The 62,465-nt window shown below is 38.4% G+C and overlaps 2 protein-coding genes across 3 annotated transcripts; one reads left to right on the top strand and one right to left on the bottom strand.

Moving 5' to 3' along the window:
* Positions 1 to 2,559: 2,559 nt before the first annotated feature.
* Positions 2,560 to 4,258, top strand: mrpl34 (mitochondrial ribosomal protein L34). Of its 2 annotated transcripts, XM_053227731.1 has the most exons (3): positions 2,560 to 2,726; positions 3,179 to 3,237; positions 3,861 to 4,258. In XM_053227731.1, exons 1-3 carry the CDS (start codon positions 2,691 to 2,693, stop codon positions 4,153 to 4,155), a joined length of 390 nt encoding a protein of 129 aa, XP_053083706.1. In that variant the 5' UTR covers positions 2,560 to 2,690; the 3' UTR covers positions 4,156 to 4,258. The 2 variants fall into 2 exon arrangements, with proteins under 2 accessions (XP_053083706.1, XP_026797069.1); XM_026941268.3 differs by lacking the exon at positions 3,179 to 3,237 and having other exon boundaries at positions 2,567 to 2,726.
* A 1,737-nt stretch (positions 4,259 to 5,995) lies between these two features.
* fitm1l (fat storage inducing transmembrane protein 1, like) lies at positions 5,996 to 10,466 on the bottom strand. Its single transcript, XM_026941267.3, has 2 exons — positions 10,039 to 10,466; positions 5,996 to 6,769 (listed from the first exon to the last, which is right to left on the bottom strand). Exons 1-2 carry the CDS (start codon positions 10,215 to 10,217, stop codon positions 6,130 to 6,132), a joined length of 819 nt encoding a protein of 272 aa, XP_026797068.1. The 5' UTR covers positions 10,218 to 10,466; the 3' UTR covers positions 5,996 to 6,129.
* Positions 10,467 to 62,465: the final 51,999 nt, after the last annotated feature.

The following is a 62,465-nucleotide window of genomic DNA, read 5'->3' as shown; positions in this document are numbered from 1 at the left end:
TGGGTCAATAGGTGAATCTTTTCACAAATTTGATAAAAGAATTAAGGAAATGAAAGGAGTGTTTGCTGAAAAAAAAGAATATCCTAAGATGTAGTTATGTGCTTTGAGTCGCATCCCAGCTTGAAAATTGAAGATGTATCAATCAGTGAATTACTTTTGGATGATGAATGGATGGAAGAAAGGATTGGAATAAGGGGTTTGAGTGTTATTAGTGTGAATTGAAGTCAAATACATGTGAATCTACATCTGGACTTACTAGAATTGTTGAATAAAAAGAAGTAGTGAATTAGTGGGTTTCTGTCGTGCAATTATGAAAAATTACTCAGTTACTGTTTTCACATCATCCACTCCTTCACCACCAATCAGACTGCGTCCTTGACCTGTCAATCATTTCCCATAAAATTTGGGCATTTTAACTGGTCGTCCTCCCCTCTTGGCCAGTTTTAAGCCAAAGTGTTTTCTCTCAATTTGCAGGACTATTTTGTAATCTCAAACTTGACAGGTTAAAATTAAAGGTGATCATTAATGAGTTTTATGTGTCTCTTCTAGTTTAAACAAAAGTTAATAGATTATCTTGCTCTTTTATAACTTTAAAAAGTTAGAAAGTGTAAATAAAACTTAAAAGGTCAGAATTTATCAAGTGAACAGAGCTAAACAGAAATAAGCATATAAGCAGCAACTCACCAAATCACATAAACAGGGTCACTGATGTAGGGGTGGGAGGAGGTGATGATTTTAGGGACCCACAGTCAGAAGGGGGTCCTCAAAAATCCCATTAGGAAGGATCAATGAATATAATGCATGGTATACATTAAATAAAATGCATATATTTATATATTGACTGGTCCTGACATGTCCCATCACTGGAATGCCCACAGTTCTAGCAAGCCATTAACAGCACTGACAAAGAACATGTGATAAACACCTTGTATTCAGTGGAGTCAGACTGAACCATGATCATCTAAAATTTTACATTATATAATACCTGTATATAGTTCCTGTTATCACTTACATTACTATGAGGGTAAGTGTGACATAAATCAGAATGGAATCAATTTTTTTTCTAGAGGAATCCAGACACACACTGAGTGGTGGAACACTTGCAGTGAAAAAAATAAAGATTATGTAGAAAAATTATACACTTTTCTGACACCTGTTTGTAATAAACAATGCAAAATTTAAAAAATATTTTTTTGATTTTTTGATTTCGAAAAAAAGGTTTTCATTTGACCCACCCTCATGTAAAGCCATCCTCTCCTCAGCCTCTCTTTTTATTCTCTCTCTAAGTTAATAAGACAAAAAAAAAAAAAAAAAAAAAGCAGCTCATCTTGTTACTGAGAAACCTTAACAATTTCCCATGTCAGAAAATTTAAAGGAAGATAAGATGTATCTTTACTGATCCCCCGTAGAGGAAATTCAAGTTGACACAGCAGCACAAGTAGGAGGAGTAACATCAATGAAAATAAAAGAATTTCCATAAATACCTATACAGTAGAAATAATAGAAACAATAAAATAGGTCTGTGTGTATGTACATATGCTCGAGTTCCATTTGTATATGTACATGTGCAGCATCCTTGGTATTTATATACATGTGCAATATCTGTGGAATAACAATTTACTGCTGAGTGTGTGTTAGTGAGACTCAGCCAGTGGAGTAGGAGGTACTGGGTATTGTGGCATTGTAGTGTCTGATGGCTGATGGCACGAAAGAGCCCCCCAGACGTTTTAAGGCACGTGGCTGGATGAATCTGTGGCCAAACCAGTTACTTTCTGGGATTTCAGGAGCGTTTTCAAATTACTCGTCATACAGTGTGAAACAATCTAAAATTTCGGAGGATTTCTATAATAGATGTGTGATAATGTTCTACATATCAGATTATATGATGAATATCCTCTATAGATAGACCTGTGATTACAGAATCAGAACATTGCTCAGAGTGAGCTTTACACAATAGGGATATTTTTCTGTCCATTGGCATGTTTTGTTTTACATTTCACCATTCCCACTACAACATTTGTAGCTATCCTGTGAGTTTCTTGTAATCCTAGGCCATCCTCCTATTGGTGGTTTTTAAATGATCGTTGTAGCAGTAGCACTGAGATTTTAATGAAAAAACAAAATTGCCAGAACTTCATCGTTGGCTGTCTTTGTTCGCAATGGCACTAAATCTGCTGCTGTCTTATGCGTTCTAAGACCATCGATCTCAACTCATGACTAAAGAATTATTTTATAACGTTCAATTTTTTTCTGCGACAGCTAAATGGAGCCAAAAATCGTATCGTGTAAGGCAGGCCTGATTTACAGGCTATCAGATTGACGAACACTAGTAGGATTGCCCATCATCAGCTACAATACAGGGGAAAAATCCACGTAGGCTACCTGAGCAAAAGTTCATATTTTGAAATAATCAAAATGCTTTAAGAAATAGAAGTTTTTTTAAAATAATTATTATTTGTGTGTGTGTGTGTGTGTGTGCGTGCGTGCGTACGACAACATATCGCTTCTTTGCCTTGTATTTTTGTTTATGAACGTGCTTTTATTTTGAAAGCTCGCAGCTCCATTCAGCCCTGGCGCTGGAGGTAGTTTCTCTCTCACATTGCCTGGTCAGAGTGACACCGTCCTGCGGTGCGTTTGCTGTGTTTTGCCTTCCACATAATACTGGTGGACGAAATGAACATCATACGAACATGTGTGCGCTTCCCGGGAACCAGTATTTTATGTCGGTATGTGGCGTTTTCATCTGATTCACAGTTCATACATGAGCACATGCAGCAGGTTCAGTAGTGTGTGGCCTGTTTATACATATCTTAATATCCAGTGTTAACTTATGGACTTAAGTATTGCTTATTTGTACGTGTGACAACACATAACTAACAATCATTAATAAACATTAGCCCTGACACAGAGGTTATCGGATAATACACCTCCGAGATTGCTCGTGGTTTAATAACTGTGTTCATGGAAAGTCATTGGGGTCGAAATGTTTCCTTTTCTTCATTATCGTTGTAATATTTATATATAAATGTATAAATGTTATCCTCAACACAGCTGGTGTTAGCACATCAATGTGCTTGTTGCGCAAAAGCAAGTAAGCGTTTCACATCTTGTTTTATATTTTATATTTCTGTGGGGAAACCTGAGCAAAGCCTGTGTTTTCTTCTTCGTGGGTTTAAAGGCGTGTTGCTGCCACCTAACGGTGCTGAATGTCGTGACGTCACTGCTCAAACTATGCGGGTAAACAACAAAGAAAAATTTATATTGAAGGATTTTTAATGTTATGATTACGTGGAGGACAGTCAATAATGAATAAATAAAATGTTAACAAATTAATAATGCAAGCTTTGTTGTGAAGATGTGCTGCCTGTAATTAACTGATTTATACACTGCTGTATAATTAACTGATTTATACCCGGGTGTATAATTAACTAATGTATACCCTGCTGTATAATGAACTGATTATCACTGCTGAAAAATCCATCGTAAGCTGGCTTTACACTGCGATTTTCAGACAGAGACAAAAATCACAACAACAAAAAAATCTTTGGTTATGAGTTAGAATTTGGTCTTAGAATGCATAATGTGATGTGCTCACTGTTGGCCAGTTTAGTGCCATTGTGGCAAAAGACAGTCAATGACAAAGTTAAAAAGGTTTACTTTTTTAAATTAAATCCTCAGTGTGACTGGTTCTATGACACTTCTCTAAAAGCCACCCGTAGGATGGTGCATAGTGCGATGCTACAGATATGATAGTGGCAATGGCGAACGGACGCACATTTGTCTATGCTGGTTTCCAGTAAGCGTACTTACACTTATACATTTGTGTTACATTAAGATTAATAATTGTTTACAATTTTCAGGAGCAATGGTGCAGCTTCCAGTTGCAGTAAACTGCGGAATATCAGCTCCTTGGTCTCATCATGGATGGGTGGTGAGCAAAGAACACTAATCTCTAAGACAAAGGGAAGTGAGGTCTTTCAGTCACCACCCTGGCATTACCAGCAGGTCCGCACTGGGAAAAGAGGCACCGAGTATCAGCCAAACAACATCAAGCGAAAGAGGACTCATGGTTGGATTAAAAGGATCAGCACACAGGGTGGCATTGAGGTGATTCTACGTAGAATGCTTAAAGGAAGAAAATCACTGACACACTGAATCACACTGAGACTCAAGCTGACTAAAAGGAGTTGTGTGGTTTTGAGAAACTCAACCATTTGTTGTTTGTTAGTTGATCTGAATAAAGAACTATATAAGAAAATTTGCTTTATTAGCATTGTGATGCTCAAATTTATTGGCTCTTCATCAGCAATTCTATCTAGATTATGGGGTGACAAGAAAGTCTCTGTTTTTATAATGGCACCCTTCCTCCAAGCATCTTCTCTTTCTTTTCTTGAATGGAAACTAAATTCAATGTCCTTATCTTCCTCTCCTTCTGTATAAAATTATAGGAAGTGGTGGCTTTGCAGATAAGTACTCTTATCTATATAGGTAAAGACGTTAAGGCACAGCATCATGGTATCTCAAAACAGTCTTAATCTCAGTAGGAAATTATATTGCTGTTTGCAGTTTGTGCTAGTGTCTTTGGCCACTATGGGTGCAGAGGTCATAGTGTTCACATTCACATTCACAATGTTCACATTCATGAACATTGGTTATGTAAAGCAATTAATGTCCCCTTCAAAATTTAGACATGTTAGAGTGAAAGTATAGAGTATAAGTATTGAGCCCCAGATTTCAGAATTTGTGAAAATTTTAAATTGGGTTTATATCTTTTATTCAAAGTTCTGTGCCTGCACAGGATTGAGTTAGCTACTAATAAACTGCTTTTCTGAAACTGACAAATCCCCTGCCCCCATGCAGATTCTGACTTCAGACCACTGGTGACTTGACCTTACTTGTGCACTCATACTAAATTTCTTACATGGGAATGACAACGTTGTATAATAAGATATAATCTGCATTTTTGTCTTTGTAATGATTAACACAAGTATTTCTGCATAAGTATTTGCAATAGCCTTCTTATTTTTGGCTTTTCCCTAAAAGACCATCAGTGCCAAGGTATGTGAGTCACAACCCACTCTGGCTTCTGGTGAGGCATAAGAACCTCTCTCCTTCCCAAAATCTGGAACAAAACTTTGGACACCTGACAGTTTTGCTGACTATACAAACTGTTTATTTTTCAGGATACTTTTCTCAGACAGGCATACCAATCACCCAAAACTATGGAATGCCATTTGAAGGCAGTGTTAAATATATACGTAAAACTTACTTAATTACTTAATTATGAAATAATGGTAAGAATCTCTCCCATGCTCCTGCTGCATCATAGTTTTTACTTCTAAGGTTTCATGCTTTTGAGTTTAAATAATATCTTTAACAGAGCGCTGTGATTCGAGCACACAAAGCAGTAGCCAGAAACATGCAAATACTGCATACTCATTGCAAATGTTGATAGTGAGCACTTAATTGTGTTAAACATTAAACAAAGTGCTATATTTGTGGAAAATTAACATATCACTACTAGGACTTTTCATAACTGTGTAAATTCTAACTGTTTTTATTTGAATATGTTCTTTCATCTCATTTGTACGGTATCTTCAACTTTGTGATGTAGGTAGACTTTGTAAAATTGGCTCTTGCCTTTATACTCCAATGTCTACATTTTACATCTCCCATGTTTTGGGGGATTCAGACTTAGTGCTTGTCGGCAACTTCGGAGGAATGAACCGTACACAGATAATTTCAATAATCTGCTAACTTCAACTCTGCTGAAGTCACAAAGACTGAACCCCCCTTACTTAATTACTCTTAAAAAAAAAAAAAACAATAGAAGTCCTAATATCTATCACATCTATTTTTCAACAAGTTCTTTTAGCCTTAATTTTTATTTTTGGGAATATGTCACCACACTGACAAAGGTAAATGAAGAAAACTTGTCAGTGACTGTTGACTACTTTTGACTACTTTTTAAAATTAAATCTCACAAAAACAGAGGTAGTTCAAAACTGTGCAAATTAAACTTTATTAAATAATTCCTCAAACATATTTACCCCAAAGTAATTAAATTTATTATTTTTTAGTTTTTATTTTGTTATAATTTTATTTGTTTAGTTATAATTTTATTTGTCCCTATGTTGTCAGAAGACCCACCCCAGGCCTTCCAGGGCAGTACCAGCTTGGTCCCATATGGTACCAGCCCTGGTACGTTGCCCTCCAGCTCAGGCAACCTAGAGCTCCTCCCAAGAGCTGATTTGGGAATTGAGGAAAATAAGCGAGTAGGCAGAAAAGTAGAAATAACCAGAGACTCAGCAACAGGACACAGAATAAGAACAGGATGCGCAGGGGTGCTCCAGAGATCCCACCCAGGTTCAGATAGGGCCCAAACACAGCCATCTCCTCAGCCAGCAGCAGGCAACAAAAAGAAAGCAGAAAGATGTCCTCAGAGACCTCGTACCCCCGCCATACCATGCCAGAGCTGATGCAAACAGCCTTTGTCTCACCCTCCCGTAACAGCAATAAAGGCTGCCCTGCTTCATTAGCCCCTACAGCAAGCTCATGAGCTCCACTCAGGGGCTCGTAACAACTCCCTGTGGCATTCTCCAGCAGGCTAAGCAGCTTCCGGAAGCCCAGCCACAGCCCGCCTGCTACAGCCAGCCGTGAGAGATGCCGCAGTGTGAGTGTTAAGGAGCGCCGCACAGATAAAGACAGGAGGAAGACGAAAGAGCCTACAAAGATACAGGTCCAACCCCAGCCTGAACGCAGAAAAACTCTGTTGAAGACACAGAAAGAGAATATCGTTGACATTGCACAGCAAATTACATTTTAAAAACTCCAAAAGTATCACAGAATTTTTGGGATAAAAATTTAAGTTGAAAGGTGTGCAGTACAAATAATGTCTATACGACATTCTCGCAACATTTTATTTTTAGTTCCTCCTCAAAATGATCACCTATATGTTAACTGTAAATCTGTGCAAAAGTGTTAGTACAGCATTTGCAGACATTAATGTTAGCTATCAGCATTCAGTAACAAATCCACCATATAGCAGTTCTGCAGCATCTGTACCCTACTAACTGGATTCATATATCTGTTAACATCTGTCTAACAAAACGAGATCACTATTACAGGCAACAAAACAATAGTAACATAATCTCTGAATATTTTTTAAGTACCGTATTTTTCTCTATTTCAGATGTACAGTGCCTTGCTTAAGTATTCACTTCCTTGAACTTTTCCATATTTTGTAGTGTTACAATCTGTAACTGAAATGTACTCAACTGGGGTTATGTCATGAATCTGCACAAAATAGCCCATAGTATTGGAGTGTGGGTAGGGGATCAATATAGTTTGCAAAATTATTTATAAATTAAAAAAATAAAATTTCTGACTGCAAAGGTATTCACCCTCATTGCTGTGAAACTCCTAAATTACCTGTGTGAAACTTTTTCACATGACCTCAGTATAGATACACCTGTTCCTGCAAAGTCCTAGAATTTGGGAAAAATCAGGGAACATACCTAAACAAACAGCATCATGAAGACCAAGGGAGCTAAAACAAGTCCAGGACAAAGATCTGGAAGAGGGTTTGGTATAAACAATCCCAAACTCTGATAATCCTGCACCTTACATCTATTATTTCAAAAACTGGAAAAGTATGGCACAACTGCAGCTCTGCCTAGAGGTGACCATCCATCCACCGAAAGTCAGGGAGCAGGTAAGAAGAACATTAGTCAGAGAACCAGACATGTGGGTAACTTTGAAAGATCTGGAAGAAGCTAGAGAAGTGAAAAAACCACGAGTTGCCAAAAGGCATGTTGGAGACTCAACAAACATGAACAAAGGTTTGGCTTTGTCACAAAATGCTCATCACCCTCAGAACACCATCCCCACTGTGAAACATGGTGGTAGTAGCATCAGGTTTTGGGAATGCTTTTCATTAACAGGGACTGTGAAACTAGTCAGGGTTGAGATCAAAATGGATGGACCCAAATACAGGGCAATCCTTGAAAAGGACCTTACACTGGGGTGGAGGTTCAACAGGCCAACAACTGTAAGCATACTGCCAAAGGTCACCTGGAGTGCTTCGAAATCAAGAAACTGAATAGCTTTAAAAGACTTTGAAATTGCTGTTCAGAGATTGAGCATGTTTGCCAAGAATGGGCAAATACAGTTCCCTCCAAAAGTATTGGAATGGCAAGTGTAATACTTGTGTTTTTGCTATAGATTGACAACTTTTGAGTTTGAGATGATAGATCAGAATTTCAGTTTCCATTTCCTGATATTTATATCTACAGAGATGTGTTAAACAACTTAGAACATGGCATCTTTTTTTTATCCCACCCATTCTTCAAATGATCGAAAATATTGGAACATGTGACTGATAGGTGTGTCTGGTTGCCCAGGTGTGCCCTGTTAGATTGACTGTTTAAACAGATAATAGCTCTGAATGTCTACTCTTGGTCTGAGCTCTGGGTTTCACCTGTGAAGACTGAATTTGTTGTTAAAAAAGGATCAACCAATATGAAGACCAGAGAGCTGTCTCTGAGAGAAAAGCAAGCCATTCTGCAGCTGAGAAAAGAGGTAAAATCTATCAGAACCATTGCACAAGCACTAGACATAACCAATACAACAATTTGGAATGTCCTGAAAAACAAATAAGAAACTGGTGTACTAACAACCAGACATGAAACAGGTCAGCCAAGGAAACTTAATTTTAATTTTTTAGTTATCATTACCCAAACACATGAGGATAATGCTTTGCTGTACACCAGTGTTAAGAACAACTTACTGGAGAAGCCTTCTGTGATCAGAAATCTTAAAAGCCAAGTGCTGAGTTTACTCTTTTGTACAAGCATTCAGGAAAAGTACAGAAAAACGAGAATCTGGTATTTTATATGAATGAAACTGGGAAGTTGTACACATCCTTTTTTATTTTTACTACATTCAACACAATATTATTGTGATTAACTGATTATTAATTACATTGTCATAAGAGAACTGCAACATAAGTGTATATATCAAGATGCAGTTTAACTTTCTTGCATTCATTAACCTCTTATAAACTCCCAGCTTATTATTCATTTGAATAATAAACTCCCAGCTTATTATTCATTTAAAGCATATTATTCTGTAACTACTATCAAGAATCAACTATCGAGTAACTACTATCAAACTAATAATAAATGAATGTCATCACAAGAGTGAGAATGTGAGTGTGGATCTGTCATCAGATCTTGATGGTTTCTAAGTAGTTTTAAGACTACCTTTGCTATAAATCTATTATTTATGTACCACTGTGAGAAATATTACTTTAAAATTTTACTTGAAAATATAAATACAAATACACAATTAAAAACTTGTAGCTTGGTCAACCTTATTGAGGATCAAAATGTTAAGGCTCAGTGTCTTAAAATTATATAATTTCAGAAACCTTAAGATCTTTGGTGTTGAATTTCACTCTGCAATTGAAACTAAAATTTCTTACATTTGTTATAGGACACAATATACAGTGCAGTCTGTATGTGTTTATACTGCGGCACAAGTTTTGTTGTTTTAACCTTCTACTCTTGATAAAATACATTTTTATTGTAATTGTTTACAGTTATAGAATGCAAAAATTAAATTTTTTGTCTTATACCTTTTTCTGTAACATTGATTATTGTTAACCTTAATAAATTTTGCATTTAGTTAGTGAGATTACTATATTGGATTATGTTCAAATAAAATTCCCTGCCCTTGACTTGACTTTTATGTTTACTGCTTTTGCTTTCTCTAAGACCTAACACACTTAACAGGTGTGTGTGATGCAGAACTCTGTCACCACTAAACAAACTGTGAGGCTATATTTATGTGTTTGTATGTTCTATAGCTGCAAGGAAAACTTTAGACTGTAACATTTATAAGCATGCTGCTTATTGATGAACTGGCTAACTGGTGTCACAAATCACATTCTTGCATTAGCACACATGCATATGCAAAATCTTCCTACAATAAATGCATGTGCATGTGTTTTAAGGTGTATGCATGTGTGCATCTCACCTGTAAAGATAATGGCTCCTCTTCGCAAAAACACTATAGTGGGATACCCATAAGTTCAGCAAGGGTCCAAACATGACCATGGCTGACAGAAACAAATGGAAATGGCGGCGAAATAATACATTTCCTAGCAGTGCAGCCGCAAGGTCAGTTATGACCACAAGTAAAGAGTTCAGAAACATTTGAAGCACTTATTGTCTGCCTCAGAACAGCCTTACCCCCAGTGTCCTGTTAAAAAAAAAAAAAAAAAACCTTCAGCTTCCAAGCGTAGTCCAAATATATTCTCAAGATTGATCCAGCACGTTGTTTTCTTCTTCTGAAGTTTGTTCTCTAATCTTCAATATGTGTCCATGCCTAGCTTGTTACTGTCTTTTGTGTTATGCGTGTATCTGGAGGGTTCCCTTCCAATCTCTGCACCACTACCCCCACCACCCTTAACCAGCCACTAAGCTCGATCTTACTATATTTAGGAACTGTACTGTACCTAATTCTTCCCCTGTCTCCTGCTCTGCCTATTCTTAGATTCAGCTGTTGGTGTCAAAGCCTGTTTCTGTCAGTTATTATTGACCTTACTTTCTGTTAAACCGTTAACAGTTAAGCTCAACCAACCTCATTGTCTCTGTCTGCTTACATAACTTCATTGTTGAACTTACTTATTTTAATCATTTCAGTAGGTTCCACATAATTAAATAAAGTGCATTCTACTCATAAATAATGTTCTGAGTGGGTAGTTATTTTATTTAACCTCATAATAATTTAAAGAATTCATGTCAATATATCAATTTTTAACTAAGTTACTACCACTTTAATTATTTGATCAAAACAAACACTACTAAAAATAGTTCTTTCAACTTGATCAAAAGGTGTTGTTTTTAAATAATAACTCTATTTTAGCTAAAGGTGTTTTAATTAATTTGTCCAAACCTAAAAAAATATGTCAACAGGTTCCCTATATATGTAGATCCATCTAAATCTTAAACTGCAGTTACATTTTTCAGATTTTCAGCATAACCACCAAACCACCACAACCAAACATTACACAAACAATTTATTATTAAACCAAGTGTATTTTAAAGTGGATAAACAATTACATAATAGGGATCTGTAATTAATTTAGCTCAAAAATTCACAATGCTACAAATTCTGAAAGTGGTAAAAGAATACTACCATTAAGGATTATAAAAATAACAATATACCATCTTATTAGGCCTACTAGCTGCAGAGGAACCGTTGGAAAACAAATAGTTTCACAGAAAGGCACTGAAACAAAGTCTTTTTTTTTTTTAGATTAAGTCCATCAACAATAAAGGAAATATACTGAAGGAGAAATTCTAAGCACAAATAATCAGATAACTGTAAGACATCTGATTCAGGCCATAATTCATTAACCAGGGTTATATGCACTTGACACATATGATACATAAACACATATGATGAGTTTATGAGTCAGCCAGTAATCAGATTTCTCTGAGTAGTGATGACCTGTGGAAGTTAGTACACTTTCCACTGGTGAGGTGGTAGTGTTACTCCTTTTAAATTAGATCCCACCAACTGAGTAGCGCTGATAAATGCCATTTCTTATCATTATCGATATTATATACACCTAATAATCTACCAACTGTATGCACTTCAGTAATCTATAACAAAATCCTTACTCTACATGACTCTCAGTAATTTTTTGCATCTCTACAAGTAGTTATTTCATTTGTATTTTTATACAAGTGGTAGTGTTATTACTTCTTTAAAAAATGAATTTGGGTATTTTTTGAAATAAAAGTATCCCTGTTTTAATTATAGGCGATAAACTAGTTTAATTTTCTTTTATTGAACTTATTCACATATTTTATTCCTTCATGTTAATTTGGAAGTATTAAGTCAAATCTATTTTTTTTTTCTTTGAATGAGTCAACCCTCAGCTTGCTTTACTATTTCAATCTATTTGAAAATTGTATTTTTAAGTCTTGATGGTGGTAAATCACATGACGTCTCAAACTTTTTGACCCTACTATACGTTTAAAAACCAGTCCAGTGACCGATTCAGCACAAAAGCAGTTGTAGAAAACTAAAAAAAGTTGTAAAAATTAGTTGTCTTAAAAGTATTCCTCTGAATCTGATTACTGTCTTACTCTAATTTGCAATATCAGAATATGCTGTTTACTTGAATAAGATGCAGCAATTCTGAAAATGATCAGGTGTAAACTCACCCACTAAATATACCTTAATAAGTTGTATATTGTATGATGCCTACAGTGCTTAATAAAGTATAACAAAAATCTGTTAGAGATCCAACATATTGCTTCTTAGTTAGAACAATAACTTCTTGCAATAAAAATGCATTTTAGAAAAAATATAAAACTTTTAGACAAATTGGTATAACTGATGTAAACTAGCTTTATTCAGAGAATTTCATTTTCAGTGCATGAAATTTTGGCAAAAGCTGTCTGGCATCCAACTCCAGCAAAATCTTTTGAATCACTTCAAAGGTGTACTTTACGTCCTTTGGGTAACTAAGGTTTAGTGCACATATCATACTAAAGAGCATGGCATATGCACAGACCACTTTACCCAGATTTTGAAGTATGCCCTCAATGACAATTCCCAAATCCTAAGGAGGAACTGTCACACTGGCTCCCTCCTTTCTTCTAATATATATGCCAGTGACTGTTTGGTCCAAGTCTTTTTGGGCTTCATTTTCTTCAACATCCTTTTTCACTTAAAAAATTAAATAAAATTTAAAAAAGCCAAAGATAAAATTTCTAGCAATTAACAAATTTACAAGAATTAAAGTGAAAAGCTTCTGCAAGACAAATGTTTTTTTGTTTTGTTTTGTTTTAATGGAATGATTTCAAATACCACCCACCTTTTTTCCTATCCACAAGGGACTACCATGGGACCACAGCTGAGTATATATTATTTGTATGATAGACCAATACAATCTGTAACTGAATATCTACAAAGTGCATCTATATGGGAGGTACATCTGACAAAATAGGCAGTGACTGTATGTACAAGATAGGTGTACTTAATAAAGTGGCTGATCAGTGTAAATAATGGTATTATTTATGTGACGTCCGAAGTCTAGTTCATGAAGAGCATTTGATATATTTGGTTTAACTGTATTGCCTACATTACCTACTTGCTGAGTGACAAAACTGCTTACTGCAATTTAAACACACTAAATGTGTTTTTGGGTGGCCTTTTACTTTAAGTGTACACTGCATGCCCATTTACTGACTATAGTACCCCAACTTAAAAGTCATTAATATCTTAATTAGTGCAAATTGATGAATAAGGAAGACAACTGAAGTACTTACAAACCAGATATACCTCCCAAGTACTCTTTGATGGGTTTGCTGGGGTCCTCATTCAGGTAGGTGCAAAGTCCTTTCAAGATGCACTTCCTTTTGGTTTCAATGCTGTCATTCTGAAGGACAATAGAAACATACCAATAAAATTAATTACCACTGAATACTTGCAACCATTTGTGTCTTACTAAATACATCCAATTAAGACTCACAATAAGTAAATAAACAAAATCAGAGACAAAACTTCCCTATGCCCGCCTGTCCTGAAGAGCCACCTTTCTTTTTGAACACCTTCATGAATCGGTCAGATTAACTGTCCAGTTGAGAAAGGAACCTTGACTGGAGAGGAACTGTTGTAATTCTTAAAAACTCTGCATTCACCTAAAAAAGAGAAGTTTTAATTTAGGAATTTATACATTTATATTATATTGGATTTGGATGTCAGAAGGTAGAAACTGTTCACCTCATATCTGAGTGTAAGAGACAACGACTGAATGCTGCTATATGAACATATTAATGTTTCACATAGCCAGTTCATGTAACTCACCTCACTCACAACGAACAACACTAGCCTTGAGTTAGCCTTCCTGCCTCTATATGCAAAGGTCTCATCTTCTCTTTGACAACTCTTTCATTGTTTCTTTTCTCCTAATAAGCTAATCAAGAAGTTAACGTCACCAGCAACGAAAACAAAAAACAAAAAAACAAAGGGAGGTCATAACCTACCCTGCCACAAAAGGAATGCAATGGACTCCTCAGTGTGAATATGGGCAACAAGAAGTTCAACAATCTCTTTTAAAATCAGAATTAACTGCCATGCAGGTTCCCTTTCTGGGAATTTTCCCCTTCCAACATTTATAAACCAGGTGGGAAAAAATAACTACACCCTTTAATTCAGTAATTATGTGATTTCAAAATGCACATGGACTATCTATATATAGGCACGGATATGGCTGCCTATGAAAATGAGGATGGTGTAACCTATTAATGTTTTAATAATTGATACCTTGCTGATGTGGTTGTAGTGCAGTCCTTGCACTACCATATTCATACCTAAAACAGAAATATATCTGCAGTCAAATTCCACTGAGTTACAGTTATTTGTTTAATATTGTGGGACATCATATTGTAGCTATTAAATCACTTGCCCTTTTATTGGCCTAGACAGCAAACTGCATGTCCAACAGGTAACAGGTTTTTGAAAGAGGGGCCTGTGAGAAAAACAAGCTCTCAGTAATTTCAGTAAAAACAAAAAGGGCACATCACTAATCAATACTGTGTTTCACTCATGGAGACTCAGGCTGCTATTATAAGGTGCCCTGATGGACCAGCTAGCTACACACTCCAAGTACTGCAGACAATGTTTAGGCATGAGAAGGCAATATTTAACCCCAAATAATGTGAGACATTTTCTACACTGTAAAGTTTATCTTTGTATTTTTTTATATTTCCAGCACTCCATGCGCAATGCCAGGCAGAGTATATTGTCTTAATTTTACATTTGACTGATCAAAGACTTTTTTCTTCAACAGTTAAGACTGTAGGTTCGGTTGCTGTGTCACCACACTGACTGTAAAACTACGCAACATCTTCACTTTCAGCTACCTTTCGTATTTACTGACTACGCCACTAGGAAAATGCTAATGAGCTAGGAGAATTTTAATTAACTAGTGCTAATCCGCTGGTGATAATTTCCATTAGCACTCCTATGAAAATTTATAACGTGAATGTTAGTGCTAAGCTAGGTGGTGGTGTTCATTTACTCCCCACTCGGTTTAAAACTACTTTTAGCAGCCATATTTCAAACCATAGTGATTCTACACAACGATGAGATTACCGATGACATTAAGTCCTGTTTTAAGTTTGAATGTTATTTTCAGTAAGTATAGCTAACTAGCTAGCGTAGCTGTGTATATTAAATATATTTTATTAAAATTAACAGCTAACATGTGCCACACAGCTATGCCAGCTAGTAAATACCATTCCAAGTTATAAGATTACTTAAATTAACACATGTATACATGACAAGCACGTAATTGCAATATACCTTACAGTTTTACTGTAATGGATGGCAATAACATTGTAAAGATACCTGTTGGGCAAAAAGGACAGAAAAGTGAAGTCCACTGTCTTTTTTGCCACCTGCATTATGATGTCACCACGGGGCAAGCCTTTTTTTGTTTGTTTCTTTGTTTAGGTTGTGTTATTATTGTTTGGAAAAGCTGTTCAAAGTGTATGATTTCATTTCATATAGGCTGGCTGTGCGGCTATAGCATTTTGGATAACTGTAACTGGTATTTCATTAAAATTCAATTCTAGTTGGTGGTAAAATTCAAAAGTAGTTGTAAAACACAGCAGTATAAACATCTCTAATTTTATGAGCCTATTTTATGATTTCCTGTTAGGTTTGATGTGTTCATATGCTGGATTTAGTTAATATGTAATGTTAGGCACTACTCAGTGCTCTTTTGTTGTGTTCATGTTTAACCATAAGTTCTTAAAATGCGTGGGTTTTATCTGCCATGGCAACATGTGTGTGTAAGGGAGTGAGTGTATTCTACAGTAAACAGCTGGCATTTGTTATGACTGTTCTGTGTATTGTGAACTGAAGCAAAGGCCACAATTAGGCTTACTGAACTGGCATAAGAACAAACCTCTTGAGTGACCTCTAGCCTTTCAATTTGGCCACTGTCTGCAATCATTTAAGTTACTTTGAGTAACTGATGGCATTTGAGTTTTCTTTTCAAACCCTTGCCCACCCTGATTTACTCAGGCCCACCCACTATCCAATTTCTGGCCTTGCCATTGTTCTGGACAATAGGGCACTTTTTTTAGTATTTGAGTAAATTTATTGAGGAGCCACACAGCTACGCCAGCTAGTTAGCTACATTTACTGAAAATAACATTCAGACTTATGACAGGACTTAAATTAACACATGTATAAATTGTACTGCAACACAAACTTGCAATATACTTTACAATTTTACTGTAAGACATTTTAATGGATGGCAATAATGTTGTAAAGATAACTGTTTGGCAAAATGCACAGAAAATGAAGTCCACTGGATCATGGATCATGACGTCACCACGTCTCGTTCGTGCTTGCGAAAACGAGCCATTGTTCTGGACAACAGGGCAAACATTTTTTTTTAGTATTTGTGTAAATTTATGTTAAGGGATGTTGATCCCATAAATTCATTCTGGTAATTCTGGTTTCTGTAATTCTGTTCCAGCAGCACCCAGACAGTCTCTCTCCACAGCCTGGGTTCTGGTGTTCTCCAGATCCTTCATGTTCCAGTCACATAATGAAATGAGATCCAACTGGAAGCAAACCTTCTCTGTTTATAGAGATATTGACAAAGACTGAGGTTCAGCACCTTCTCTGATCTTTTTAAACTAACTAAACTAATCTGCTGATATGCCATATTCCCACCTCCATATCGTCTCAGGCACCATGTAGTTGGGTGTGCCACACAAACTGGTGGTAGTCATGCCATCTAGAATGGCCTCTTTGCACATGCCAAAGTCAGCAAGCTTGCAGTGGCCATCTTCACCAAAGAGGATGGTTTCAGGCTTGAGATCTCTATGAATGATCCCGTTGCAGTGCAGGAACATGAAACCACAGGTGATCTCAGCAGCATAAAATCGGGAGCGGGGTTCAACCCATGTGAGCGTGCAATGTGGTATGAAATATCCCCTCCATTCACATATTCCATAGCAAAGCAAACACTGGTCTGGAAGCAGCAGAAAAGATGGCTCTTTTTTTCAGGCTGTAGCTCCTCCTCCTCTCGGCTCTCCTCTGAACTGCCCTCATTCAGGGATGAACTTGGCTTTACTTCCTGCTCCATGTGATCAAGACACAGTGTTGTTATGTCACTGTCACATGTGCCGGATTCGGAGAGAACCTCTTCAGGTCGTTTCAGAGGCTGAGCTTCTGCAAGCTTCACTGATCTTTTCCCATCTCTATACACTGCAATGGAGAAACAAGCACAGCACATTTATCACTTCTATACATTAAAACATTATTCATTGTTATTCTTCGGTCTACAGTGGATTTTTGATACTGTCCAACATTTCCACACATAGGGACAGATGTGCACATATGGGAAGGCATGCAACTTGGTGTGATGGCAACATGAGCTTGCAATTTTTCAGGGATTTCAATTTTTTAAAACTACAACTAATCATGTAAACTGCACCTGGGACCACCTACAAATTGTGCTCCACATGAAGCACAGGGTTTTCAATTGACAGAAATTGATTTGACAAAAATGAAGTAAAACTCAATCTGATTAAAAAGTAACCACACCCCAACTTCAGTACACGGCCTCAGAATCTAGCCTTTAATATGCCTTTCGAGTTTTGTGCATATCCACCTGTGTGTTATAGCTGATTGAATAAACTAAGCCACACCTTGAAACGATGGAATGATGGATAGACTCTGTTGAGTACTTTGACACCACAGTTTGGAAGTTCTGCCCAAAAAAATCCTAGGAATAGTTTGCAAAAGATGGGTTTATTGTTATCTCTCTGAAGTCTGATAACAATGCGCAATACTAATAAAAGCTGCTGACAAAAAAAGAGTGCTCTTTCTTTCTGGGATAAGTTGCAGGCTAAATGCTAAAGATGCTTCGCAAGGCACTATGGGAGTGAGGCTGAGAATCAGCAAATGACAAACAACAAACACTGCCGCCATTAGCCATGGGCCTAGCATGGAATCTAGAGTGAAATATAATGTGATTAAGTTATAATTTTCACTATATATGCAACTGGATACAGTTATCAGGTAAATATTATTTCTCCACAAGAAGCTGACAAGGGTACATTTACATTTACATTTATGGCATTTGGCAGACACCCTTATCTAGAGTGACTTACAAAAGTGCTTTGAAGTCTATCAAAAATACATTCTGGCTCACTAGGTCACAAACTAGGAATACCATCAGTCCAAAAACTCTGTTGGGGAGGTAATAGACAAGCACTCAGACAATACATTCTGATTTTTTGGTTTTGTAAGTGCTAACTTAAGTACTTTCGGAAGAGGTAAGTCTTTAGACGTCATTTGAAGACTGGCAGTGACTCAGCTGTTCGGACATCTAGGGGCAAGGGTGGTGTTACATCCTGGGACGGACGGACGGACGGACGGATTGATTGATTTATTTATTTATTTATTTATTTATTTATTTATTTATTATTACATTACATTACATTACATCTGTGGGTGTAATTTAATACTGCTGTACATTGTGTATGTGTGCTGTGCTTTTGTGTTTTCTGTCTTTTTTTTTCTTGCTTTCTCTCGGTCACTGCTCTAGCCAGGTTAATGGACACCAGCTGTCATTAATCACCATCAGATTGACTGCTCAGATTGGTTGACAGGAAGAGAGCATGTGGATAAAGCTGAGAAGTAAAGTCAGTTAGGAGAGATTTTGCTCTCCTGCTCCATTGTGTGGTGTAGCTGCTTTTATGGAGTTTAATCCTGTGTAGCCAGTTTTGCTAATTTTTGTAAGTTACTTTTCCCCTATATTTAAGTTTTATGGAAGCTGTAGAGAGGTGGATGCCTTTTTTTTTTTTTTTTTTTTTTAAATAATAATTCTGTTTTCTTCTGTTTATGGCTAGTTAGGAAGTGAAGCTAGATTTTTGTTCTGTATTTTGTTTTCTTTATGAAAGGTTAAGAAGTTTACTCCTCCTGATAGTTTGGAACCTTTTTGTTCGTTATTTTGACCTTGACCCCTCTTGAAATTTGGTTGTTTCCTTGTTTATTAACTGAAAATAAACATTTTATTTTGTTATTACTTAAACTTTTATTACTTATTACTGGTGTTACTGGCTGGGACAGGAAAGAAGACCTCCAGATTTTTTTTTTTTTTCTTCCCCTTGTCTTAAACTGAGATGGCTGCAAGACATGTGGGTGCTATTGTTACAATGCAATCTCACTGGCAAAGCTCAAGTGGTGTACTCAGCTTTGCCAAGTGAAGATTCATTGAATTATGGCACAGTGAAGGTTTTGAGAGCTTACGACTTGGTGCTGGAGGCATACTGACAGAAATTCAGAGCCTTTTCAAAGTTAGCCAAATGATTATTTGTGGAATTCAGCAGAGAGAAATTACACTTTGAGAAGTGATGCTTAGCCAGTAAAACCGCAACTTTTTGAAGAGTTGTAAGGACTAGATTACTGGAGGACTTGTGTACCAGCCTTGTAGTTCATTTAAATGAGCAAAAAGTGTCCAAGCTTTAGCTGATGAATTTGTGCTTGCCCATAAAACTGTTTTCCTCTGTGTGTCAAGTTACAACTCTGTCAAATGGTGAGAATGTAGGGAAGGAATCGCAATGGGTCAATATTTTTAAACCTAGCAGTGAGCCTAAATCTTAGAAGGAATGTGTAGAAAATTTACACAAATTGTGTAGCACTATAGTTGACACATTGCGTCAATATTAAATAAAACTTTTGGAAGAATTCAGCTGTTAGAAACCAAACTAAACCAATATGAAATAACAGCAGCAGAAAATGTTTTTGCATGTAAATATAAGTTAAGAAATGGTATCAAGACCTGTTGATATAATTTCAGTTTTTGCTTTCTGTTTTGATATATGCAGTCAGGACTCTTCTTTTTCACTTGGTTTATTTGGGGGGGAAATGGTTTCAAATATAGAGAGATTAAAAAGAAGACAAATAAAACTTCTTTTCTGTTGGCCAAGTATGTGCTGTATGTACTGAGTAGTTGCCACATGGATGTGTGTGCTATATTACGGTGAGGAAGACCACCAACCCTTTGAGTTTCTGCTTTATACGCTCTTAGAAAGGATGTGTTAAAACTGACAAAAACTGTGTTAAATTCTTACACATCGATGGAGTTTTGGGACAACACTTGCTGTGTTAATTTTGACACATTCACTGTGTTAATGATTTTAACACAGTGAATGTGCCAGGAAGGTTAACACAAAGATGTATAAACGTGTAATATTAACACATCATGTGCTGTCCTTCACTACATACATTGTGCTAAAAAATGTACCTAAAACCCTACACAAAAATGTTATCATTTGACAAAATTAGTTCATGACAACTAAAAAAATTTATGACTTCAACACATTATCATGAAATATTAACAATAAAATTCATAGAAATATAACAGAAATTCATAGAAATATAACAACAGAATATAACAAAATTTTAAGCAGTAATAAAGAAAATGTCTGACATAGACCAAAACAGTTCTTTTTCCACTTTCATTAGGCAACATTACACATAACCCCACCTTTGACATCATTTCAGTTATTTCAACATCTGTATCTTGGATTGATGTAGATCTGCTCTTCAAAAAAACTTGTCTGAATATCAAGGGGCTGGGAATCTGACACACCAGAAGGAATTTTTACAAGTCTGTACTCCTCCATCATTTCCACAGCATATGAGTAAAATTAGTCATCAAAATATTTAACATTAACGGTTCTTACAAAAGCCAACACATTGTTTCTGTCTGCCTTTGGGAATAAATGAACAACTTCTCCAAAGTCTGGTTCCTGTTCAGAACTGGCTGACAACATCAGAATGATCCCTGTTCTGTATCCCCCTACACTGAGTCTGACACATGAACTGTCTCTGTTGCTTCATCTGCAAAGGAGCTCAGTTCCTCACTTATTTGGTCACCATATTCCAAAAAGTGAACAACAACAGGATACATATTTGGAACACAGGAAAGTATTCCAAGGTATTCGAGCACGAGTCTTCTTTGATTCCTGTAATACATAGACCATTCAACATAACATGCTGCTGGTAAATTGTGTCTTTCTCTCTTTTCAAGATCATCTTCACTGAACACACTTTTCTGAAGTTATTTTATCAACAAAGCAAATATGGCAGAACAAAATATCTGCAGAAAAATATTCCACATATCCACACAGCACATGACAAGCAAGATTGTCAGCAGTCAAAAGGCAGACTGTTCCGTGCACTATTCTTATTGTCAGTGCCTTGGCTCTCTGGGATTTTTATATAATCTAAGAGAGGCTGAAAAATTTTTGCAAAGCCATATTTTCTCTATCAGTAGATTTGAAAAGAAAGCAAAGATGAATGTTTGCCAAGCTTGAATTATACTCCGGGGTTAAGTTTCTTAATGAAAAAACACACCGCTCCCATTTTATGAATCTTTGTTTTTTATCCAAGATGATTTACTGTCTCCAGATCATCAAAGTATAGCTGTATCTGTAGAACATTGGGATGTGTTTTGTACAGTTCATGTCTGGCAAAAGAACTGTGACCTAAGAAGATCTCTGTTGGCTTAGCAAGAGAATACTCAGTTTCAAAGAATATAGCTACTTTATATGGGTTAGCTATATTCTCAAGGCACTCTTGAGCAGTCTCAATCTCTTCCATTAATGAACAAACCCCCTCATTGACATCTAGAACAGCCAAGCATTTAAATAATTCAGTGGTAGATGCTTGAGCAGCTGTCAATAGTTCTGTCCAAAGGTTTTTTTAGTGCAAGTTACACTTCTTTGTACATCACTCAATGTTACATTAGTACATCTTTGCGGCAAATGTAGCTGCATGACTGGTGATTGACACTGCATCCACAAATTGACATCCTACTCACCATCTGATGTTGTGTCAGTGTCAAAACAGTGTTGTCGCTGATATTTCCTTGGTGTAGTCCTGTCCATCAGATAGGGAATGTATGACACGAAGATGCCAGCATAGTCTCTGGATCACAGAGCTAACTGGCTTTTTACATATTAGACAACAGTACATGACAAGCTGATTTAGGCTAAATCCTCATGTCACAGTGTCACATAGAGAGGTTCCACATTATATATAAGAATAGATGAAGAGGAAGGGAGAGATATTTTGTATAGCATTGTGAAAGAGATGGAGGGAGATGACGAGAGAGAAGGAGACAAGGAGGAGACAAATGCAATGAAAGGAGTAAAGGAAGTCATTACAGGAAGGAGGAAAGAAACACCCAGAAAAATAATGACAATTACTTTTTACATGCTGCACATGTTAAGGATAACTAAGTGTTAGCACTGATCCTAAAAGATACAAGATCATACTAAATAACTAAATAAAAATTACCGGTAATTACCGATAATGAAATAGCAGATCTGACACTGCACCGGCTTGACTGCACCTCTTTCTGCAATTGGTGGAAGCAAGTGTGTCAGGACCTGCAGCATGATGTAGCATTTCTCATTTATTTAATGTAAAAGATGGTGGTTGTGACTGTTAGTTACAATTATACCTGCAACTAATGAATTAATGCATTGTTTATTCTATAAATGTCAAAATGGTGATGCCCATCACAAATTTTAGGCCTAAGATGAATTGCTTATTTTGTCCAACCAACAGCCCAAGATTCATCACAGATTTCACGGAGAATGTTAGAGAAAGTTTGTCATTTTTGCTTGCAAAATTACTCCAACTCATTTAAATTTTAAAATGGATTGCATCAAATCACACATACTTCCAAAAAATTGGAAGACCACCGACCCTCTGAGTTTCTGTTTTGTAGGTGAGTTGACAAGAGACTTTCAATACAGTGAAATGTTCTCATATTTAAATTCTGTCCACAAAAACATGCTGTCATCAAGTTATTTGTGCTAACAAGTGATAATGTGGCTGGCTGCCTAGATGTGGAATTAACATTTTGCCAAAACAAAAAAAAAACCCGAAAAGGGTTAATTATTGATAAACTGAAAAAAAAAACTCCCCCCGTTCGCTGCTCATTTTCGAAGGCTGTATCCCTGCTGTAAATTAATACGTGCTGTAATACTTCTCCCGGGAGACTAGTGTAACTTGTCCTATAGCGCCATCTGCTGTTTCTCAGCAGCATTAGCGAGAAAATCAAGCCAAGAAAATCTAAAATAAATAAATAAATAAATAAAATAAAATAAAAAATAAAAAACAAGTCACATCTCTCACAAACGTATCACAGGTGTGCATTTTTATACATTGGATTTTGTATTTGTTCAGATATTTGTAGAATGGATTTTTTTTATTTGCGAAATATGATATGGGCTCTTTTTTGTATTTGTGAAAAACACTTATTTGTTACACCACTGCGTTTTCTCTCAAATTGCCCTTTGTATTTGTAAATCGCTTTCTATTTGTTTGAGAGTCGAGTTTTCCTTCACAAAGCAGATTGTGAAGGAAATTTATCTTCATACTGATTCATCTTCATATCTTCATACTGAATTTGTGATCAGACCTAGAACTATGTGTTTGTTGTGCTAAATAAAAATCATCTCGTTTCTTTCAAGAACAAAAAATATATATATTTCTTTTGTTTATACTGCAGATGCCCCTGCATTAAGAGAAAATGAAAAAGGCAGGATTAGAAATGACTGGAACAACGTACCCTGGCTTACTTAAGTAAGTAGAACATCCACTCCTGGCCAACCCTCCTACACTGAAAAAAAATAATCCTTTGAATTTACTTGATTTTAATGTGTACATCGGTCCCACATCATCAAAATGTGGAGAAATTACACAATTTTTGCTTGTTAAACCAAAATATTTAATTCATGTTAGACTAGTGTAAAAGAATTAAGTTGACTTAAGTTAATCTTTATAATTTTCTGTAATAGGAATTGATTGTGAAATTGTAATGTATTTTAATCATGTCCATGATACTCCATTATCACTGACAAGTCTAACATAATTTCTTAGTGCTAACATTATTCAAATGTATAATGTAATTTAACAGTAATTTCATTATGTCTCTGACATATAGTAAACAATGTATAGGTTTCAGGTTTAAATGTGTGCAAATAGAAAACAACCAATGGAAAATACTAAGTCACTGACAAAAAAAAGGCGGAACCAGGTCTTTATACAAATATGCTATATTGAGCATTAACTTTGCAAACCATACATTTCTTTCAGTCCAAGTATAACGCACTGTCACAGCCAAATGCAAGTGTGAAGTGTTACAAAGTGAATTCTGAAGAAAAATTATTTCACTGAAATAAACCAAACATGGCATCACAAACAAGTGAATAAGGCAAAAGGGGCATTGTTATAAAGGTTACATTAGAACTCTTAGAACATGTTTATCAAAAATAAAAGGTGGACAAACGAAGTATTGAAAAAATAAAAGATTTGACACACATTACATTCGTCAGTAATGTAATGTGTACTAACTTTTGGTGCATTGAGAATTTTTAATATAGTAAATCTTAACTTAGAAATAATATAATCAACTTAGAAATAATATAATTACTGTAAATTACTGTAAAGTGATACAATTTTGAATCATTTGACATTTAAGTGATTTTATATATATATACACACACACACAAGACAATAAATATACAGGATAATAAATACACAATTTAATATAGGATAGAATAGTCTCAAAATGAATACATTTATAAAATCTGATTCACAAATGCGTATGCTAATTCACATTCACAAAAAAAGTGAATATCTTTGCAAACAGCAATCCATACATTCATAACCTAATTCATATTCACAAAATACGAATTACAAATGCATAAGTAAATTTACATTCAAAAAGTGCAGTTCAGAAAAGCAAAACACAATTCATAAATACACAAGTGTGTTTGTAAATTTCTGAATGTTTTTACATTTATGAATTAATTGTTAAATCTGTCAAGTCATGTGCGTGTATATCGCTTTGGATTTGTGTTTGCCTACGGTGGCCCTAAAGTTCTAAACACTTTAACAAACCAAACAACACAACAGCACATAAAAAAAAAACTCAACAGCAAAACAACACTACAACACTACAATATTAACTCAAAATGGAAAGGGTAGGGCTTACTGAACATCACGTGCTCGTTTCTGATTGGACACGGTTGGTCTGATTGGTCATGACTATCAAAGTGGAAAGGAACTAGGCTTTTTCAGTCTGCTGTTATCTTGCAAAAATGGGTCAATGATTTAAATGCTTTTCTTCTGTTTCACAGATTGAAATATTTTGCCCTTACTGTAGCAAAAGCTTTGAAGCTATTCCAAGCTTCACTTAACAACAACAACAACAATAATAATAATAATAATAATAATAATAATAATAATAATAATAATAGCCCTATAGTTTTAATAGCCCTACAGAAAAGATCACCAAACCCAAATTTCTTCAATGATTGAAAAATAAAGTGATGTTCCACAGTATCAAAAGCCTTATAGAAGTCTAAGAACAGTATAAAACCATTATCAACTATCAGGTCTGAGTAATCCAAGATGTCTAGAACTAGTCTGATATTATTTGTTATATGTCTTTTTGCTAAGAAACCTGACTGTTTTTCATCAATAATAGAGTCCAGCACCATCTTAAGCCTTCTGGCTAACATTAAGGTAAATATTTTGTAATCATTGTTTAATAGGCAAATTGGACGCCAATTGTCAATTAATAATTTGTCTTTGTTGGGTTTAGGGATTAATGTAGTTACATCTTGAGTCATGGTGGTTGGGAGATATTCTTGTTCAATACTTTCTTTGAAGACTTCATATAAAAAGGGAGCCAGTTCATCAGCAAATGACTTGTACATTTCTGAAGTTAGTCCATCAGTACCTGGAGACTTATTATTTTGTATAAGATTAATTGCTTTCCTAATCTCCTCAACCAAGATGGGTTTATCACATAATTCCCTTTCATTATTATCTGGTTTAACTGACAGAGAGTTCAAAAAAATCTCAGATGGATCCTGGCAAAATTTAGTGCTGTATAAATTCTTGTAGAAGTCACTGCAATAATTAGATATAATTGTGAAGTCCTCTGTGACTACCCCATTCTATTATTAATTTATTTAATAATTGCTGGAACGATGTTTTTCTAAAATGAAGAAATAAATAGTGAGAATTTTGTTCCCCCCTTTTCAATCCATTTAGCTCTAGACCTGATAAATGCACCTCTAGCTTTCTGACAGCTAATTCCTGTTTTTCTTTCTCTAACAGTTTATTCGGACTTATATGAGAAAGATGGGTGATCTTCGAAATTATATTTTCCTCTTCAGCTCTTTTAGATTTAGCTTTACTGCTGCCAAATTGTCTTAAAAATTTCCCTACTTCATGTTTGAAGAGTTCCCAGTTGATTCCAAATTGTTTCTCTTCTTTAGCTTTGGACCAGTAATACGACATTAAACTTGTGACCCCTTTATTAACCTCATCGTATGTCAATAAAGAGTTATTAAGTTTCCAATAACTTGACTGGACAGCACTGTTTCGGTAGTTGGATAACTTCACCTTAAATTCTCTGAAATTAACCAAAAGTCAATTCTTGATTGAATTGAGCCCGTTTTATTGGTCCAAGTAAAAGATTTATTGTTAGGATTTTTTACTCTCCAGACATCTACAAGATAAAATTTATTCATAAAGGTTAACAGGTTAGTACTATTTGTATTTGGCTGACCAGCAGGGCATTTATCCATATTGCCATCTAGAATACTATTAAAGTCCCCTACTCGCAATAAAGTGGCATTTGGAAATCTATCTAAATATTTAAGCAATATACTCTCTATAGAAAGAAATAGGCTATCATTTTCCATTTTATTGTTGTATCCATAAATATTTGTTATTATGAATTCTATATCATTATATTTTATTCCTTGGCATATAAAGTGTCTTTGTGGATCACATTCAGTAAATACAACATCTCCAGTAAACCTGTTCTTTAATGTAGCTACCCCTGAGCGTTCAGTGCCATGAGAGAGCCATATGGAATTGCTCCATTGAGACCTCCAAAAATTAACATCACCCAACACAGAATGAGATTCTTGTACAAAGAAAAAGTCTGACCGAAACTGTTTAGCCAAGAGAAATAAAGCTTTGCGCTTAACATCGTTACGTAACCCCCTAGCATTAAGAGAAACAGCAGATAACGTTAACAAATAAACGTGAACAATGACAAATAAGGAAAATAAAAGGTCAAGATTCAGTAACTCTTGGTATAGAATAAGCTGAATGCTGTACCGAGATCAACATCAAAATAGTAACTGATTGAAGACTTAAGCAGTAGTGAAGTTGGCTGTATCTCAATTTACAAATATTATATAACAAATAAGTATGCAGATTTTAAAGAAAACTAAGAAGACTTATATATTTAATTATTTTCAAATAAAGATAGGTTTGTATACCTATATATAGTCTATCCATATTTTTCCATATATTTATTATTTTCTTGAGACATTATACAATCCCTTTTGTAATTTGCCAGAAAAATCACAACTATCAAAATGTTGAAAAAAGAGAGAGCTAGATAACAAAAAATAGTACCGCGCATTTTACAGTGCAAAAGTTTAGCATTGCAATCTGAGCAATCAGAGGAAGAACCACATAATGTGGTCTCACTGACAACTAACCTGGCCATGGACGAATTTCTCTAAAGATGAATTTCTTTTCCGTTTACAAAACCTCTTCCTCCCACGAAGTGAGCTGATTTCCCTTCGTTATGGGCAGAATTGATCACAGACCACAGTTTCTTCCTGTTCTCTCTTTCCTCCATAGATAGGTCCTCAGCGAAGCGCACACCGTTGTTTTGCAGGTAAACACAGGATTTGGCAGTTTTCCATCCAGCGTCCCTGTGCCGCCTAGAGATGAACTTTACGATGATACCACGTGGCCTCGGATCATTTTTGCGCGGTTTCCCTACTCGATGCGTTATATCTATGGCCTCGGTGGCGAGGTTCTTCCAAGGTGGTGGAACGAGAGGTTGTGCTTTTTTATTGAGGGACGTTAGAAATATTGTTACACATAGTTAGCAATGTTTGTCTAACTTAGTTGCATATTTCTGTTACCAGATAGATTTTGTACATCTTGTTGGTTTATTTATTGTATTGAGAACTTTATCTCGGAATCTATTTTACTCGGTTATGGAGGAAAACCCGACATATTAGTTGTGCACTGCGGAAGAAATGGAGGTAATTACCACTAAAGATAAAAGACTGATTCAAGATATGCACTCCTACTCCTGCAAGGCTTACAAGGAAAATAATGGAGCTTGTGATTCAAACCCTAATACACCGGAGAAAAAACCTTCTAAGAAAGCGCGCAAAGAACAGACAATGCAAGTAAGTTCTGAACTGTCTTTGGCTGAGTTACAAGACAATATAATTCGTGTTATCACTGCCAAAATCAACGAAAGAGCAGACCAAACTGATGAAGCTGTTAAACACAACAGGATGCAAATCGAGGGGCTTAAAAAAATCGCTGGACTTCTGTCATCAAGAAAATGCCACAATGAAGATGAAGAGTGGAACAAACGCAAAAGAAAGTTAGTGAAATGGAGGGAAAGTTGAATGAGACTGATCGGTATAGCTGTCGGTACAATCTTCGTTTATATGGAGTACCTGAAGAACGTGAGGAAAACGTCAAGGTGAAAGAGATTTGCCGTTCAACAGTTCCAGGCAGTGATGGTGAAGCTATCATGGCAGCAGTGGATGTGGCTCATCGCGTCGGCAGAATGGACAGCAGAGGAAAGAACCAGTTTCCACGGCCAGTAATCGTCAGATTTACGTCTAGATCAACAAGAGATGCTTTCTGGAAAGGTGCCAAGACAATGAGTTCCTCAAAAGCAATGGTTTTCAAGTGAAGGAAGATCTGACAGCTGATGACAGGGCAATACAGTGACAGTGGATAGATTTTAACCAGCCGGACTTCTTGCAAAAACTGTGATGAATTTATTGGTTGCACAATTGCACTATTTGTCCATATAGTACACAATAGAAGGGATTTATTTATAATTGCACTATCCGTTGCACCCAGATGAGGATGGGTTCCCTTTTGAGCCTGGTTCCTCTCAAGGTTTCTTCCTCATATCATCTCGGGGAGTTTTTCCTTGCCACCGTCGCCACTGGATTGCTCATTAGGGATAAATTCACAGTGACAAATTCAAATATTTACAATATATTTTTGTGAATCCATTTATTTCTGTAAAGCTGCTTTGTGACAATGTCCATTGTTAAAAGCGCTATACAAATAAAATTGAATTGAATTGAATTGAATTCAATACGTGCTCGTCTTTGGCCATTAGTAGAAAAGGCTAGGAAAAATGGGGAGATGGCTTACCTGGTAGGTAACAAAGCATTTGTGAATGGTAAAGAAGTTAAAGTAGGGTGAACTTTTTAGTAGGGTCCATTTCCTCACTAATAATCAGAGATTTCTGATACTGACTGTTTATCTGTTAGATTTTGGCTGTAGAATGACTGCTTCTGAAGTTAAAAGAAGACTATTCTGAGCTATTGTTGATAAATCCAACAAATTTAAAGTGTGTAACAACTTATGTTCTTACTAAGTGCACTTGGGATAAGTTAATCGTTACTTTGTTGTTGTTGATGTCAATTTCAATTTTTTCTATTAATGCCAGAGATATAAGAAACCAACTGAAAAGGAAATCTTTATTTTTGTATTGCCAAAACAAAGGTGCAGATTTTATTCAGCAGTCTCATGCTTGTGAAGCAGATGTGACCTTTTGGAGTAGTCAGTAGGGGAATGACGCTTGGTTCTCATTTGGTACTAACAAATCTGCAGGAGTAGTTATATTAAAGGGTAAATTCAAAGGACATATTCACAGTTTGCAAACAGATACTGAAGGAAGATGGATAATTTTACATGTTAGTATTGATCTCTCTCAATTTATTATAGTAAATGTTTACGCCACAATTGACAAGTAGAAAAATAATCTTTTGTTTTTAACAATTGAGAGTAAAAATAACCAAGTGAGTTCTAAATTTTCTTGTGCAATAATTATTTGGGGTGGGCACTTTAATACTATTATGTTGGCCCCATAAAAACAATGTAATGTAAAAACATGTGAATTAAAACACATGTGCAGAAGAATGGATTAGATATTTGGAGATATACTCACCCACACCAAAGAATGTATAACTGGAGCACTAATGATTTGACTAAACTCCCTCGTATTGATTTTTGGCTAATTTCTGCAAATAGTGCAGATGATGTTGAATTGGTGAAAATTGAAACGTCTATATTAACAGACCATAAGGCTATCATGATTAAAAGATGTTGGAAATCCAGATGATCTTAAAACAAATTATTGGAAATTAAATAAAACCTTGTTAGAGAACGAATGGTTTAAAAATAAAGCCACTGAAATTATAGAAAAATATTGGAAGCGGACATGTATCCTCAATAAATTTGGTCACAACTGGGAATTAATGAAATTTGAAATAAGGAATGTAGCTATAAGTATAGGGAAAAGCATTGCTAAAATAAAAAGAGAAAAAGAAAATAAATTAATTGAAGAAATAATGAAATTATACAGTAAACTAAGTTTAACAAATGAAGAAATTAAACAATTGGCTTCCTTGCAGTTGCAATTAGACACGATTTTTGTAGACAAAGCTAGAGGTGCCTTTATAAGGAGTAGACAAAAGTGGATGGAACAATGTGAAAAAAAGCACAAAATATTTTTTTTATTTAGAAAAACGTAATAATGAATTATCATCTATACGCAGACTCTTGATTAATAATAGAGCATGTGAAAACAATAAAGATAGGCTGAATGTCACCCAGTTTTATAAAAATCTCTACACTCCAGACACTTATAATGACAGAGAAACAGATTTATTTTTGAGTAAAGTCTCTGACACAACAAAGAAAATGGATGAAGTTAAATTATTTTGTGACAAAGATATTAGTGTAGAAGAGATTAAAAATTGTATTGTGGGATTGAAAGATAATAAGTCACCAGGAAACGATGGGCTTACCAGTGAATTTTATAAAATGTTCAGTGTTCAGTTATCTCCCTTTTTAGTAGCCATGTTTAAAGAATCCATTGCATGCGAGGAATTACCTGCAACTCTCAAACAAGGTCTTATTACAATTATTCCTAAGCCTAATAAGGATAAACTTTACATTGATGACTGGAGACCAATAACTCTTTTGAATAATGATGCTAAAATTGTTGCTCAAAAAGATTAAAGAAAGGTCTGGAAGAGATAATTGAGGAAGAACAATCTGGGTTTATGACTGGGAGACATATCAGTAATAATATAAGGTTAGTTCTAGATATGATTGATTATAATTGTTATATACCGACTGATTCTTTTATTTTGTTCATAGACTTTTACAAAGCATTTGATACCGTAAGTCATGAGTTTATGTTTAGATGTATTGAACATTTTGGTTTTGGAGAATACTTTCAAAAAGCCATTAAAACCATTTACAATGGATGCAATAGTTCAGTCAAATTATCAGCAGGTACAAGTGGTAGATTTGAGATTAATCGAGGTATACAACAGGGTAGCCCTTTATCTCCATTTTTGTTTTTATTAGTTATACAAATTATGGCCCTTATGGTTAGACAAGTGTTAAATTCAAACAGTAATTTAATATCTTATAGTGAAATCGTGGATAAATTTGGGTTTCCAGTTACGCCAAAAGAATATGCTGTCTTATTCGACGCCATACCAAAACAAGTTATACATATTGTAAGAGCTTGTGGAAGTGAATCCTCTGAGGCAATATATGTTAAAAGCAGCATGTTTCTCAGAGACATTGATATTCTAAAACATGTTGTACTAATAAATATATTAGGAATATCATATTAGGTGAAACAGCTATTCATAAAAGCTTATTAAAGTATTTAGAAATATAAATTGGAATAAAGCTTGGCATAATTGTGAAACATACTGTTTAAATAATAAAATGAAGTTAAATACTTTTCATATTTGTATGTATTATTCCAATGATTGTAATAATAGCAATTTTTAATAGCAATTGTAATAAGCAACTTTTTATTATTTTGGAAAAACTTCACATACATAAGAAGAAATGGTCATGATCCAAGCCAAATTTCATCCATTTTCTTCAGGAGACTAAGGACTACTGCACTAGTTTGGAGAACATTATTAATAAAAAAGCAAAGAAGCCATGTAATATTTTTGATAAATATACAGTTTTTGACTCATGAATTGTTGTTATGGCGTTGTTATGGCGAGTTGACTGACGTTTGAACTGTCCAATCCGCGGGTGGGTTTGTGTGAGGCGCTAGCCAATCAGCTGTACGATGGGGGTGGGACATGTTCGGAGTATGTAGGTTTTAAGGAATGCATAACCTTTATGACATCGCCGGCCTGCCGTAGTCCGGTGGCTAGGGCGTTGGCTTACAGGGCTCAAGGACCCATCGAAGCCCCGCCTCTGGCACTGGTGACTGTATATGCTAAGCCTTTGTTATTTAAAGTAGTACAAATGGGGTGACAGATGTCCTATAGCTTAGCATATGCGGAGCACAGTCATCAATCCCAGTAGGTCCACGAGGTCCTTGAGCTTTGTGGCCGCGGCGGGTCGGTCTTTTTGTTGTTGTTGTTGTTGTTGTTGTTTTGCATTGAGGTTATTTGTTTGTTTGTTTGTTTGTGTAATAAGAAAACAGCCAAAAGGAGTGACCCAGAAAATACTAAGAACATTTTCTCTAACATTTTTATAGACGTTGTGTGCGTTTTTGAGTTAATGAATTCTTTTTGTTTATTTATTTATTTATTTTTACTGTCGATGTGAAAAACAGTATCTGTTATTGCCGCGTCCAGACTGTGCCACCTGAAAGAGCATGGCACAAATCTTACCTCTAGACTTTAGGCTTTTTTTCAGTTCTCTTTTTAGGAAGCAGTTTCCCACTGAGTATCAGGGAAACACTGTCCAACTCGTTCCTACAATCAGGGATAGCGTTCGTGCGCCATCTAGCGGCTACAATACCGAGTTGTAAACTATGGCACCAAACAAGATGGAAATGGCTAACATAATGGTGAGTGAGTCAGGCAAGTGACTTTGCAGTATAGCAAATAATTGGGACTTGTTTTATAATTTACTTGACATATTTGTTTCCAAAGAAAATTTTGCAGATTTTCTGGATTCATTAAACTGTATGTCTACCCATTGTTCAACCGGTATATGGCTTCAGGTGTCAATCACCTAGCAATCATAGTAAATATTTGGGACTATTTTCTTTTCTTTTTTTTTTTTTTTTTTTTTAAATGTGCAAGCTTCTTGTTATTGACCAAGTAAATTCAATATGTGCTACCAGTGTTTAACTGGGATTTTTTCGTGTGTGTGTTATTTTCCAGTCCCACCTTTTCTGTTGCGGGCCGTAACACTGAGCAGAAGGAGGGCCTGGCTATATTGGCGACACACATTTCTTTGGTGACATTCTAGTGAGTGGTCCATGCTACTAAGGTTCGTAATAATTGATTCTCCAAGGCAGCATGCCTATAGTAGTGGCATTAGTTGCTCGCCTCCTTTTGATTTTTTCAGTTTAATTGATCTCGTAATTGGCAGGACTGGAACAAAACTTTTCCTCTTTGGTAACATGGTTTGTAGGTTTTAACCGAGCTTGAACCCCTGTGGTGTAAACGGGTAACACGTTCACTGTCCAGGTGAAAGTACCAGGTTCGAGGCCTGGCGGGGGTAGCACTGATGGTTTCTGTTATTCCTCTGAGCAGTAGGTCAGACGTGGTACGTTGGTTTGTTCCGAACGAACAATTTGTAAACCAATTAGGTGAATGGTTGATCTTACGATTCGACGTTTGCTGTCTTTTGTAGAGCCATTCCCCCCACCAACGAAAAGGACCGTCCGTGAGACACAAAAGGAGCTGTCGACGGTAAGATTGGAAATTTGTTAGCGAGTGAGATTGTGAAGCACACAAGAACCAACGTGTTGAAACGACTGATGAAGATTGTATTATGATAATGTGAAGACTACTGGTAGGAATCAACTGCTCCTTTTCTTGGTCGACCTGCACCATTAACATCTTTGTCCAATCCGCGGGTGGGTTTGTGTGAGGCGCTAGCCAATCAGCTGTACGATGGGGGTGGGACATGTTCGGAGTATGTAGGTTGTTGTTGTTTTGCATTGAGGTTATTTGTTTGTTTGTTTGTTTGTTTGTGTAATAAGAAAACAGCCAAAAGGAGTGACCCAGAAAATACTAAGAACATTTTCTCTAACATTTTTATAGACGTTGTGTGCGTTTTTGAGTTAAGGAATTCTTTTTGTTTATTTATTTATTTTTACTGTTGATGTGAAAAACAGTATCTGTTATTGCCGCGTCCAGACTGTGCCACCTGAAAGAGCATGGCACAAATCTTACCTCTAGACTTTAGGCTGTTTTTCAGTTCTCTTTTTAGGAAGCAGTTTCCCACTGAGTATCAGGGAAACACTGTTCAACTCGTTCCTACAATCAGGGATAGCGTTCGTGCGCCATCTAGCGGCTACAATACCGAGTTGTAAACTATGGCACCAAACAAGATGGAAATGGCTAACATAATGGTGAGTGAGTCAGGCAAGTGACTTTGCAGTATAGCAAATAATTGGGACTTGTTTTATAATTTACTTGACATATTTGTTTCCAAAGAAAATTTTGCAGATTTTCTGGATTCATTAAACTGTATGTCTACCCATTGTTCAACCGGTATATGGCTTCAGGTGTCAATCACCTAGCAATCATAGTAAATATTTGGGACTATTTTCTTTTCTTTTTTTTTCTTTTTTTTTTTTCAAATGTGCAAGCTTCTTGTTATTGACCAAGTAAATTCAATATGTGCTACCAGTGTTTAACTGGGATTTTTTCGTGTGTGTGTTATTTTCCAGTCCCACCTTTTCTGTTGCGGGCCGTAACACTGAGCAGAAGGAGGGCCTGGCTATATTGGCGACACACATTTCTTTGGTGACATTCTAGTGAGTGGTCCATGCTACTAAGGTTCGTAATAATTGATTCTCCAAGGCAGCATGCCTATAGTAGTGGCATTAGTTGCTCGCCTCCTTTTGATTTTTTCAGTTTAATTGATCTCGTAATTGGCAGGACTGGAACAAAACTTTTCCTCTTTGGTAACATGGTTTGTAGGTTTTAACCGAGCTTGAACCCCTGTGGTGTAACCGGGTAACACGTTCACTGTCCAGGTGAAAGTACCAGGTTCGAGGCCTGGCGGGGGTAGCACTGATGGTTTCTGTTATTCCTCTGAGCAGTAGGTCAGACGTGGTACGCTGGTTTGTTCCGAACGAACAATTTGTAAACCAATTAGGTGAATGGTTGATCTTACGATTCGACGTTTGCTGTCTTTTGTAGAGCCATTCCCCCCACCAACGAAAAGGACCGTCCGTGAGACACAAAAGGAGCTGTCGACGGTAAGATTGGAAATTTGTTAGCGAGTGAGATTGTGAAGCACACAAGAACCAACGTGTTGAAACGACTGATGAAGATTGTATTATGATAATGTGAAGACTACTGGTAGGAATCAACTGCTCCTTTTCTTGGTCGACCTGCACCATTAACATCTTTGTCCAATTCGCGGGTGGGTTTGTGTGAGGCGCTAGCCAATCAGCTGTACGATGGGGGTGGGACATGTTCGGAGTATGTAGGTTGTTGTTGTTTTGCATTGAGGTTATTTGTTTGTTTGTTTGTTTGTGTAATAAGAAAACAGCCAAAAGGAGTGACCCAGAAAACACTAAGAACATTTTCTCTAACATTTTTTATAGACGTTGTGTGCGTTTTTGAGTTAATGAATTCTTTTTATTTATTTATTTATTTATTTATTTATTTTTACTGTCGATGTGAAAAACAGTATCTGTTATTGCCGCGTCCAGACTGTGCCACCTGAAAGAGCATGGCACAAATCTTACCTCTAGACTTTAGGCTTTTTTCAGTTCTCTTTTTAGGAAGCAGTTTCCCACTGAGTATCAGGGAAACACTGTCCAACTCGTTCCTACAATCAGGGATAGCGTTCGTGCGCCATCTAGCGGCTACAATACCGAGTTGTAAACTATGGCACCAAACAAGATGGAAATGGCTAACATAATGGTGAGTGAGTCAGGCAAGTGACTTTGCAGTATAGCAAATAATTGGGACTTGTTTTATAATTTACTTGACATATTTGTTTCCAAAGAAAATTTTGCAGATTTTCTGGATTCATTAAACTGTATGTCTACCCATTGTTCAACCGGTATATGGCTTCAGGTGTCAATCACCTAGCAATCATAGTAAATATTTGGGACTATTTTCTTTTCTTTTTTTTTTTTTTTTTTTTCAAATGTGCAAGCTTCTTGTTATTGACCAAGTAAATTCAATATGTGCTACCAGTGTTTAACTGGGATTTTTTCGTGTGTGTGTTATTTTCCAGTCCCACCTTTTCTGTTGCGGGCCGTAACACTGAGCAGAAGGAGGGCCTGGCTATATTGGCGACACACATTTCTTTGGTGACATTCTAGTGAGTGGTCCATGCTACTAAGGTTCGTAATAATTGATTCTCCAAGGCAGCATGCCTATAGTAGTGGCATTAGTTGCTCGCCTCCTTTTGATTTTTTCAGTTTAATTGATCTCGTAATTGGCAGGACTGGAACAAAACTTTTCCTCTTTGGTAACATGGTTTGTAGGTTTTAACCGAGCTTGAACCCCTGTGGTGTAACCGGGTAACACGTTCACTGTCCAGGTGAAAGTACCAGGTTCGAGGCCTGGCGGGGGTAGCACTGATGGTTTCTGTTATTCCTCTGAGCAGTAGGTCAGACGTGGTACGTTGGTTTGTTCCGAACGAACAATTTGTAAACCAATTAGGTGAATGGTTGATCTTACGATTCGACGTTTGCTGTCTTTTGTAGAGCCATTCCCCCCACCAACGAAAAGGACCGTCCGTGAGACACAAAAGGAGCTGTCGACGGTAAGATTGGAAATTTGTTAGCGAGTGAGATTGTGAAGCACACAAGAACCAACGTGTTGAAACGACTGATGAAGATTGTATTATGATAATGTGAAGACTACTGGTAGGAATCAACTGCTCCTTTTCTTGGTCGACCTGCACCATTAACATCTTTGTCCAAATAAAACAAAACAAAAATAAAAGTATACAATACATTCGAATAATGTTTTAAATTAAAAAAAAAAAAATTTAAAAATTTAAATTAAAAATTAAACAAAGGCATAACCGAGTGACCTTGCACGGATGGCAATTCCCAGCGTATAAGCAAACCCTTTCTTAGAAGTTGCTTGTGTAACGAGTGTCTCTTAGGTTATGGGCCTTTTATTTTGAAAGGAGCCTCGTGTGCAATAGCTGCCTGCGCCTTCCCTTAGCCAAGGTAGAGAATTTCTATGTGCACGTACTGTATTTTCCTTATTTCAGCGGTTTTCTGTTATTCTACTGCTAAAAGTACGTCTCCACAGTGAATTCGTGTAGTGCCCGTTAGGACTGACGGTGGCAAGACGACGTGACCTTGCAAAGCTGAGGATTATAGCGAGAGAAAAGCATAGCAGGACGGTCTCTGCCAAGTAAATACACACCATCGTCTGGATTTTTAATCGCTTTAATGAAGGTAAGGGCTACAAACTGGGGGGAGGGCGTGCAATCTTGACGAGTTGGACTTTAAAGCGCTTTAACTCGGACATGCATGCTATTGCTGGGCTTCGGGCCATGCTTGCCATGTAGCGACATTTGAAATGACCTACGACCTATGGCTACGCGGTAAACAAAAGAATGTGAAGGATTGCTGTTGTTTTTTTCTGCCCGAAATATTGTAATCCAGCTTTTTAAGCTGGCAGCAAATGAATGTTTAGTGTTTAAACTCTGGCCAAACTCTGAGTGGATCCATGGCAGTATTGTCTGTGGACAGGCTCCGCTGTGCCTGTGTGTTGTTATGGCGAGTTGACTGACGTTTGAACTGTCCAATCCGCGGGTGGGTTTGTGTGAGGCGCTAGCCAATCAGCTGTACGATGGGGGGTGGGACATGTTCGGAGTATGTAGGTTTTAAGGAATGCATCACCTTTATGACATCGCCGGCCTGCCGTAGTCCGGTGGCTAGGGCGTTGGCTTACAGGGCTCAAGGACCCATCGAAGCCCCGGATCGAAACCCCGCCTCTGGCACTGGTGACTGTATATGCTAAGCCTTTGTTATTTAAAGTAGTACAAATGGGGTGACAGATGTCCTATAGCTTAGCATATGCGGAGCACAGTCATCAATCCCAGTAGGTCCCCGAGGTCCTTGAGCTTTGTGGCCGCGGCGGGTCGGTCTTTTTGTTATTGTTGTTGTTGTTGTTGTTGTTTTGCATTCAGGTTATTTGTTTGTTTGTTTGTTTGTTTGTTTGTGTAATAAGAAAACAGCCAAAAGGAGTGACCCAGAAAATACTAACAACATTTTCTCTAACATCTTTATAGACGTTGTGTGCGTTTTTGAGTTAAGGAATTCTTTTTGTTTATTTATTTATTTATTTATTTATTTTTACTGTTGATGTGAAAAGCAGTATCTGTTTTTGCCGCGTCCAGACTGTGCCACCTGAAAGAGCATGGCACAAATCTTACCTGTAGACTTTAGGCTGTTTTTCAGTTCTCTTTTTAGGAAGCAGTTTCCCACTGAGTATCAGGGAAACACTGTCCAACTCGTTCCTACAATCAGGGATAGCGTTCGTGCGCCATCTAGCGGCTACAATACCGAGTTGTAAACTATGGCACCAAACAAGATGGAAATGGCTAACATAATGGTGAGTGAGTCAGTCAAGTGACTTTGCAGTATAGCAAATAATTGGGACTTGTTTTATAATTTACTTGACATATTTGTTTCCAAAGGAAATTTTGCAGATTTTCTGGATTCATTAAACTGTATGTCTACCCATTGTTCAACCGGTATATGGCTTCAGGTGTCAATCACCTAGCAATCATAGTAAATATTTGGGACTATTTTCTTTTCTTTTTTTTTTTTTTTTTTTTTCAAATGTGCAAGCTTCTTGTTATTGACCAAGTAAATTCAATATGTGCTACCAGTGTTTAACTGGGATTTTTTCGTGTGTGTGTTATTTTCCAGTCCCACCATTTCTGTTGCGGGCCGTAACACTGAGCAGAAGGAGGGCCTGGCTATATTGGCGACACACATTTCTTTGGTGACATTCTAGTGAGTGGTCCATGCTACTAAGGTTCGTAATAATTGATTCTCCAAGGCAGCATGCCTATAGTAGTGGCATTAGTTGCTCGCCTCCTTTTGATTTTTTCAGTTTAATTGATCTCGTAATTGGCAGGACTGGAACAAAACTTTTCCTCTTTGGTAACATGGTTTGTAGGTTTTAACCGAGCTTGAACCCCTGTGGTGTAACCGGGTAACACGTTCACTGTCCAGGTGAAAGTACCAGGTTCGAGGCCTGGCGGGGGTAGCACTGATGGTTTCTGTTATTCCTCTGAGCAGTAGGTCAGACGTGGTACGTTGGTTTGTTCCGAACGAACAATTTGTAAACCAATTAGGTGAATGGTTGATCTTACGATTCGACGTTTGCTGTCTTTTGTAGAGCCATTCCCCCCACCAACGAAAAGGACCGTCCGTGAGACACAAAAGGAGCTGTCGACGGTAAGATTGGAAATTTGTTAGCGAGTGAGATTGTGAAGCACACAAGAACCAACATGTTGAAACGACTGATGAAGATTGTATTATGATAATGTGAAGACTACTGGTAGGAATCAACTGCTCCTTTTCTTGGTCGACCTGCACCATTAACATCTTTGTCCAATCCGCGGGTGGGTTTGTGTGAGGCGCTAGCCAATCAGCTGTACGATGGGGGTGGGACATGTTCGGAGTATGTAGGTTGTTGTTGTTTTGCATTGAGGTTATTTGTTTGTTTGTTTGTTTGTTTGTGTAATAAGAAAACAGCCAAAAGGAGTGACCCAGAAAACACTAAGAACATTTTCTCTAACATTTTTATAGACGTTGTGTGCGTTTTTGAGTTAATGAATTCTTTTTATTTATTTATTTATTTATTTATTTATTTATTTTTACTGTCGATGTGAAAAACAGTATCTGTTATTGCCGCGTCCAGACTGTGCCACCTGAAAGAGCATGGCACAAATCTTACCTCTAGACTTTAGGCTTTTTTTCAGTTCTCTTTTTAGGAAGCAGTTTCCCACTGAGTATCAGGGAAACACTGTCCAACTCGTTCCTACAATCAGGGATAGCGTTCGTGCGCCATCTAGCGGCTACAATACCGAGTTGTAAACTATGGCACCAAACAAGATGGAAATGGCTAACATAATGGTGAGTGAGTCAGGCAAGTGACTTTGCAGTATAGCAAGTAATTGGGACTTGTTTTATAATTTACTTGACATATTTGTTTCCAAAGAAAATTTTGCAGATTTTCTGGATTCATTAAACTGTATGTCTACCCATTGTTCAACCGGTATATGGCTTCAGGTGTCAATCACCTAGCAATCATAGTAAATATTTGGGACTATTTTCTTTTCTTTTTTTTTTTTTTTTTTTTCAAATGTGCAAGCTTCTTGTTATTGACCAAGTAAATTCAATATGTGCTACCAGTGTTTAACTGGGATTTTTTCGTGTGTGTGTTATTTTCCAGTCCCACCTTTTCTGTTGCGGGCCGTAACACTGAGCAGAAGGAGGGCCTGGCTATATTGGCGACACACATTTCTTTGGTGACATTCTAGTGAGTGGTCCATGCTACTAAGGTTCGTAATAATTGATTCTCCAAGGCAGCATGCCTATAGTAGTGGCATTAGTTGCTCGCCTCCTTTTGATTTTTTCAGTTTAATTGATCTCGTAATTGGCAGGACTGGAACAAAACTTTTCCTCTTTGGTAACATGGTTTGTAGGTTTTAACCGAGCTTGAACCCCTGTGGTGTAACCGGGTAACACGTTCACTGTCCAGGTGAAAGTACCAGGTTCGAGGCCTCGCGGGGGTAGCACTGATGGTTTCTGTTATTCCTCTGAGCAGTAGGTCAGACGTGGTACGTTGGTTTGTTCCGAACGAACAATTTGTAAACCAACTGGGTGAATGGTTGATCTTACGATTCGACGTTTGCTGTCTTTTGTAGAGCCATTCCCCCCACCAACGAAAAGGACCGTCCGTGAGACACAAAAGGAGCTGTCGACGGTAAGATTGGAAATTTGTTAGCGAGTGAGATTGTGAAGCACACAAGAACCAACGTGTTGAAACGACTGATGAAGATTGTATTATGATAATGTGAAGACTACTGGTAGGAATCAACTGCTCCTTTTCTTGGTCGACCTGCACCATTAACATCTTTGTCCAAATAAAACAAAACAAAAATAAAAGTATACAATACATTCGAATAATGTTTTAAATTAAAAAAAAAAAATTTAAAAATTTAAATTAAAAATTAAACAAAGGCATAACCGAGTGACCTTGCACGGATGGCAATTCCCAGCGTATAAGCAAACCCTTTCTTAGAAGTTGCTTGTGTAACGAGTGTCTCTTAGGTTATGGGCCTTTTATTTTGAAAGGAGCCTCGTGTGCAATAGCTGCCTGCGCCTTCCCTTAGCCAAGGTAGAGAATTTCTATGTGCACGTACTGTATTTTCCTTATTTCAGCGGTTTTCTGTTATTCTACTGCTAAAAGTACGTCTCCACAGTGAATTCGTGTAGTGCCCGTTAGGACTGACGGTGGCAAGACGACGTGACCTTGCAAAGCTGAGGATTATAGCGAGAGAAAAGCATAGCAGGACGGTCTCTGCCAAGTAAATACACACCATCGTCTGGATTTTTAATCGCTTTAATGAAGGTAAGGGCTACAAACTGGGGGGAGGGCGTGCAATCTTGACGAGTTGGACTTTAAAGCGCTTTAACTCGGACATGCATGCTATTGCTGGGCTTCGGGCCATGCTTGCCATGTAGCGACATTTGAAATGACCTACGACCTATGGCTACGCGGTAAACAAAAGAATGTGAAGGATTGCTGTTGTTTTTTTCTGCCCGAAATATTGTAATCCAGCTTTTTAAGCTGGCAGCAAATGAATGTTTAGTGTTTAAACTCTGGCCAAACTCTGAGTGGATCCATGGCAGTATTGTCTGTGGACAGGCTCCGCTGTGCCTGTGTGTTGTTATGGCGAGTTGACTGACGTTTGAACTGTCCAATCCGCGGGTGGGTTTGTGTGAGGCGCTAGCCAATCAGCTGTACGATGGGGGGTGGGACATGTTCGGAGTATGTAGGTTTTAAGGAATGCATCACCTTTATGACATCGCCGGCCTGCCGTAGTCCGGTGGCTAGGGCGTTGGCTTACAGGGCTCAAGGACCCATCGAAGCCCCGGATCGAAACCCCGCCTCTGGCACTGGTGACTGTATATGCTAAGCCTTTGTTATTTAAAGTAGTACAAATGGGGTGACAGATGTCCTATAGCTTAGCATATGCGGAGCACAGTCATCAATCCCAGTAGGTCCCCGAGGTCCTTGAGCTTTGTGGCCGCGGCGGGTCGGTCTTTTTGTTATTGTTGTTGTTGTTGTTGTTGTTTTGCATTCAGGTTATTTGTTTGTTTGTTTGTTTGTTTGTTTGTGTAATAAGAAAACAGCCAAAAGGAGTGACCCAGAAAATACTAACAACATTTTCTCTAACATCTTTATAGACGTTGTGTGCGTTTTTGAGTTAAGGAATTCTTTTTGTTTATTTATTTATTTATTTATTTATTTTTACTGTTGATGTGAAAAGCAGTATCTGTTATTGCCGCGTCCAGACTGTGCCACCTGAAAGAGCATGGCACAAATCTTACCTCTAGACTTTAGGCTGTTTTTCAGTTCTCTTTTTAGGAAGCAGTTTCCCACTGAGTATCAGGGAAACACTGTCCAACTCGTTCCTACAATCAGGGATAGCGTTCGTGCGCCATCTAGCGGCTACAATACCGAGTTGTAAACTATGGCACCAAACAAGATGGAAATGGCTAACATAATGGTGAGTGAGTCAGGCAAGTGACTTTGCAGTATAGCAAATAATTGGGACTTGTTTTATAATTTACTTGACATATTTGTTTCCAAAGAAAATTTTGCAGATTTTCTGGATTCATTAAACTGTATGTCTACCCATTGTTCAACCGGTATATGGCTTCAGGTGTCAATCACCTAGCAATCATAGTAAATATTTGGGACTATTTTCTTTTCTTTTTTTTTCTTTTTTTTTTTTCAAATGTGCAAGCTTCTTGTTATTGACCAAGTAAATTCAATATGTGCTACCAGTGTTTAACTGGGATTTTTTCGTGTGTGTGTTATTTTCCAGTCCCACCTTTTCTGTTGCGGGCCGTAACACTGAGCAGAAGGAGGGCCTGGCTATATTGGCGACACACATTTCTTTGGTGACATTCTAGTGAGTGGTCCATGCTACTAAGGTTCGTAATAATTGATTCTCCAAGGCAGCATGCCTATAGTAGTGGCATTAGTTGCTCGCCTCCTTTTGATTTTTTCAGTTTAATTGATCTCGTAATTGGCAGGACTGGAACAAAACTTTTCCTCTTTGGTAACATGGTTTGTAGGTTTTAACCGAGCTTGAACCCCTGTGGTGTAACCGGGTAACACGTTCACTGTCCAGGTGAAAGTACCAGGTTCGAGGCCTGGCGGGGGTAGCACTGATGGTTTCTGTTATTCCTCTGAGCAGTAGGTCAGACGTGGTACGTTGGTTTGTTCCGAACGAACAATTTGTAAACCAATTAGGTGAATGGTTGATCTTACGATTCGACGTTTGCTGTCTTTTGTAGAGCCATTCCCCCCACCAACGAAAAGGACCGTCCGTGAGACACAAAAGGAGCTGTCGACGGTAAGATTGGAAATTTGTTAGCGAGTGAGATTGTGAAGCACACAAGAACCAACGTGTTGAAACGACTGATGAAGATTGTATTATGATAATGTGAAGACTACTGGTAGGAATCAACTGCTCCTTTTCTTGGTCGACCTGCACCATTAACATCTTTGTCCAATCCGCGGGTGGGTTTGTGTGAGGCGCTAGCCAATCAGCTGTACGATGGGGGTGGGACATGTTCGGAGTATGTAGGTTGTTGTTGTTTTGCATTGAGGTTATTTGTTTGTTTGTTTGTTTGTTTGTGTAATAAGAAAACAGCCAAAAGGAGTGACCCAGAAAACACTAAGAACATTTTCTCTAACATTTTTATAGACGTTGTGTGCGTTTTTGAGTTAATGAATTCTTTTTATTTATTTATTTATTTATTTATTTATTTATTTTTACTGTCGATGTGAAAAACAGTATCTGTTATTGCCGCGTCCAGACTGTGCCACCTGAAAGAGCATGGCACAAATCTTACCTCTAGACTTTAGGCTTTTTTTCAGTTCTCTTTTTAGGAAGCAGTTTCCCACTGAGTATCAGGGAAACACTGTCCAACTCGTTCCTACAATCAGGGATAGCGTTCGTGCGCCATCTAGCGGCTACAATACCGAGTTGTAAACTATGGCACCAAACAAGATGGAAATGGCTAACATAATGGTGAGTGAGTCAGGCAAGTGACTTTGCAGTATAGCAAATAATTGGGACTTGTTTTATAATTTACTTGACATATTTGTTTCCAAAGAAAATTTTGCAGATTTTCTGGATTCATTAAACTGTATGTCTACCCATTGTTCAACCGGTATATGGCTTCAGGTGTCAATCACCTAGCAATCATAGTAAATATTTGGGACTATTTTCTTTTCTTTTTTTTTCTTTTTTTTTTTTCAAATGTGCAAGCTTCTTGTTATTGACCAAGTAAATTCAATATGTGCTACCAGTGTTTAACTGGGATTTTTTCGTGTGTGTGTTATTTTCCAGTCCCACCTTTTCTGTTGCGGGCCGTAACACTGAGCAGAAGGAGGGCCTGGCTATATTGGCGACACACATTTCTTTGGTGACATTCTAGTGAGTGGTCCATGCTACTAAGGTTCGTAATAATTGATTCTCCAAGGCAGCATGCCTATAGTAGTGGCATTAGTTGCTCGCCTCCTTTTGATTTTTTCAGTTTAATTGATCTCGTAATTGGCAGGACTGGAACAAAACTTTTCCTCTTTGGTAACATGGTTTGTAGGTTTTAACCGAGCTTGAACCCCTGTGGTGTAACCGGGTAACACGTTCACTGTCCAGGTGAAAGTACCAGGTTCGAGGCCTCGCGGGGGTAGCACTGATGGTTTCTGTTATTCCTCTGAGCAGTAGGTCAGACGTGGTACGTTGGTTTGTTCCGAACGAACAATTTGTAAACCAACTGGGTGAATGGTTGATCTTACGATTCGACGTTTGCTGTCTTTTGTAGAGCCATTCCCCCCACCAACGAAAAGGACCGTCCGTGAGACACAAAAGGAGCTGTCGACGGTAAGATTGGAAATTTGTTAGCGAGTGAGATTGTGAAGCACACAAGAACCAACGTGTTGAAACGACTGATGAAGATTGTATTATGATAATGTGAAGACTACTGGTAGGAATCAACTGCTCCTTTTCTTGGTCGACCTGCACCATTAACATCTTTGTCCAAATAAAACAAAACAAAAATAAAAGTATACAATACATTCGAATAATGTTTTAAATTAAAAAAAAAAAATTTAAAAATTTAAATTAAAAATTAAACAAAGGCATAACCGAGTGACCTTGCACGGATGGCAATTCCCAGCGTATAAGCAAACCCTTTCTTAGAAGTTGCTTGTGTAACGAGTGTCTCTTAGGTTATGGGCCTTTTATTTTGAAAGGAGCCTCGTGTGCAATAGCTGCCTGCGCCTTCCCTTAGCCAAGGTAGAGAATTTCTATGTGCACGTACTGTATTTTCCTTATTTCAGCGGTTTTCTGTTATTCTACTGCTAAAAGTACGTCTCCACAGTGAATTCGTGTAGTGCCCGTTAGGACTGACGGTGGCAAGACGACGTGACCTTGCAAAGCTGAGGATTATAGCGAGAGAAAAGCATAGCAGGACGGTCTCTGCCAAGTAAATACACACCATCGTCTGGATTTTTAATCGCTTTAATGAAGGTAAGGGCTACAAACTGGGGGGAGGGCGTGCAATCTTGACGAGTTGGACTTTAAAGCGCTTTAACTCGGACATGCATGCTATTGCTGGGCTTCGGGCCATGCTTGCCATGTAGCGACATTTGAAATGACCTACGACCTATGGCTACGCGGTAAACAAAAGAATGTGAAGGATTGCTGTTGTTTTTTTCTGCCCGAAATATTGTAATCCAGCTTTTTAAGCTGGCAGCAAATGAATGTTTAGTGTTTAAACTCTGGCCAAACTCTGAGTGGATCCATGGCAGTATTGTCTGTGGACAGGCTCCGCTGTGCCTGTGTGTTGTTATGGCGAGTTGACTGACGTTTGAACTGTCCAATCCGCGGGTGGGTTTGTGTGAGGCGCTAGCCAATCAGCTGTACGATGGGGGGTGGGACATGTTCGGAGTATGTAGGTTTTAAGGAATGCATCACCTTTATGACATCGCCGGCCTGCCGTAGTCCGGTGGCTAGGGCGTTGGCTTACAGGGCTCAAGGACCCATCGAAGCCCCGGATCGAAACCCCGCCTCTGGCACTGGTGACTGTATATGCTAAGCCTTTGTTATTTAAAGTAGTACAAATGGGGTGACAGATGTCCTATAGCTTAGCATATGCGGAGCACAGTCATCAATCCCAGTAGGTCCCCGAGGTCCTTGAGCTTTGTGGCCGCGGCGGGTCGGTCTTTTTGTTATTGTTGTTGTTGTTGTTGTTGTTTTGCATTCAGGTTATTTGTTTGTTTGTTTGTTTGTTTGTTTGTTTGTGTAATAAGAAAACAGCCAAAAGGAGTGACCCAGAAAATACTAACAACATTTTCTCTAACATCTTTATAGACGTTGTGTGCGTTTTTGAGTTAAGGAATTCTTTTTGTTTATTTATTTATTTATTTATTTATTTTTACTGTTGATGTGAAAAGCAGTATCTGTTATTGCCGCGTCCAGACTGTGCCACCTGAAAGAGCATGGCACAAATCTTACCTCTAGACTTTAGGCTGTTTTTCAGTTCTCTTTTTAGGAAGCAGTTTCCCACTGAGTATCAGGGAAACACTGTCCAACTCGTTCCTACAATCAGGGATAGCGTTCGTGCGCCATCTAGCGGCTACAATACCGAGTTGTAAACTATGGCACCAAACAAGATGGAAATGGCTAACATAATGGTGAGTGAGTCAGGCAAGTGACTTTGCAGTATAGCAAATAATTGGGACTTGTTTTATAATTTACTTGACATATTTGTTTCCAAAGAAAATTTTGCAGATTTTCTGGATTCATTAAACTGTATGTCTACCCATTGTTCAACCGGTATATGGCTTCAGGTGTCAATCACCTAGCAATCATAGTAAATATTTGGGACTATTTTCTTTTCTTTTTTTTTCTTTTTTTTTTTTCAAATGTGCAAGCTTCTTGTTATTGACCAAGTAAATTCAATATGTGCTACCAGTGTTTAACTGGGATTTTTTCGTGTGTGTGTTATTTTCCAGTCCCACCTTTTCTGTTGCGGGCCGTAACACTGAGCAGAAGGAGGGCCTGGCTATATTGGCGACACACATTTCTTTGGTGACATTCTAGTGAGTGGTCCATGCTACTAAGGTTCGTAATAATTGATTCTCCAAGGCAGCATGCCTATAGTAGTGGCATTAGTTGCTCGCCTCCTTTTGATTTTTTCAGTTTAATTGATCTCGTAATTGGCAGGACTGGAACAAAACTTTTCCTCTTTGGTAACATGGTTTGTAGGTTTTAACCGAGCTTGAACCCCTGTGGTGTAACCGGGTAACACGTTCACTGTCCAGGTGAAAGTACCAGGTTCGAGGCCTGGCGGGGGTAGCACTGATGGTTTCTGTTATTCCTCTGAGCAGTAGGTCAGACGTGGTACGTTGGTTTGTTCCGAACGAACAATTTGTAAACCAATTAGGTGAATGGTTGATCTTACGATTCGACGTTTGCTGTCTTTTGTAGAGCCATTCCCCCCACCAACGAAAAGGACCGTCCGTGAGACACAAAAGGAGCTGTCGACGGTAAGATTGGAAATTTGTTAGCGAGTGAGATTGTGAAGCACACAAGAACCAACGTGTTGAAACGACTGATGAAGATTGTATTATGATAATGTGAAGACTACTGGTAGGAATCAACTGCTCCTTTTCTTGGTCGACCTGCACCATTAACATCTTTGTCCAATCCGCGGGTGGGTTTGTGTGAGGCGCTAGCCAATCAGCTGTACGATGGGGGTGGGACATGTTCGGAGTATGTAGGTTGTTGTTGTTTTGCATTGAGGTTATTTGTTTGTTTGTTTGTTTGTGTAATAAGAAAACAGCCAAAAGGAGTGACCCAGAAAACACTAAGAACATTTTCTCTAACATTTTTATAGACGTTGTGTGCGTTTTTGAGTTAATGAATTCTTTTTATTTATTTATTTATTTATTTATTTATTTTTACTGTCGATGTGAAAAACAGTATCTGTTATTGCCGCGTCCAGACTGTGCCACCTGAAAGAGCATGGCACAAATCTTACCTCTAGACTTTAGGCTTTTTTCAGTTCTCTTTTTAGGAAGCAGTTTCCCACTGAGTATCAGGGAAACACTGTCCAACTCGTTCCTACAATCAGGGATAGCGTTCGTGCGCCATCTAGCGGCTACAATACCGAGTTGTAAACTATGGCACCAAACAAGATGGAAATGGCTAACATAATGGTGAGTGAGTCAGGCAAGTGACTTTGCAGTATAGCAAATAATTGGGACTTGTTTTATAATTTACTTGACATATTTGTTTCCAAAGAAAATTTTGCAGATTTTCTGGATTCATTAAACTGTATGTCTACCCATTGTTCAACCGGTATATGGCTTCAGGTGTCAATCACCTAGCAATCATAGTAAATATTTGGGACTATTTTCTTTTCTTTTTTTTTTTTTTTTTTTTTCAAATGTGCAAGCTTCTTGTTATTGACCAAGTAAATTCAATATGTGCTACCAGTGTTTAACTGGGATTTTTTCGTGTGTGTGTTATTTTCCAGTCCCACCTTTTCTGTTGCGGGCCGTAACACTGAGCAGAAGGAGGGCCTGGCTATATTGGCGACACACATTTCTTTGGTGACATTCTAGTGAGTGGTCCATGCTACTAAGGTTCGTAATAATTGATTCTCCAAGGCAGCATGCCTATAGTAGTGGCATTAGTTGCTCGCCTCCTTTTGATTTTTTCAGTTTAATTGATCTCGTAATTGGCAGGACTGGAACAAAACTTTTCCTCTTTGGTAACATGGTTTGTAGGTTTTAACCGAGCTTGAACCCCTGTGGTGTAACCGGGTAACACGTTCACTGTCCAGGTGAAAGTACCAGGTTCGAGGCCTGGCGGGGGTAGCACTGATGGTTTCTGTTATTCCTCTGAGCAGTAGGTCAGACGTGGTACGTTGGTTTGTTCCGAACGAACAATTTGTAAACCAATTAGGTGAATGGTTGATCTTACGATTCGACGTTTGCTGTCTTTTGTAGAGCCATTCCCCCCACCAACGAAAAGGACCGTCCGTGAGACACAAAAGGAGCTGTCGACGGTAAGATTGGAAATTTGTTAGCGAGTGAGATTGTGAAGCACACAAGAACCAACGTGTTGAAACGACTGATGAAGATTGTATTATGATAATGTGAAGACTACTGGTAGGAATCAACTGCTCCTTTTCTTGGTCGACCTGCACCATTAACATCTTTGTCCAATCCGCGGGTGGGTTTGTGTGAGGCGCTAGCCAATCAGCTGTACGATGGGGGTGGGACATGTTCGGAGTATGTAGGTTGTTGTTGTTTTGCATTGAGGTTATTTGTTTGTTTGTTTGTTTGTGTAATAAGAAAACAGCCAAAAGGAGTGACCCAGAAAACACTAAGAACATTTTCTCTAACATTTTTATAGACGTTGTGTGCGTTTTTGAGTTAATGAATTCTTTTTATTTATTTATTTATTTATTTATTTATTTTTACTGTCGATGTGAAAAACAGTATCTGTTATTGCCGCGTCCAGACTGTGCCACCTGAAAGAGCATGGCACAAATCTTACCTCTAGACTTTAGGCTTTTTTTCAGTTCTCTTTTTAGGAAGCAGTTTCCCACTGAGTATCAGGGAAACACTGTCCAACTCGTTCCTACAATCAGGGATAGCGTTCGTGCGCCATCTAGCGGCTACAATACCGAGTTGTAAACTATGGCACCAAACAAGATGGAAATGGCTAACATAATGGTGAGTGAGTCAGGCAAGTGACTTTGCAGTATAGCAAGTAATTGGGACTTGTTTTATAATTTACTTGACATATTTGTTTCCAAAGAAAATTTTGCAGATTTTCTGGATTCATTAAACTGTATGTCTACCCATTGTTCAACCGGTATATGGCTTCAGGTGTCAATCACCTAGCAATCATAGTAAATATTTGGGACTATTTTCTTTTCTTTTTTTTTTTTTTTTTTTTTTTCAAATGTGCAAGCTTCTTGTTATTGACCAAGTAAATTCAATATGTGCTACCAGTGTTTAACTGGGATTTTTTCGTGTGTGTGTTATTTTCCAGTCCCACCTTTTCTGTTGCGGGCCGTAACACTGAGCAGAAGGAGGGCCTGGCTATATTGGCGACACACATTTCTTTGGTGACATTCTAGTGAGTGGTCCATGCTACTAAAGTTCGTAATAATTGATTCTCCAAGGCAGCATGCCTATAGTAGTGGCATTAGTTGCTCGCCTCCTTTTGATTTTTTCAGTTTAATTGATCTCGTAATTGGCAGGACTGGAACAAAACTTTTCCTCTTTGGTAACATGGTTTGTAGGTTTTAACCGAGCTTGAACCCCTGTGGTGTAACCGGGTAACACGTTCACTGTCCAGGTGAAAGTACCAGGTTCGAGGCCTGGCGGGGGTAGCACTGATGGTTTCTGTTATTCCTCTGAGCAGTAGGTCAGACGTGGTACGTTGGTTTGTTCCGAACGAACAATTTGTAAACCAACTGGGTGAATGGTTGATCTTACGATTCGACGTTTGCTGTCTTTTGTAGAGCCATTCCCCCCACCAACGAAAATGACCGTCCGTGAGACACAAAAGGAGCTGTCGACGGTAAGATTGGAAATTTGTTAGCGAGTGAGATTGTGAAGCACACAAGAACCAACGTGTTGAAACGACTGATGAAGATTGTATTATGATAATGTGAAGACTACTGGTAGGAATCAACTGCTCCTTTTCTTGGTCGACCTGCACCATTAACATCTTTGTCCAATCCGCGGGTGGGTTTGTGTGAGGCGCTAGCCAATCAGCTGTACGATGGGGGTGGGACATGTTCGGAGTATGTAGGTTGTTGTTGTTTTGCATTGAGGTTATTTGTTTGTTTGTTTGTTTGTGTAATAAGAAAACAGCCAAAAGGAGTGACCCAGAAAACACTAAGAACATTTTCTCTAACATTTTTATAGACGTTGTGTGCGTTTTTGAGTTAATGAATTCTTTTTATTTATTTATTTATTTATTTATTTTTACTGTCGATGTGAAAAACAGTATCTGTTATTGCCGCGTCCAGACTGTGCCACCTGAAAGAGCATGGCACAAATCTTACCTCTAGACTTTAGGCTTTTTTCAGTTCTCTTTTTAGGAAGCAGTTTCCCACTGAGTATCAGGGAAACACTGTCCAACTCGTTCCTACAATCAGGGATAGCGTTCGTGCGCCATCTAGCGGCTACAATACCGAGTTGTAAACTATGGCACCAAACAAGATGGAAATGGCTAACATAATGGTGAGTGAGTCAGGCAAGTGACTTTGCAGTATAGCAAATAATTGGGACTTGTTTTATAATTTACTTGACATATTTGTTTCCAAAGAAAATTTTGCAGATTTTCTGGATTCATTAAACTGTATGTCTACCCATTGTTCAACCGGTATATGGCTTCAGGTGTCAATCACCTAGCAATCATAGTAAATATTTGGGACTATTTTCTTTTCTTTTTTTTTTTTTTTTTTTTTCAAATGTGCAAGCTTCTTGTTATTGACCAAGTAAATTCAATATGTGCTACCAGTGTTTAACTGGGATTTTTTCGTGTGTGTGTTATTTTCCAGTCCCACCTTTTCTGTTGCGGGCCGTAACACTGAGCAGAAGGAGGGCCTGGCTATATTGGCGACACACATTTCTTTGGTGACATTCTAGTGAGTGGTCCATGCTACTAAGGTTCGTAATAATTGATTCTCCAAGGCAGCATGCCTATAGTAGTGGCATTAGTTGCTCGCCTCCTTTTGATTTTTTCAGTTTAATTGATCTCGTAATTGGCAGGACTGGAACAAAACTTTTCCTCTTTGGTAACATGGTTTGTAGGTTTTAACCGAGCTTGAACCCCTGTGGTGTAACCGGGTAACACGTTCACTGTCCAGGTGAAAGTACCAGGTTCGAGGCCTGGCGGGGGTAGCACTGATGGTTTCTGTTATTCCTCTGAGCAGTAGGTCAGACGTGGTACGTTGGTTTGTTCCGAACGAACAATTTGTAAACCAATTAGGTGAATGGTTGATCTTACGATTCGACGTTTGCTGTCTTTTGTAGAGCCATTCCCCCCACCAACGAAAAGGACCGTCCGTGAGACACAAAAGGAGCTGTCGACGGTAAGATTGGAAATTTGTTAGCGAGTGAGATTGTGAAGCACACAAGAACCAACGTGTTGAAACGACTGATGAAGATTGTATTATGATAATGTGAAGACTACTGGTAGGAATCAACTGCTCCTTTTCTTGGTCGACCTGCACCATTAACATCTTTGTCCAATCCGCGGGTGGGTTTGTGTGAGGCGCTAGCCAATCAGCTGTACGATGGGGGTGGGACATGTTCGGAGTATGTAGGTTGTTGTTGTTTTGCATTGAGGTTATTTGTTTGTTTGTTTGTTTGTTTGTGTAATAAGAAAACAGCCAAAAGGAGTGACCCAGAAAACACTAAGAACATTTTCTCTAACATTTTTATAGACGTTGTGTGCGTTTTTGAGTTAATGAATTCTTTTTATTTATTTATTTATTTATTTATTTATTTTTACTGTCGATGTGAAAAACAGTATCTGTTATTGCCGCGTCCAGACTGTGCCACCTGAAAGAGCATGGCACAAATCTTACCTCTAGACTTTAGGCTTTTTTTCAGTTCTCTTTTTAGGAAGCAGTTTCCCACTGAGTATCAGGGAAACACTGTCCAACTCGTTCCTACAATCAGGGATAGCGTTCGTGCGCCATCTAGCGGCTACAATACCGAGTTGTAAACTATGGCACCAAACAAGATGGAAATGGCTAACATAATGGTGAGTGAGTCAGGCAAGTGACTTTGCAGTATAGCAAGTAATTGGGACTTGTTTTATAATTTACTTGACATATTTGTTTCCAAAGAAAATTTTGCAGATTTTCTGGATTCATTAAACTGTATGTCTACCCATTGTTCAACCGGTATATGGCTTCAGGTGTCAATCACCTAGCAATCATAGTAAATATTTGGGACTATTTTCTTTTCTTTTTTTTTTTTTTTTTTTTTTTCAAATGTGCAAGCTTCTTGTTATTGACCAAGTAAATTCAATATGTGCTACCAGTGTTTAACTGGGATTTTTTCGTGTGTGTGTTATTTTCCAGTCCCACCTTTTCTGTTGCGGGCCGTAACACTGAGCAGAAGGAGGGCCTGGCTATATTGGCGACACACATTTCTTTGGTGACATTCTAGTGAGTGGTCCATGCTACTAAAGTTCGTAATAATTGATTCTCCAAGGCAGCATGCCTATAGTAGTGGCATTAGTTGCTCGCCTCCTTTTGATTTTTTCAGTTTAATTGATCTCGTAATTGGCAGGACTGGAACAAAACTTTTCCTCTTTGGTAACATGGTTTGTAGGTTTTAACCGAGCTTGAACCCCTGTGGTGTAACCGGGTAACACGTTCACTGTCCAGGTGAAAGTACCAGGTTCGAGGCCTGGCGGGGGTAGCACTGATGGTTTCTGTTATTCCTCTGAGCAGTAGGTCAGACGTGGTACGTTGGTTTGTTCCGAACGAACAATTTGTAAACCAACTGGGTGAATGGTTGATCTTACGATTCGACGTTTGCTGTCTTTTGTAGAGCCATTCCCCCCACCAACGAAAAGGACCGTCCGTGAGACACAAAAGGAGCTGTCGACGGTAAGATTGGAAATTTGTTAGCGAGTGAGATTGTGAAGCACACAAGAACCAACGTGTTGAAACGACTGATGAAGATTGTATTATGATAATGTGAAGACTACTGGTAGGAATCAACTGCTGCTTTTCTTGGTCGACCTGCACCATTAACATCTTTGTCCAAATAAAACAAAACAAAAATAAAAGTATACAATACATTCGAATAATGTTTTAAATTAAAAAAAAAAAATTTAAAAATTTAAATTAAAAATTAAACAAAGGCATAACCGAGTGACCTTGCACGGATGGCAGTTCCCAGCGTATAAGCAAACCCTTTCTTAGAAGTTGCTTGTGTAACGAGTGTCTCTTAGGTTATGGGCCTTTTATTTTGAAAGGAGCCTCGTGTGCAATAGCTGCCTGCGCCTTCCCTTAGCCAAGGTAGAGAATTTCTATGTGCACGTACTGTATTTTCCTTATTTCAGCGGTTTTCTGTTATTCTACTGCTAAAAGTACGTCTCCACAGTGAATTCGTGTAGTGCCCGTTAGGACTGACGGTGGCAAGACGACGTGACCTTGCAAAGCTGAGGATTATAGCGAGAGAAAAGCATAGCAGGACGGTCTCTGCCAAGTAAATACACACCATCGTCTGGATTTTTAATCGCTTTAATGAAGGTAAGGGCTACAAACTGGGGGGAGGGCGTGCAATCTTGACGAGTTGGACTTTAAAGCGCTTTAACTCGGACATGCATGCTATTGCTGGGCTTCGGGCCATGCTTGCCATGTAGCGACATTTGAAATGACCTACGACCTATGGCTACGCGGTAAACAAAAGAATGTGAAGGATTGCTGTTGTTTTTTTCTGCCCGAAATATTGTAATCCAGCTTTTTAAGCTGGCAGCAAATGAATGTTTAGTGTTTAAACTCTGGCCAAACTCTGAGTGGATCCATGGCAGTATTGTCTGTGGACAGGCTCCGCTGTGCCTGTGTGTTGTTATGGCGAGTTGACTGACGTTTGAACTGTCCAATCCGCGGGTGGGTTTGTGTGAGGCGCTAGCCAATCAGCTGTACGATGGGGGGTGGGACATGTTCGGAGTATGTAGGTTTTAAGGAATGCATCACCTTTATGACATCGCCGGCCTGCCGTAGTCCGGTGGCTAGGGCGTTGGCTTACAGGGCTCAAGGACCCATCGAAGCCCCGGATCGAAACCCCGCCTCTGGCACTGGTGACTGTATATGCTAAGCCTTTGTTATTTAAAGTAGTACAAATGGGGTGACAGATGTCCTATAGCTTAGCATATGCGGAGCACAGTCATCAATCCCAGTAGGTCCCCGAGGTCCTTGAGCTTTGTGGCCGCGGCGGGTCGGTCTTTTTGTTATTGTTGTTGTTGTTGTTGTTGTTTTGCATTCAGGTTATTTGTTTGTTTGTTTGTTTGTTTGTTTGTGTAATAAGAAAACAGCCAAAAGGAGTGACCCAGAAAATACTAACAACATTTTCTCTAACATCTTTATAGACGTTGTGTGCGTTTTTGAGTTAAGGAATTCTTTTTGTTTATTTATTTATTTATTTATTTATTTATTTTTACTGTTGATGTGAAAAGCAGTATCTGTTATTGCCGCGTCCAGACTGTGCCACCTGAAAGAGCATGGCACAAATCTTACCTCTAGACTTTAGGCTGTTTTTCAGTTCTCTTTTTAGGAAGCAGTTTCCCACTGAGTATCAGGGAAACACTGTCCAACTCGTTCCTACAATCAGGGATAGCGTTCGTGCGCCATCTAGCGGCTACAATACCGAGTTGTAAACTATGGCACCAAACAAGATGGAAATGGCTAACATAATGGTGAGTGAGTCAGGCAAGTGACTTTGCAGTATAGCAAATAATTGGGACTTGTTTTATAATTTACTTGACATATTTGTTTCCAAAGAAAATTTTGCAGATTTTCTGGATTCATTAAACTGTATGTCTACCCATTGTTCAACCGGTATATGGCTTCAGGTGTCAATCACCTAGCAATCATAGTAAATATTTGGGACTATTTTCTTTTCTTTTTTTTTCTTTTTTTTTTTTCAAATGTGCAAGCTTCTTGTTATTGACCAAGTAAATTCAATATGTGCTACCAGTGTTTAACTGGGATTTTTTCGTGTGTGTGTTATTTTCCAGTCCCACCTTTTCTGTTGCGGGCCGTAACACTGAGCAGAAGGAGGGCCTGGCTATATTGGCGACACACATTTCTTTGGTGACATTCTAGTGAGTGGTCCATGCTACTAAGGTTCGTAATAATTGATTCTCCAAGGCAGCATGCCTATAGTAGTGGCATTAGTTGCTCGCCTCCTTTTGATTTTTTCAGTTTAATTGATCTCGTAATTGGCAGGACTGGAACAAAACTTTTCCTCTTTGGTAACATGGTTTGTAGGTTTTAACCGAGCTTGAACCCCTGTGGTGTAACCGGGTAACACGTTCACTGTCCAGGTGAAAGTACCAGGTTCGAGGCCTGGCGGGGGTAGCACTGATGGTTTCTGTTATTCCTCTGAGCAGTAGGTCAGACGTGGTACGCTGGTTTGTTCCGAACGAACAATTTGTAAACCAATTAGGTGAATGGTTGATCTTACGATTCGACGTTTGCTGTCTTTTGTAGAGCCATTCCCCCCACCAACGAAAAGGACCGTCCGTGAGACACAAAAGGAGCTGTCGACGGTAAGATTGGAAATTTGTTAGCGAGTGAGATTGTGAAGCACACAAGAACCAACGTGTTGAAACGACTGATGAAGATTGTATTATGATAATGTGAAGACTACTGGTAGGAATCAACTGCTCCTTTTCTTGGTCGACCTGCACCATTAACATCTTTGTCCAATCCGCGGGTGGGTTTGTGTGAGGCGCTAGCCAATCAGCTGTACGATGGGGGTGGGACATGTTCGGAGTATGTAGGTTGTTGTTGTTTTGCATTGAGGTTATTTGTTTGTTTGTTTGTTTGTTTGTGTAATAAGAAAACAGCCAAAAGGAGTGACCCAGAAAACACTAAGAACATTTTCTCTAACATTTTTATAGACGTTGTGTGCGTTTTTGAGTTAATGAATTCTTTTTATTTATTTATTTATTTATTTATTTATTTTTACTGTCGATGTGAAAAACAGTATCTGTTATTGCCGCGTCCAGACTGTGCCACCTGAAAGAGCATGGCACAAATCTTACCTCTAGACTTTAGGCTTTTTTTCAGTTCTCTTTTTAGGAAGCAGTTTCCCACTGAGTATCAGGGAAACACTGTCCAACTCGTTCCTACAATCAGGGATAGCGTTCGTGCGCCATCTAGCGGCTACAATACCGAGTTGTAAACTATGGCACCAAACAAGATGGAAATGGCTAACATAATGGTGAGTGAGTCAGGCAAGTGACTTTGCAGTATAGCAAATAATTGGGACTTGTTTTATAATTTACTTGACATATTTGTTTCCAAAGAAAATTTTGCAGATTTTCTGGATTCATTAAACTGTATGTCTACCCATTGTTCAACCGGTATATGGCTTCAGGTGTCAATCACCTAGCAATCATAGTAAATATTTGGGACTATTTTCTTTTCTTTTTTTTTCTTTTTTTTTTTTCAAATGTGCAAGCTTCTTGTTATTGACCAAGTAAATTCAATATGTGCTACCAGTGTTTAACTGGGATTTTTTCGTGTGTGTGTTATTTTCCAGTCCCACCTTTTCTGTTGCGGGCCGTAACACTGAGCAGAAGGAGGGCCTGGCTATATTGGCGACACACATTTCTTTGGTGACATTCTAGTGAGTGGTCCATGCTACTAAGGTTCGTAATAATTGATTCTCCAAGGCAGCATGCCTATAGTAGTGGCATTAGTTGCTCGCCTCCTTTTGATTTTTTCAGTTTAATTGATCTCGTAATTGGCAGGACTGGAACAAAACTTTTCCTCTTTGGTAACATGGTTTGTAGGTTTTAACCGAGCTTGAACCCCTGTGGTGTAACCGGGTAACACGTTCACTGTCCAGGTGAAAGTACCAGGTTCGAGGCCTGGCGGGGGTAGCACTGATGGTTTCTGTTATTCCTCTGAGCAGTAGGTCAGACGTGGTACGCTGGTTTGTTCCGAACGAACAATTTGTAAACCAATTAGGTGAATGGTTGATCTTACGATTCGACGTTTGCTGTCTTTTGTAGAGCCATTCCCCCCACCAACGAAAAGGACCGTCCGTGAGACACAAAAGGAGCTGTCGACGGTAAGATTGGAAATTTGTTAGCGAGTGAGATTGTGAAGCACACAAGAACCAACGTGTTGAAACGACTGATGAAGATTGTATTATGATAATGTGAAGACTACTGGTAGGAATCAACTGCTCCTTTTCTTGGTCGACCTGCACCATTAACATCTTTGTCCAATCCGCGGGTGGGTTTGTGTGAGGCGCTAGCCAATCAGCTGTACGATGGGGGTGGGACATGTTCGGAGTATGTAGGTTGTTGTTGTTTTGCATTGAGGTTATTTGTTTGTTTGTTTGTTTGTTTGTGTAATAAGAAAACAGCCAAAAGGAGTGACCCAGAAAACACTAAGAACATTTTCTCTAACATTTTTATAGACGTTGTGTGCGTTTTTGAGTTAATGAATTCTTTTTATTTATTTATTTATTTATTTATTTATTTTTACTGTCGATGTGAAAAACAGTATCTGTTATTGCCGCGTCCAGACTGTGCCACCTGAAAGAGCATGGCACAAATCTTACCTCTAGACTTTAGGCTTTTTTTCAGTTCTCTTTTTAGGAAGCAGTTTCCCACTGAGTATCAGGGAAACACTGTCCAACTCGTTCCTACAATCAGGGATAGCGTTCGTGCGCCATCTAGCGGCTACAATACCGAGTTGTAAACTATGGCACCAAACAAGATGGAAATGGCTAACATAATGGTGAGTGAGTCAGGCAAGTGACTTTGCAGTATAGCAAATAATTGGGACTTGTTTTATAATTTACTTGACATATTTGTTTCCAAAGAAAATTTTGCAGATTTTCTGGATTCATTAAACTGTATGTCTACCCATTGTTCAACCGGTATATGGCTTCAGGTGTCAATCACCTAGCAATCATAGTAAATATTTGGGACTATTTTCTTTTCTTTTTTTTTCTTTTTTTTTTTTCAAATGTGCAAGCTTCTTGTTATTGACCAAGTAAATTCAATATGTGCTACCAGTGTTTAACTGGGATTTTTTCGTGTGTGTGTTATTTTCCAGTCCCACCTTTTCTGTTGCGGGCCGTAACACTGAGCAGAAGGAGGGCCTGGCTATATTGGCGACACACATTTCTTTGGTGACATTCTAGTGAGTGGTCCATGCTACTAAGGTTCGTAATAATTGATTCTCCAAGGCAGCATGCCTATAGTAGTGGCATTAGTTGCTCGCCTCCTTTTGATTTTTTCAGTTTAATTGATCTCGTAATTGGCAGGACTGGAACAAAACTTTTCCTCTTTGGTAACATGGTTTGTAGGTTTTAACCGAGCTTGAACCCCTGTGGTGTAACCGGGTAACACGTTCACTGTCCAGGTGAAAGTACCAGGTTCGAGGCCTCGCGGGGGTAGCACTGATGGTTTCTGTTATTCCTCTGAGCAGTAGGTCAGACGTGGTACGTTGGTTTGTTCCGAACGAACAATTTGTAAACCAACTGGGTGAATGGTTGATCTTACGATTCGACGTTTGCTGTCTTTTGTAGAGCCATTCCCCCCACCAACGAAAAGGACCGTCCGTGAGACACAAAAGGAGCTGTCGACGGTAAGATTGGAAATTTGTTAGCGAGTGAGATTGTGAAGCACACAAGAACCAACGTGTTGAAACGACTGATGAAGATTGTATTATGATAATGTGAAGACTACTGGTAGGAATCAACTGCTCCTTTTCTTGGTCGACCTGCACCATTAACATCTTTGTCCAAATAAAACAAAACAAAAATAAAAGTATACAATACATTCGAATAATGTTTTAAATTAAAAAAAAAAAATTTAAAAATTTAAATTAAAAATTAAACAAAGGCATAACCGAGTGACCTTGCACGGATGGCAATTCCCAGCGTATAAGCAAACCCTTTCTTAGAAGTTGCTTGTGTAACGAGTGTCTCTTAGGTTATGGGCCTTTTATTTTGAAAGGAGCCTCGTGTGCAATAGCTGCCTGCGCCTTCCCTTAGCCAAGGTAGAGAATTTCTATGTGCACGTACTGTATTTTCCTTATTTCAGCGGTTTTCTGTTATTCTACTGCTAAAAGTACGTCTCCACAGTGAATTCGTGTAGTGCCCGTTAGGACTGACGGTGGCAAGACGACGTGACCTTGCAAAGCTGAGGATTATAGCGAGAGAAAAGCATAGCAGGACGGTCTCTGCCAAGTAAATACACACCATCGTCTGGATTTTTAATCGCTTTAATGAAGGTAAGGGCTACAAACTGGGGGGAGGGCGTGCAATCTTGACGAGTTGGACTTTAAAGCGCTTTAACTCGGACATGCATGCTATTGCTGGGCTTCGGGCCATGCTTGCCATGTAGCGACATTTGAAATGACCTACGACCTATGGCTACGCGGTAAACAAAAGAATGTGAAGGATTGCTGTTGTTTTTTTCTGCCCGAAATATTGTAATCCAGCTTTTTAAGCTGGCAGCAAATGAATGTTTAGTGTTTAAACTCTGGCCAAACTCTGAGTGGATCCATGGCAGTATTGTCTGTGGACAGGCTCCGCTGTGCCTGTGTGTTGTTATGGCGAGTTGACTGACGTTTGAACTGTCCAATCCGCGGGTGGGTTTGTGTGAGGCGCTAGCCAATCAGCTGTACGATGCGGGGTGGGACATGTTCGGAGTATGTAGGTTTTAAGGAATGCATCACCTTTATGACATCGCCGGCCTGCCGTAGTCCGGTGGCTAGGGCGTTGGCTTACAGGGCTCAAGGACCCATCGAAGCCCCGGATCGAAACCCCGCCTCTGGCACTGGTGACTGTATATGCTAAGCCTTTGTTATTTAAAGTAGTACAAATGGGGTGACAGATGTCCTATAGCTTAGCATATGCGGAGCACAGTCATCAATCCCAGTAGGTCCCCGAGGTCCTTGAGCTTTGTGGCCGCGGCGGGTCGGTCTTTTTCTTATTGTTGTTGTTGTTGTTGTTGTTTTGCATTCAGGTTATTTGTTTGTTTGTTTGTTTGTTTGTTTGTTTGTTTGTGTAATAAGAAAACAGCCAAAAGGAGTGACCCAGAAAATACTAACAACATTTTCTCTAACATCTTTATAGACGTTGTGTGCGTTTTTGAGTTAAGGAATTCTTTTTGTTTATTTATTTATTTATTTATTTATTTTTACTGTTGATGTGAAAAGCAGTATCTGTTATTGCCGCGTCCAGACTGTGCCACCTGAAAGAGCATGGCACAAATCTTACCTCTAGACTTTAGGCTGTTTTTCAGTTCTCTTTTTAGGAAGCAGTTTCCCACTGAGTATCAGGGAAACACTGTCCAACTCGTTCCTACAATCAGGGATAGCGTTCGTGCGCCATCTAGCGGCTACAATACCGAGTTGTAAACTATGGCACCAAACAAGATGGAAATGGCTAACATAATGGTGAGTGAGTCAGGCAAGTGACTTTGCAGTATAGCAAATAATTGGGACTTGTTTTATAATTTACTTGACATATTTGTTTCCAAAGAAAATTTTGCAGATTTTCTGGATTCATTAAACTGTATGTCTACCCATTGTTCAACCGGTATATGGCTTCAGGTGTCAATCACCTAGCAATCATAGTAAATATTTGGGACTATTTTCTTTTCTTTTTTTTTCTTTTTTTTTTTTCAAATGTGCAAGCTTCTTGTTATTGACCAAGTAAATTCAATATGTGCTACCAGTGTTTAACTGGGATTTTTTCGTGTGTGTGTTATTTTCCAGTCCCACCTTTTCTGTTGCGGGCCGTAACACTGAGCAGAAGGAGGGCCTGGCTATATTGGCGACACACATTTCTTTGGTGACATTCTAGTGAGTGGTCCATGCTACTAAGGTTCGTAATAATTGATTCTCCAAGGCAGCATGCCTATAGTAGTGGCATTAGTTGCTCGCCTCCTTTTGATTTTTTCAGTTTAATTGATCTCGTAATTGGCAGGACTGGAACAAAACTTTTCCTCTTTGGTAACATGGTTTGTAGGTTTTAACCGAGCTTGAACCCCTGTGGTGTAACCGGGTAACACGTTCACTGTCCAGGTGAAAGTACCAGGTTCGAGGCCTGGCGGGGGTAGCACTGATGGTTTCTGTTATTCCTCTGAGCAGTAGGTCAGACGTGGTACGTTGGTTTGTTCCGAACGAACAATTTGTAAACCAATTAGGTGAATGGTTGATCTTACGATTC

Source organism: Pangasianodon hypophthalmus, chromosome 21, assembly GCF_027358585.1.
Source record: "Pangasianodon hypophthalmus isolate fPanHyp1 chromosome 21, fPanHyp1.pri, whole genome shotgun sequence".
Taxonomy (NCBI): Eukaryota; Metazoa; Chordata; class Actinopteri; order Siluriformes; family Pangasiidae; genus Pangasianodon; species Pangasianodon hypophthalmus.
The sequence above is the reverse complement of the archived record's forward strand: the minus strand, read 5'-3'. Positions and strand labels throughout refer to the sequence as shown.

Bases quoted from the DNA above. Each gene is read 5' to 3' on its own strand.
- fitm1l (XM_026941267.3), bottom strand. From the start codon at position 10,217: ATGTTTCTGAACTCTTTACTTGTGGTCATAACTGACCTTGCGGCTGCA. The intron at 6,770-10,038 runs GTGAGATGCACA...TGTCTTCAACAG, and splicing joins AGGAGCCATTATCTTTACAG to AGTTTTTCTGCGTTCAGGCT.
- mrpl34 (XM_053227731.1), top strand. From the start codon at position 2,691: ATGTGTGCGCTTCCCGGGAACCAGTATTTTATGTCG. The intron at 2,727-3,178 runs GTATGTGGCGTT...GTGGGTTTAAAG, and splicing joins GGAACCAGTATTTTATGTCG to GCGTGTTGCTGCCACCTAAC. The intron at 3,238-3,860 runs GTAAACAACAAA...TACAATTTTCAG, and splicing joins TCACTGCTCAAACTATGCGG to GAGCAATGGTGCAGCTTCCA.